The sequence below is a fragment of the Sus scrofa genome, chromosome 3 (assembly GCF_054392235.1).
Source record: "Sus scrofa isolate SSC_HxYL_T2T_F1_AM1 chromosome 3, Sscrofa_HxYL_maternal_Yorkshire_Landrace_v2.0, whole genome shotgun sequence".
In the NCBI taxonomy this organism is placed as follows: domain Eukaryota; kingdom Metazoa; phylum Chordata; class Mammalia; order Artiodactyla; family Suidae; genus Sus; species Sus scrofa.
Window position 1 is genome coordinate 48,152,057 of NC_139385.1, and position 69,269 is coordinate 48,221,325.

The window sequence follows — 69,269 nt, forward strand, 5'->3', positions numbered from 1 at the left end:
CCTTTGTGTGGTGCTGGATGCCGGCTGGCCACCTGGATTTGGCAGGGTTTCTTCAGGCCCCCTCCCCACCTGTGGCCTGGGTGGGTGGGTTTCTGCTGTCGTTCGTGGGTTCCGTGCTGGAGCTGATCGGTGTGGAAGCCCAGCGTGGCCTGGGTTTTGGGATGAGCATCAGGGGGCTGTGAGGGGTGCCCGGGTGGTGCCCAAAGGGAGAGCGAATTGGGAGAGCAGCAGTGCCAGGCGCTGGGCGTTGTCTCTCAAGAGGGCTCAGGCACCTCCCTTATTCTTTCCAAGGGAGGCTCGTCTCTTCTTTCTATGCACCTGGTGAGATGACGGGAGCTCGAGCCAGGCCGGGCATCTGCAGGCCGCTCTCTTGACGGATCCACCAAAGCTGTGCCTGAGCGTCCTTCTGGCCCCCTGGGGAGAAGTGCTGATTGGGTTGGTTTTGTGTGGTTGGGAACCTCTGTGCCTTGGGAAGCACCAGTGGGCATCCAGATCAGGCGCAGTCCAGGTGGGGTCAAGAGAGTTTGAAAACAAAGGGAGAAAGGGAGACCTGGCAAGATGAACCAAGGCAGAAGGAAAGAATCGAGGCAAGACTTAAAGGCAAGGAGTATGGAATCCCAGGGGGATCCTGAAGGGGGAAAACGACTCGTTCCATCCTTCCACACCTCTCTTCCTATCTCCATATGGGCAAGGCTCTATCCACACGGCAGCAGGCTGGCACAGCCTGATGGATTTGGAGCGAAGGCTTTCCACGGCGAGGCACGGCCTAGGTTGGCATCGGCACGAAGAAGGCCTTTGAGAGAGGGAGCGAGAGCCCAGGTGGAAGGGCCCTTCTTGGCGGGGGATGGAGCCCCCACCCTCGTCTGGGCCCCAGCCCCAGCCCCAGCAGCCCCGGGGACTGCTGAGCCCGAGAGAGAAGGAGAGGCTGAGAGGGGCTGTTCGAGCCTATGTCCACACGAGGGCGCCAGAGCCCCTTCCGGTCCCAGGGGCAGCTCAGAGGCTCTAAGTGGTGGGAGGGGCAAGGCTCCAAAGGCGCAGGCTCCACGTCGGGGGCGGATGGAGGCTTGAGCGGGACGCACCCACAGCAGGCCCCCAGAGGACGTGCGGGTGTTTCCTGGGCAGCAGGGACTCTCTCCTGCGAGACACCTCCTGTCAGCTGGAGGGCGGAGGTGTCCCTTCCGGATTTGGAGGTGGGTTCGCCGCCTGGGTGGGTGGCAGTGGGTTTGGAAGGCCTGAAGCAGGTCCTGGGCTTTGGCGTGCTTGGGGTTCCTTGGAGGCAGGCGCCCAGACACACACAGCCTCGGGATTGGACCGCCAGCTGGCCCTGGTCAAGCTTTCCATGTCAGGGCTTCAGGTAGGTGAGAAGGAGTGTGGTGCTGAGGAATCCATGGGGGCCTTCGGGGGCAGGAGTGTTGGCAGCTGGGCTCATCCGCCTGTTTTCTCTCTCTGTCTCTCACGCACCCACGAGCACACACACACACACACACACACACACACACACACACACACACACGCTCAGGAGGCTGAGGGAAATGTCCTTGTGTCCTTCTGAGACGAGCCTCTCTTGGCAGCAGGGCGCCAGGCTATGGAGGCCTGATTGAAACCAGGTCTGATGCGTTCAGGACGCTTGATTGGTCTCGTCAAGCCAGCTCTCCGGGGAGTTGGCACGTGGCTGCCAAGCTTCAGAGGCTCTCCTGGTCCCTGCTGTGGCTGGGGCAAGAGCTGCACTGGGCGATCCCCCTCTGGCTAGACCACATCTCCGTGTGGCACAGGGCACCCAAATCCACGGACAAGGAAGAAGAGGCATTGAAATGAATGAGCTGAATGGATTCAGAAAGGAGGGAAGGTCCATCTCTCTTTCTCTCCCTCGTTCTCTCACTCTTTCTCTCATTCTCCCTCACTCTCTCTCTCTCTCTCTCTCTCTCTCTCTCTCTCTCCACACACACCCACACGCACACGCATGCAGATAGAGTAGGAAACAAGAGCTAGGACCTGGAGAGACAAATCCATCCTAAGTCTCTCCTGAGCCTAAGTCTCTCCTTGGGTGGGAGTGGGTTGGAAGGGCCAGCCTGGGGAGGCCCAGCCTGGGAGTGGATGCTTTGGCCGAGCAGAGTGGATGTGCATGCCACACACGGGTGCAGGAGAATACCTGGGGAAGTCACTCCACTCCAAACGAAGCATGTCTTTATCCTCATCCCTTCCTCCCCGCCAGGGAATTCGGTCGGGTCCGATGGGCTAGGCTAGGCCATCTGGACGGAATCCACGGAATCCTTCGGCCCATCGCTTTTCCCGAGGGGCAGCACTCTCGACCGTGACACCTTCTCTGGGGAGCGCTGTGTCGCTCCTGTGTTGGGGTGGAGTGTTCAGGACTCCTTTTGGCTGGTCGCTGATCGAAGTGGATCCATTGCAGTTTCCCAACCAAGGGATCCCATCGGCCATGTCTATGCATCCTGTTTGGCTCCCCTTCTCCTCCCTTGGGTTCCAAGAAGAGGGACTAGACCTCGTAGCGTCTGCTCCATGGAAGGAGGGCTCTGGCACCCCCCGCAAGGGCAAGGGTTTGGATCTCGGACCTCCCCAATTCCAGGCATGCCCACAGCCTCGCCCTCCCATTTGGCAAGCACCATCTGGAGGGCAGTGCAGGGGTTTCTTTCCTGGACGACAGTTCCTGGGTGTCCCTGGTGAGATGGGCGAGGGAAGGGGTTTCCCATGGGCTGTGTGTCTCCCTCCCAGACCTCTTTCCTTTCGTGTGAGCATTTCTCTTCGCAACGCTGTGGCTGCCCATGGCCCCTTTTGCTGCACAGGTTGATTGCCGAGTCCGCTTCTGTTGGGGAGAAGGACCGCTGCTGGCTCAGCCAAGCCTCTGTCCATGGACATCGAATGGCTTTCCATGTGTTGCTCTTGGGAAGAGGGCTTCCTGAACCGAGTGGGGCGTTTCCGGCTGAGAAGAGACCCTTTGTCTGGGTATATGGCCGTGAGGGGTAGTGCTGGGTCTGGCGGTGGTTGCAGGGTTCTTTTGGGGGTGCCGTGGATCCTGTGGCCCATCGTGGTGGAACAAACGGTCGCACACGCCCACCCGGTGTGAGGGCACCTTCTTTTCCACAGCCTGCCCTGGGGTTGTCATTGAAAGGCGTCCTCAGGATGGCCATGGGGACAGGGCTGAGGAGGGCACTCGACCTGGTTGGGGTGTGGACTTCTCTAGGCATGCGTGATGGTGTTCCTTTGTGTGGTGCTGGATGCCGGCTGGCCACCTGGATTTGGCAGGGTTTCTTCAGGCCCCCTCCCCACCTGTGGCCTGGGTGGGTGGGTTTCTGCTGTCGTTCGTGGGTTCCGTGCTGGAGCTGATCGGTGTGGAAGCCCAGCGTGGCCTGGGTTTTGGGATGAGCATCAGGGGGCTGTGAGGGGTGCCCGGGTGGTGCCCAAAGGGAGAGCGAATTGGGAGAGCAGCAGTGCCAGGCGCTGGGCGTTGTCTCTCAAGAGGGCTCAGGCGCCTCCCTTGTTCTTTCCAAGGGAGGCTCGTCTCTTCTTTCTATGCACCTGGTGAGATGACGGGAGCTCGAGCCAGGCCGGGCATCTGCAGGCCGCTCTCTTGACGGATCCACCAAAGCTGTGCCTGAGCGTCCTTCTGGCCCCCTGGGGAGAAGTGCTGATTGGGTTGGTTTTGTGTGGTTGGGAACCTCTGTGCCTTGGGAAGCACCAGTGGGGATCCCAGATCAGGCGCAGTCCAGGTGGGGTCAAGAGAGTTTGAAAACAAAGGGAGAAAGGGAGACCTGGCAAGATGAACCAAGGCAGAAGGAAAGAATCGAGGCAAGACTTAAAGGCAAGGAGTATGGAATCCCAGGGGGATCCTGAAGGGGGAAAACGACTCATTCCATCCTTCCACACCTCTCTTCCTATCTCCATATGGGCAAGGCTCTATCCACACGGCAGCAAGCTGGCACAGCCTGATGGATTTGGAGCGAAGGCTTTCCACGGCGAGGCACGGCCTAGGTTGGCATCGGCACGAAGAAGGCCTTTGAGAGAGGGAGCGAGAGCCCAGGTGGAAGGGCCCTTCTTGGCGGGGGATGGAGCCCCCACCCTCGTCTGGGCCCCAGCCCCAGCCCCAGCAGCCCCGGGGACTGCTGAGCCCGAGAGAGAAGGAGAGGCTGAGAGGGGCTGTTCGAGCCTATGTCCACACGAGGGCGCCAGAGCCCCTTCCGGTCCCAGGGGCAGCTCAGAGGCTCTAAGTGGTGGGAGGGGCAAGGCTCCAAAGGCGCAGGCTCCACGTCGGGGCGGATAGAGGCTTGAGCGGGACGCACCCACAGCAGGCCCCCAGAGGACGTGCGGGTGTTTCCTGGGCAGCAGGGACTCTCTCCTGCGAGACACCTCCTGTCAGCTGGAGGGCGGAGGTGTCCCTTCCGGATTTGGAGGTGGGTTCGCCGCCTGGGTGGGTGGCAGTGGGTTTGGAAGGCCTGAAGCAGGTCCTGGGCTTTGGCGTGCTTGGGGTTCCTTGGAGGCAGGCGCCCAGACACACACAGCCTCGGGATTGGACCGCCAGCTGGCCCTGGTCAAGCTTTCCATGTCAGGGCTTCAGGTAGGTGAGAAGGAGTGTGGTGCTGAGGAATCCATGGGGGCCTTCGGGGGCAAGAGTGTTGGCAGCTGGGCTCATCCGCCTGTTTTCTCTCTCTGTCTCTCACGCACCCACGAGCACACACACACACACACACACACACACACACGCTCAGGAGGCTGAGGGAAATGTCCTTGTGTCCTTCTGAGACGAGCCTCTCTTGGCAGCAGGGCGCCAGGCTATGGAGGCCTGATTGAAACCAGGTCTGATGCGTTCAGGACGCTTGATTGGTCTCGTCAAGCCAGCTCTCCGGGGAGTTGGCACGTGGCTGCCAAGCTTCAGAGGCTCTCCTGGTCCCTGCTGTGGCTGGGGCAAGAGCTGCACTGGGCGATCCCCCTCTGGCTAGACCACATCTCCGTGTGGCACAGGGCACCCAAATCCACGGACAAGGAAGAAGAGGCATTGAAATGAATGAGCTGAATGGATTCAGAAAGGAGGGAAGGTCCATCTCTCTTTCTCTCCCTCGTTCTCTCTTTCTCTCATTCTCCCTCACTCTCTCTCTCTCTCTCTCTCTCTCTCTCTCTCTCTCTCTCCACACACACCCACACGCACACGCATGCAGATAGAGTAGGAAACAAGAGCTAGGACCTGGAGAGACAAATCCATCCTAAGTCTCTCCTGAGCCTAAGTCTCTCCTTGGGTGGGAGTGGGTTGGAAGGGCCAGCCTGGGGAGGCCCAGCCTGGGAGTGGATGCTTTGGCCGAGCAGAGTGGATGTGCATGCCACACACGGGTGCAGGAGAATACCTGGGGAAGTCACTCCACTCCAAACGAAGCATGTCTTTATCCTCATCCCTTCCTCCCCGCCAGGGAATTCGGTCGGGTCCGATGGGCTAGGCTAGGCCATCTGGACGGAATCCACGGAATCCTTCGGCCCATCGCTTTTCCCGAGGGGCAGCACTCTCGACCGTGACACCTTCTCTGGGGAGCGCTGTGTCGCTCCTGTGTTGGGGTGGAGTGTTCAGGACTCCTTTTGGCTGGTCGCTGATCGAAGTGGATCCATTGCAGTTTCCCAACCAAGGGATCCCATCGGCCATGTCTATGCATCCTGTTTGGCTCCCCTTCTCCTCCCTTGGGTTCCAAGAAGAGGGACTAGACCTCGTAGCGTCTGCTCCATGGAAGGAGGGCTCTGGCACCCCCCGCAAGGGCAAGGGTTTGGATCTCGGACCTCCCCAATTCCAGGCATGCCCACAGCCTCGCCCTCCCATTTGGCAAGCACCATCTGGAGGGCAGTGCAGGGGTTTCTTTCCTGGACGACAGTTCCTGGGTGTCCCTGGTGAGATGGGCGAGGGAAGGGGTTTCCCATGGGCTGTGTGTCTCCCTCCCAGACCTCTTTCCTTTCGTGTGAGCATTTCTCTTCGCAACGCTGTGGCTGCCCATGGCCCCTTTTGCTGCACAGGTTGATTGCCGAGTCCGCTTCTGTTGGGGAGAAGGACCGCTGCTGGCTCAGCCAAGCCTCTGTCCATGGACATCGAATGGCTTTCCATGTGTTGCTCTTGGGAAGAGGGCTTCCTGAACCGAGTGGGGCGTTTCCGGCTGAGAAGAGACCCTTTGTCTGGGTATATGGCCGTGAGGGGTAGTGCTGGGTCTGGCGGTGGTTGCAGGGTTCTTTTGGGGGTGCCGTGGATCCTGTGGCCCATCGTGGTGGAACAAACGGTCGCACACGCCCACCCGGTGTGAGGGCACCTTCTTTTCCACAGCCTGCCCTGGGGTTGTCATTGAAAGGCGTCCTCAGGATGGCCATGGGGACAGGGCTGAGGAGGGCACTCGACCTGGTTGGGGTGTGGACTTCTCTAGGCATGCGTGATGGTGTTCCTTTGTGTGGTGCTGGATGCCGGCTGGCCACCTGGATTTGGCAGGGTTTCTTCAGGCCCCCTCCCCACCTGTGGCCTGGGTGGGTGGGTTTCTGCTGTCGTTCGTGGGTTCCGTGCTGGAGCTGATCGGTGTGGAAGCCCAGCGTGGCCTGGGTTTTGGGATGAGCATCAGGGGGCTGTGAGGGGTGCCCGGGTGGTGCCCAAAGGGAGAGCGAATTGGGAGAGCAGCAGTGCCAGGCGCTGGGCGTTGTCTCTCAAGAGGGCTCAGGCGCCTCCCTTGTTCTTTCCAAGGGAGGCTCGTCTCTTCTTTCTATGCACCTGGTGAGATGACGGGAGCTCGAGCCAGGCCGGGCATCTGCAGGCCGCTCTCTTGACGGATCCACCAAAGCTGTGCCTGAGCGTCCTTCTGGCCCCCTGGGGAGAAGTGCTGATTGGGTTGGTTTTGTGTGGTTGGGAACCTCTGTGCCTTGGGAAGCACCAGTGGGGATCCCAGATCAGGCGCAGTCCAGGTGGGGTCAAGAGAGTTTGAAAACAAAGGGAGAAAGGGAGACCTGGCAAGATGAACCAAGCCAGAAGGAAAGAATCGAGGCAAGACTTAAAGGCAAGGAGTATGGAATCCCAGGGGGATCCTGAAGGGGGAAAACGACTCATTCCATCCTTCCACACCTCTCTTCCTATCTCCATATGGGCAAGGCTCTATCCACACGGCAGCAAGCTGGCACAGCCTGATGGATTTGGAGCGAAGGCTTTCCACGGCGAGGCACGGCCTAGGTTGGCATCGGCACGAAGAAGGCCTTTGAGAGAGGGAGCGAGAGCCCAGGTGGAAGGGCCCTTCTTGGCGGGGGATGGAGCCCCCACCCTCGTCTGGGCCCCAGCCCCAGCCCCAGCAGCCCCGGGGACTGCTGAGCCCGAGAGAGAAGGAGAGGCTGAGAGGGGCTGTTCGAGCCTATGTCCACACGAGGGCGCCAGAGCCCCTTCCGGTCCCAGGGGCAGCTCAGAGGCTCTAAGTGGTGGGAGGGGCAAGGCTCCAAAGGCGCAGGCTCCACGTCGGGGCGGATGGAGGCTTGAGCGGGACGCACCCACAGCAGGCCCCCAGAGGACGTGCGGGTGTTTCCTGGGCAGCAGGGACTCTCTCCTGCGAGACACCTCCTGTCAGCTGGAGGGCGGAGGTGTCCCTTCCGGATTGGGAGGTGGGTTCGCCGCCTGGGTGGGTGGCAGTGGGTTTGGAAGGCCTGAAGCAGGTCCTGGGCTTTGGCGTGCTTGGGGTTCCTTGGAGGCAGGCGCCCAGACACACACAGCCTCGGGATTGGACCGCCAGCTGGCCCTGGTCAAGCTTTCCATGTCAGGGCTTCAGGTAGGTGAGAAGGAGTGTGGTGCTGAGGAATCCATGGGGGCCTTCGGGGGCAAGAGTGTTGGCAGCTGGGCTCATCCGCCTGTTTTCTCTCTCTGTCTCTCACGCACCCACGAGCACACACACACACACACACACACACACACACACACGCTCAGGAGGCTGAGGGAAATGTCCTTGTGTCCTTCTGAGACGAGCCTCTCTTGGCAGCAGGGCGCCAGGCTATGGAGGCCTGATTGAAACCAGGTCTGATGCGTTCAGGACGCTTGATTGGTCTCGTCAAGCCAGCTCTCCGGGGAGTTGGCACGTGGCTGCCAAGCTTCAGAGGCTCTCCTGGTCCCTGCTGTGGCTGGGGCAAGAGCTGCACTGGGCGATCCCCCTCTGGCTAGACCACATCTCCGTGTGGCACAGGGCACCCAAATCCACGGACAAGGAAGAAGAGGCATTGAAATGAATGAGCTGAATGGATTCAGAAAGGAGGGAAGGTCCATCTCTCTTTCTCTCCCTCGTTCTCTCACTCTTTCTCTCATTCTCCCTCACTCTCTCTCTCTCTCTCTCGCTCTCGCTCTCTCTCTCTCTCTCTCTCTCTCTCTCTCTCTCTCTCTCTCTCCACACACACCCACACGCACACGCATGCAGATAGAGTAGGAAACAAGAGCTAGGACCTGGAGAGACAAATCCATCCTAAGTCTCTCCTGAGCCTAAGTCTCTCCTTGGGTGGGAGTGGGTTGGAAGGGCCAGCCTGGGGAGGCCCAGCCTGGGAGTGGATGCTTTGGCCGAGCAGAGTGGATGTGCATGCCACACACGGGTGCAGGAGAATACCTGGGGAAGTCACTCCACTCCAAACGAAGCATGTCTTTATCCTCATCCCTTCCTCCCCGCCAGGGAATTCGGTCGGGTCCGATGGGCTAGGCTAGGCCATCTGGACGGAATCCACGGAATCCTTCGGCCCATCGCTTTTCCCGAGGGGCAGCACTCTCGACCGTGACACCTTCTCTGGGGAGCGCTGTGTCGCTCCTGTGTTGGGGTGGAGTGTTCAGGACTCCTTTTGGCTGGTCGCTGATCGAAGTGGATCCATTGCAGTTTCCCAACCAAGGGATCCCATCGGCCATGTCTATGCATCCTGTTTGGCTCCCCTTCTCCTCCCTTGGGTTCCAAGAAGAGGGACTAGACCTCGTAGCGTCTGCTCCATGGAAGGAGGGCTCTGGCACCCCCCGCAAGGGCAAGGGTTTGGATCTCGGACCTCCCCAATTCCAGGCATGCCCACAGCCTCGCCCTCCCATTTGGCAAGCACCATCTGGAGGGCAGTGCAGGGGTTTCTTTCCTGGACGACAGTTCCTGGGTGTCCCTGGTGAGATGGGCGAGGGAAGGGGTTTCCCATGGGCTGTGTGTCTCCCTCCCAGACCTCTTTCCTTTCGTGTGAGCATTTCTCTTCGCAACGCTGTGGCTGCCCATGGCCCCTTTTGCTGCACAGGTTGATTGCCGAGTCCGCTTCTGTTGGGGAGAAGGACCGCTGCTGGCTCAGCCAAGCCTCTGTCCATGGACATCGAATGGCTTTCCATGTGTTGCTCTTGGGAAGAGGGCTTCCTGAACCGAGTGGGGCGTTTCCGGCTGAGAAGAGACCCTTTGTCTGGGTATATGGCCGTGAGGGGTAGTGCTGGGTCTGGCGGTGGTTGCAGGGTTCTTTTGGGGGTGCCGTGGATCCTGTGGCCCATCGTGGTGGAACAAACGGTCGCACACGCCCACCCGGTGTGAGGGCACCTTCTTTTCCACAGCCTGCCCTGGGGTTGTCATTGAAAGGCGTCCTCAGGATGGCCATGGGGACAGGGCTGAGGAGGGCACTCGACCTGGTTGGGGTGTGGACTTCTCTAGGCATGCGTGATGGTGTTCCTTTGTGTGGTGCTGGATGCCGGCTGGCCACCTGGATTTGGCAGGGTTTCTTCAGGCCCCCTCCCCACCTGTGGCCTGGGTGGGTGGGTTTCTGCTGTCGTTCGTGGGTTCCGTGCTGGAGCTGATCGGTGTGGAAGCCCAGCGTGGCCTGGGTTTTGGGATGAGCATCAGGGGGCTGTGAGGGGTGCCCGGGTGGTGCCCAAAGGGAGAGCGAATTGGGAGAGCAGCAGTGCCAGGCGCTGGGCGTTGTCTCTCAAGAGGGCTCAGGCACCTCCCTTATTCTTTCCAAGGGAGGCTCGTCTCTTCTTTCTATGCACCTGGTGAGATGACGGGAGCTCGAGCCAGGCCGGGCATCTGCAGGCCGCTCTCTTGACGGATCCACCAAAGCTGTGCCTGAGCGTCCTTCTGGCCCCCTGGGGAGAAGTGCTGATTGGGTTGGTTTTGTGTGGTTGGGAACCTCTGTGCCTTGGGAAGCACCAGTGGGCATCCAGATCAGGCGCAGTCCAGGTGGGGTCAAGAGAGTTTGAAAACAAAGGGAGAAAGGGAGACCTGGCAAGATGAACCAAGGCAGAAGGAAAGAATCGAGGCAAGACTTAAAGGCAAGGAGTATGGAATCCCAGGGGGATCCTGAAGGGGGAAAACGACTCGTTCCATCCTTCCACACCTCTCTTCCTATCTCCATATGGGCAAGGCTCTATCCACACGGCAGCAGGCTGGCACAGCCTGATGGATTTGGAGCGAAGGCTTTCCACGGCGAGGCACGGCCTAGGTTGGCATCGGCACGAAGAAGGCCTTTGAGAGAGGGAGCGAGAGCCCAGGTGGAAGGGCCCTTCTTGGCGGGGGATGGAGCCCCCACCCTCGTCTGGGCCCCAGCCCCAGCCCCAGCAGCCCCGGGGACTGCTGAGCCCGAGAGAGAAGGAGAGGCTGAGAGGGGCTGTTCGAGCCTATGTCCACACGAGGGCGCCAGAGCCCCTTCCGGTCCCAGGGGCAGCTCAGAGGCTCTAAGTGGTGGGAGGGGCAAGGCTCCAAAGGCGCAGGCTCCACGTCGGGGGCGGATGGAGGCTTGAGCGGGACGCACCCACAGCAGGCCCCCAGAGGACGTGCGGGTGTTTCCTGGGCAGCAGGGACTCTCTCCTGCGAGACACCTCCTGTCAGCTGGAGGGCGGAGGTGTCCCTTCCGGATTTGGAGGTGGGTTCGCCGCCTGGGTGGGTGGCAGTGGGTTTGGAAGGCCTGAAGCAGGTCCTGGGCTTTGGCGTGCTTGGGGTTCCTTGGAGGCAGGCGCCCAGACACACACAGCCTCGGGATTGGACCGCCAGCTGGCCCTGGTCAAGCTTTCCATGTCAGGGCTTCAGGTAGGTGAGAAGGAGTGTGGTGCTGAGGAATCCATGGGGGCCTTCGGGGGCAGGAGTGTTGGCAGCTGGGCTCATCCGCCTGTTTTCTCTCTCTGTCTCTCACGCACCCACGAGCACACACACACACACACACACACACACACACACACACACACACACACACACACACGCTCAGGAGGCTGAGGGAAATGTCCTTGTGTCCTTCTGAGACGAGCCTCTCTTGGCAGCAGGGCGCCAGGCTATGGAGGCCTGATTGAAACCAGGTCTGATGCGTTCAGGACGCTTGATTGGTCTCGTCAAGCCAGCTCTCCGGGGAGTTGGCACGTGGCTGCCAAGCTTCAGAGGCTCTCCTGGTCCCTGCTGTGGCTGGGGCAAGAGCTGCACTGGGCGATCCCCCTCTGGCTAGACCACATCTCCGTGTGGCACAGGGCACCCAAATCCACGGACAAGGAAGAAGAGGCATTGAAATGAATGAGCTGAATGGATTCAGAAAGGAGGGAAGGTCCATCTCTCTTTCTCTCCCTCGTTCTCTCACTCTTTCTCTCATTCTCCCTCACTCTCTCTCTCTCTCTCTCGCTCTCTCTCTCTCTCTCTCTCTCTCTCTCTCTCCACACACACCCACACGCACACGCATGCAGATAGAGTAGGAAACAAGAGCTAGGACCTGGAGAGACAAATCCATCCTAAGTCTCTCCTGAGCCTAAGTCTCTCCTTGGGTGGGAGTGGGTTGGAAGGGCCAGCCTGGGGAGGCCCAGCCTGGGAGTGGATGCTTTGGCCGAGCAGAGTGGATGTGCATGCCACACACGGGTGCAGGAGAATACCTGGGGAAGTCACTCCACTCCAAACGAAGCATGTCTTTATCCTCATCCCTTCCTCCCCGCCAGGGAATTCGGTCGGGTCCGATGGGCTAGGCTAGGCCATCTGGACGGAATCCACGGAATCCTTCGGCCCATCGCTTTTCCCGAGGGGCAGCACTCTCGACCGTGACACCTTCTCTGGGGAGCGCTGTGTCGCTCCTGTGTTGGGGTGGAGTGTTCAGGACTCCTTTTGGCTGGTCGCTGATCGAAGTGGATCCATTGCAGTTTCCCAACCAAGGGATCCCATCGGCCATGTCTATGCATCCTGTTTGGCTCCCCTTCTCCTCCCTTGGGTTCCAAGAAGAGGGACTAGACCTCGTAGCGTCTGCTCCATGGAAGGAGGGCTCTGGCACCCCCCGCAAGGGCAAGGGTTTGGATCTCGGACCTCCCCAATTCCAGGCATGCCCACAGCCTCGCCCTCCCATTTGGCAAGCACCATCTGGAGGGCAGTGCAGGGGTTTCTTTCCTGGACGACAGTTCCTGGGTGTCCCTGGTGAGATGGGCGAGGGAAGGGGTTTCCCATGGGCTGTGTGTCTCCCTCCCAGACCTCTTTCCTTTCGTGTGAGCATTTCTCTTCGCAACGCTGTGGCTGCCCATGGCCCCTTTTGCTGCACAGGTTGATTGCCGAGTCCGCTTCTGTTGGGGAGAAGGACCGCTGCTGGCTCAGCCAAGCCTCTGTCCATGGACATCGAATGGCTTTCCATGTGTTGCTCTTGGGAAGAGGGCTTCCTGAACCGAGTGGGGCGTTTCCGGCTGAGAAGAGACCCTTTGTCTGGGTATATGGCCGTGAGGGGTAGTGCTGGGTCTGGCGGTGGTTGCAGGGTTCTTTTGGGGGTGCTGTGGATCCTGTGGCCCATCGTGGTGGAACAAACGGTCGCACACGCCCACCCGGTGTGAGGGCACCTTCTTTTCCACAGCCTGCCCTGGGGTTGTCATTGAAAGGCGTCCTCAGGATGGCCATGGGGACAGGGCTGAGGAGGGCACTCGACCTGGTTGGGGTGTGGACTTCTCTAGGCATGCGTGATGGTGTTCCTTTGTGTGGTGCTGGATGCCGGCTGGCCACCTGGATTTGGCAGGGTTTCTTCAGGCCCCCTCCCCACCTGTGGCCTGGGTGGGTGGGTTTCTGCTGTCGTTCGTGGGTTCCGTGCTGGAGCTGATCGGTGTGGAAGCCCAGCGTGGCCTGGGTTTTGGGATGAGCATCAGGGGGCTGTGAGGGGTGCCCGGGTGGTGCCCAAAGGGAGAGCGAATTGGGAGAGCAGCAGTGCCAGGCGCTGGGCGTTGTCTCTCAAGAGGGCTCAGGCGCCTCCCTTGTTCTTTCCAAGGGAGGCTCGTCTCTTCTTTCTATGCACCTGGTGAGATGACGGGAGCTCGAGCCAGGCCGGGCATCTGCAGGCCGCTCTCTTGACGGATCCACCAAAGCTGTGCCTGAGCGTCCTTCTGGCCCCCTGGGGAGAAGTGCTGATTGGGTTGGTTTTGTGTGGTTGGGAACCTCTGTGCCTTGGGAAGCACCAGTGGGGATCCCAGATCAGGCGCAGTCCAGGTGGGGTCAAGAGAGTTTGAAAACAAAGGGAGAAAGGGAGACCTGGCAAGATGAACCAAGGCAGAAGGAAAGAATCGAGGCAAGACTTAAAGGCAAGGAGTATGGAATCCCAGGGGGATCCTGAAGGGGGAAAACGACTCATTCCATCCTTCCACACCTCTCTTCCTATCTCCATATGGGCAAGGCTCTATCCACACGGCAGCAAGCTGGCACAGCCTGATGGATTTGGAGCGAAGGCTTTCCACGGCGAGGCACGGCCTAGGTTGGCATCGGCACGAAGAAGGCCTTTGAGAGAGGGAGCGAGAGCCCAGGTGGAAGGGCCCTTCTTGGCGGGGGATGGAGCCCCCACCCTCGTCTGGGCCCCAGCCCCAGCCCCAGCAGCCCCGGGGACTGCTGAGCCCGAGAGAGAAGGAGAGGCTGAGAGGGGCTGTTCGAGCCTATGTCCACACGAGGGCGCCAGAGCCCCTTCCGGTCCCAGGGGCAGCTCAGAGGCTCTAAGTGGTGGGAGGGGCAAGGCTCCAAAGGCGCAGGCTCCACGTCGGGGCGGATGGAGGCTTGAGCGGGACGCACCCACAGCAGGCCCCCAGAGGACGTGCGGGTGTTTCCTGGGCAGCAGGGACTCTCTCCTGCGAGACACCTCCTGTCAGCTGGAGGGCGGAGGTGTCCCTTCCGGATTTGGAGGTGGGTTCGCCGCCTGGGTGGGTGGCAGTGGGTTTGGAAGGCCTGAAGCAGGTCCTGGGCTTTGGCGTGCTTGGGGTTCCTTGGAGGCAGGCGCCCAGACACACACAGCCTCGGGATTGGACCGCCAGCTGGCCCTGGTCAAGCTTTCCATGTCAGGGCTTCAGGTAGGTGAGAAGGAGTGTGGTGCTGAGGAATCCATGGGGGCCTTCGGGGGCAAGAGTGTTGGCAGCTGGGCTCATCCGCCTGTTTTCTCTCTCTGTCTCTCACGCACCCACGAGCACACACACACACACACACACACACACACACGCTCAGGAGGCTGAGGGAAATGTCCTTGTGTCCTTCTGAGACGAGCCTCTCTTGGCAGCAGGGCGCCAGGCTATGGAGGCCTGATTGAAACCAGGTCTGATGCGTTCAGGACGCTTGATTGGTCTCGTCAAGCCAGCTCTCCGGGGAGTTGGCACGTGGCTGCCAAGCTTCAGAGGCTCTCCTGGTCCCTGCTGTGGCTGGGGCAAGAGCTGCACTGGGCGATCCCCCTCTGGCTAGACCACATCTCCGTGTGGCACAGGGCACCCAAATCCACGGACAAGGAAGAAGAGGCATTGAAATGAATGAGCTGAATGGATTCAGAAAGGAGGGAAGGTCCATCTCTCTTTCTCTCCCTCGTTCTCTCACTCTTTCTCTCATTCTCCCTCTCTCTCTCTCTCTCTCTCTCGCTCTCTCTCTCTCTCTCTCTCTCTCTCTCTCTCTCTCTCTCTCTCCACACACACCCACACGCACACGCATGCAGATAGAGTAGGAAACAAGAGCTAGGACCTGGAGAGACAAATCCATCCTAAGTCTCTCCTGAGCCTAAGTCTCTCCTTGGGTGGGAGTGGGTTGGAAGGGCCAGCCTGGGGAGGCCCAGCCTGGGAGTGGATGCTTTGGCCGAGCAGAGTGGATGTGCATGCCACACACGGGTGCAGGAGAATACCTGGGGAAGTCACTCCACTCCAAACGAAGCATGTCTTTATCCTCATCCCTTCCTCCCCGCCAGGGAATTCGGTCGGGTCCGATGGGCTAGGCTAGGCCATCTGGACGGAATCCACGGAATCCTTCGGCCCATCGCTTTTCCCGAGGGGCAGCACTCTCGACCGTGACACCTTCTCTGGGGAGCGCTGTGTCGCTCCTGTGTTGGGGTGGAGTGTTCAGGACTCCTTTTGGCTGGTCGCTGATCGAAGTGGATCCATTGCAGTTTCCCAACCAAGGGATCCCATCGGCCATGTCTATGCATCCTGTTTGGCTCCCCTTCTCCTCCCTTGGGTTCCAAGAAGAGGGACTAGACCTCGTAGCGTCTGCTCCATGGAAGGAGGGCTCTGGCACCCCCCGCAAGGGCAAGGGTTTGGATCTCGGACCTCCCCAATTCCAGGCATGCCCACAGCCTCGCCCTCCCATTTGGCAAGCACCATCTGGAGGGCAGTGCAGGGGTTTCTTTCCTGGACGACAGTTCCTGGGTGTCCCTGGTGAGATGGGCGAGGGAAGGGGTTTCCCATGGGCTGTGTGTCTCCCTCCCAGACCTCTTTCCTTTCGTGTGAGCATTTCTCTTCGCAACGCTGTGGCTGCCCATGGCCCCTTTTGCTGCACAGGTTGATTGCCGAGTCCGCTTCTGTTGGGGAGAAGGACCGCTGCTGGCTCAGCCAAGCCTCTGTCCATGGACATCGAATGGCTTTCCATGTGTTGCTCTTGGGAAGAGGGCTTCCTGAACCGAGTGGGGCGTTTCCGGCTGAGAAGAGACCCTTTGTCTGGGTATATGGCCGTGAGGGGTAGTGCTGGGTCTGGCGGTGGTTGCAGGGTTCTTTTGGGGGTGCCGTGGATCCTGTGGCCCATCGTGGTGGAACAAACGGTCGCACACGCCCACCCGGTGTGAGGGCACCTTCTTTTCCACAGCCTGCCCTGGGGTTGTCATTGAAAGGCGTCCTCAGGATGGCCATGGGGACAGGGCTGAGGAGGGCACTCGACCTGGTTGGGGTGTGGACTTCTCTAGGCATGCGTGATGGTGTTCCTTTGTGTGGTGCTGGATGCCGGCTGGCCACCTGGATTTGGCAGGGTTTCTTCAGGCCCCCTCCCCACCTGTGGCCTGGGTGGGTGGGTTTCTGCTGTCGTTCGTGGGTTCCGTGCTGGAGCTGATCGGTGTGGAAGCCCAGCGTGGCCTGGGTTTTGGGATGAGCATCAGGGGGCTGTGAGGGGTGCCCGGGTGGTGCCCAAAGGGAGAGCGAATTGGGAGAGCAGCAGTGCCAGGCGCTGGGCGTTGTCTCTCAAGAGGGCTCAGGCACCTCCCTTATTCTTTCCAAGGGAGGCTCGTCTCTTCTTTCTATGCACCTGGTGAGATGACGGGAGCTCGAGCCAGGCCGGGCATCTGCAGGCCGCTCTCTTGACGGATCCACCAAAGCTGTGCCTGAGCGTCCTTCTGGCCCCCTGGGGAGAAGGGCTGATTGGGTTGGTTTTGTGTGGTTGGGAACCTCTGTGCCTTGGGAAGCACCAGTGGGCATCCAGATCAGGCGCAGTCCAGGTGGGGTCAAGAGAGTTTGAAAACAAAGGGAGAAAGGGAGACCTGGCAAGATGAACCAAGCCAGAAGGAAAGAATCGAGGCAAGACTTAAAGGCAAGGAGTATGGAATCCCAGGGGGATCCTGAAGGGGGAAAACGACTCGTTCCATCCTTCCACACCTCTCTTCCTATCTCCATATGGGCAAGGCTCTATCCACACGGCAGCAGGCTGGCACACCCTGATGGATTTGGAGCGAAGGCTTTCCACGGCGAGGCACGGCCTAGGTTGGCATCGGCACGAAGAAGGCCTTTGAGAGAGGGAGCGAGAGCCCAGGTGGAAGGGCCCTTCTTGGCGGGGGATGGAGCCCCCACCCTCGTCTGGGCCCCAGCCCCAGCCCCAGCAGCCCCGGGGACTGCTGAGCCCGAGAGAGAAGGAGAGGCTGAGAGGGGCTGTTCGAGCCTATGTCCACACGAGGGCGCCAGAGCCCCTTCCGGTCCCAGGGGCAGCTCAGAGGCTCTAAGTGGTGGGAGGGGCAAGGCTCCAAAGGCGCAGGCTCCACGTCGGGGGCGGATGGAGGCTTGAGCGGGACGCACCCACAGCAGGCCCCCAGAGGACGTGCGGGTGTTTCCTGGGCAGCAGGGACTCTCTCCTGCGAGACACCTCCTGTCAGCTGGAGGGCGGAGGTGTCCCTTCCGGATTTGGAGGTGGGTTCGCCGCCTGGGTGGGTGGCAGTGGGTTTGGAAGGCCTGAAGCAGGTCCTGGGCTTTGGCGTGCTTGGGGTTCCTTGGAGGCAGGCGCCCAGACACACACAGCCTCAGGATTGGACCGCCAGCTGGCCCTGGTCAAGCTTTCCATGTCAGGGCTTCAGGTAGGTGAGAAGGAGTGTGGTGCTGAGGAATCCATGGGGGCCTTCGGGGGCAGGAGTGTTGGCAGCTGGGCTCATCCGCCTGTTTTCTCTCTCTGTCTCTCACGCACCCACGAGCACACACACACACACACACACACACACACACACGCTCAGGAGGCTGAGGGAAATGTCCTTGTGTCCTTCTGAGACGAGCCTCTCTTGGCAGCAGGGCGCCAGGCTATGGAGGCCTGATTGAAACCAGGTCTGATGCGTTCAGGACGCTTGATTGGTCTCGTCAAGCCAGCTCTCCGGGGAGTTGGCACGTGGCTGCCAAGCTTCAGAGGCTCTCCTGGTCCCTGCTGTGGCTGGGGCAAGAGCTGCACTGGGCGATCCCCCTCTGGCTAGACCACATCTCCGTGTGGCACAGGGCACCCAAATCCACGGACAAGGAAGAAGAGGCATTGAAATGAATGAGCTGAATGGATTCAGAAAGGAGGGAAGGTCCATCTCTCTTTCTCTCCCTCGTTCTCTCACTCTTTCTCTCATTCTCCCTCACTCTCTCTCTCTCTCTCTCGCTCTCTCTCTCTCTCTCTCTCTCTCTCTCTCTCTCTCTCCACACACACCCACACGCACACGCATGCAGATAGAGTAGGAAACAAGAGCTAGGACCTGGAGAGACAAATCCATCCTAAGTCTCTCCTGAGCCTAAGTCTCTCCTTGGGTGGGAGTGGGTTGGAAGGGCCAGCCTGGGGAGGCCCAGCCTGGGAGTGGATGCTTTGGCCGAGCAGAGTGGATGTGCATGCCACACACGGGTGCAGGAGAATACCTGGGGAAGTCACTCCACTCCAAACGAAGCATGTCTTTATCCTCATCCCTTCCTCCCCGCCAGGGAATTCGGTCGGGTCCGATGGGCTAGGCTAGGCCATCTGGACGGAATCCACGGAATCCTTCGGCCCATCGCTTTTCCCGAGGGGCAGCACTCTCGACCGTGACACCTTCTCTGGGGAGCGCTGTGTCGCTCCTGTGTTGGGGTGGAGTGTTCAGGACTCCTTTTGGCTGGTCGCTGATCGAAGTGGATCCATTGCAGTTTCCCAACCAAGGGATCCCATCGGCCATGTCTATGCATCCTGTTTGGCTCCCCTTCTCCTCCCTTGGGTTCCAAGAAGAGGGACTAGACCTCGTAGCGTCTGCTCCATGGAAGGAGGGCTCTGGCACCCCCCGCAAGGGCAAGGGTTTGGATCTCGGACCTCCCCAATTCCAGGCATGCCCACAGCCTCGCCCTCCCATTTGGCAAGCACCATCTGGAGGGCAGTGCAGGGGTTTCTTTCCTGGACGACAGTTCCTGGGTGTCCCTGGTGAGATGGGCGAGGGAAGGGGTTTCCCATGGGCTGTGTGTCTCCCTCCCAGACCTCTTTCCTTTCGTGTGAGCATTTCTCTTCGCAACGCTGTGGCTGCCCATGGCCCCTTTTGCTGCACAGGTTGATTGCCGAGTCCGCTTCTGTTGGGGAGAAGGACCGCTGCTGGCTCAGCCAAGCCTCTGTCCATGGACATCGAATGGCTTTCCATGTGTTGCTCTTGGGAAGAGGGCTTCCTGAACCGAGTGGGGCGTTTCCGGCTGAGAAGAGACACTTTGTCTGGGTATATGGCCGTGAGGGGTAGTGCTGGGTCTGGCGGTGGTTGCAGGGTTCTTTTGGGGGTGCCATGGATCCTGTGGCCCATCGTGGTGGAACAAACGGTCGCACACGCCCACCCGGTGTGAGGGCACCTTCTTTTCCACAGCCTGCCCTGGGGTTGTCATTGAAAGGCGTCCTCAGGATGGCCATGGGGACAGGGCTGAGGAGGGCACTCGACCTGGTTGGGGTGTGGACTTCTCTAGGCATGCGTGATGGTGTTCCTTTGTGTGGTGCTGGATGCCGGCTGGCCACCTGGATTTGGCAGGGTTTCTTCAGGCCCCCTCCCCACCTGTGGCCTGGGTGGGTGGGTTTCTGCTGTCGTTCGTGGGTTCCGTGCTGGAGCTGATCGGTGTGGAAGCCCAGCGTGGCCTGGGTTTTGGGATGAGCATCAGGGGGCTGTGAGGGGTGCCCGGGTGGTGCCCAAAGGGAGAGCGAATTGGGAGAGCAGCAGTGCCAGGCGCTGGGCGTTGTCTCTCAAGAGGGCTCAGGCGCCTCCCTTGTTCTTTCCAAGGGAGGCTCGTCTCTTCTTTCTATGCACCTGGTGAGATGACGGGAGCTCGAGCCAGGCCGGGCATCTGCAGGCCGCTCTCTTGACGGATCCACCAAAGCTGTGCCTGAGCGTCCTTCTGGCCCCCTGGGGAGAAGGGCTGATTGGGTTGGTTTTGTGTGGTTGGGAACCTCTGTGCCTTGGGAAGCACCAGTGGGGATCCCAGATCAGGCGCAGTCCAGGTGGGGTCAAGAGAGTTTGAAAACAAAGGGAGAAAGGGAGACCTGGCAAGATGAACCAAGGCAGAAGGAAAGAATCGAGGCAAGACTTAAAGGCAAGGAGTATGGAATCCCAGGGGGATCCTGAAGGGGGAAAACGACTCGTTCCATCCTTCCACACCTCTCTTCCTATCTCCATATGGGCAAGGCTCTATCCACACGGCAGCAGGCTGGCACAGCCTGATGGATTTGGAGCGAAGGCTTTCCACGGCGAGGCACGGCCTAGGTTGGCATCGGCACGAAGAAGGCCTTTGAGAGAGGGAGCGAGAGCCCAGGTGGAAGGGCCCTTCTTGGCGGGGGATGGAGCCCCCACCCTCGTCTGGGCCCCAGCCCCAGCCCCAGCCCCAGCAGCCCCGGGGACTGCTGAGCCCGAGAGAGAAGGAGAGGCTGAGAGGGGCTGTTCGAGCCTATGTCCACACGAGGGCGCCAGAGCCCCTTCCGGTCCCAGGGGCAGCTCAGAGGCTCTAAGTGGTGGGAGGGGCAAGGCTCCAAAGGCGCAGGCTCCACGTCGGGGGCGGATGGAGGCTTGAGCGGGACGCACCCACAGCAGGCCCCCAGAGGACGTGCGGGTGTTTCCTGGGCAGCAGGGACTCTCTCCTGCGAGACACCTCCTGTCAGCTGGAGGGCGGAGGTGTCCCTTCCGGATTTGGAGGTGGGTTCGCCGCCTGGGTGGGTGGCAGTGGGTTTGGAAGGCCTGAAGCAGGTCCTGGGCTTTGGCGTGCTTGGGGTTCCTTGGAGGCAGGCGCCCAGACACACACAGCCTCGGGATTGGACCGCCAGCTGGCCCTGGTCAAGCTTTCCATGTCAGGGCTTCAGGTAGGTGAGAAGGAGTGTGGTGCTGAGGAATCCATGGGGGCCTTCGGGGGCAAGAGTGTTGGCAGCTGGGCTCATCCGCCTGTTTTCTCTCTCTGTCTCTCACGCACCCACGAGCACACACACACACACACACACACACACACACGCTCAGGAGGCTGAGGGAAATGTCCTTGTGTCCTTCTGAGACGAGCCTCTCTTGGCAGCAGGGCGCCAGGCTATGGAGGCCTGATTGAAACCAGGTCTGATGCGTTCAGGACGCTTGATTGGTCTCGTCAAGCCAGCTCTCCGGGGAGTTGGCACGTGGCTGCCAAGCTTCAGAGGCTCTCCTGGTCCCTGCTGTGGCTGGGGCAAGAGCTGCACTGGGCGATCCCCCTCTGGCTAGACCACATCTCCGTGTGGCACAGGGCACCCAAATCCACGGACAAGGAAGAAGAGGCATTGAAATGAATGAGCTGAATGGATTCAGAAAGGAGGGAAGGTCCATCTCTCTTTCTCTCCCTCGTTCTCTCACTCTTTCTCTCATTCTCCCTCACTCTCTCTCTCTCTCTCTCGCTCTCTCTCGCTCTCTCTCTCTCTCTCTCTCTCTCTCCACACACACCCACACGCACACGCATGCAGATAGAGTAGGAAACAAGAGCTAGGACCTGGAGAGACAAATCCATCCTAAGTCTCTCCTGAGCCTAAGTCTCTCCTTGGGTGGGAGTGGGTTGGAAGGGCCAGCCTGGGGAGGCCCAGCCTGGGAGTGGATGCTTTGGCCGAGCAGAGTGGATGTGCATGCCACACACGGGTGCAGGAGAATACCTGGGGAAGTCACTCCACTCCAAACGAAGCATGTCTTTATCCTCATCCCTTCCTCCCCGCCAGGGAATTCGGTCGGGTCCGATGGGCTAGGCTAGGCCATCTGGACGGAATCCACGGAATCCTTCGGCCCATCGCTTTTCCCGAGGGGCAGCACTCTCGACCGTGACACCTTCTCTGGGGAGCGCTGTGTCGCTCCTGTGTTGGGGTGGAGTGTTCAGGACTCCTTTTGGCTGGTCGCTGATCGAAGTGGATCCATTGCAGTTTCCCAACCAAGGGATCCCATCGGCCATGTCTATGCATCCTGTTTGGCTCCCCTTCTCCTCCCTTGGGTTCCAAGAAGAGGGACTAGACCTCGTAGCGTCTGCTCCATGGAAGGAGGGCTCTGGCACCCCCCGCAAGGGCAAGGGTTTGGATCTCGGACCTCCCCAATTCCAGGCATGCCCACAGCCTCGCCCTCCCATTTGGCAAGCACCATCTGGAGGGCAGTGCAGGGGTTTCTTTCCTGGACGACAGTTCCTGGGTGTCCCTGGTGAGATGGGCGAGGGAAGGGGTTTCCCATGGGCTGTGTGTCTCCCTCCCAGACCTCTTTCCTTTCGTGTGAGCATTTCTCTTCGCAACGCTGTGGCTGCCCATGGCCCCTTTTGCTGCACAGGTTGATTGCCGAGTCCGCTTCTGTTGGGGAGAAGGACCGCTGCTGGCTCAGCCAAGCCTCTGTCCATGGACATCGAATGGCTTTCCATGTGTTGCTCTTGGGAAGAGGGCTTCCTGAACCGAGTGGGGCGTTTCCGGCTGAGAAGAGACCCTTTGTCTGGGTATATGGCCGTGAGGGGTAGTGCTGGGTCTGGCGGTGGTTGCAGGGTTCTTTTGGGGGTGCCGTGGATCCTGTGGCCCATCGTGGTGGAACAAACGGTCGCACACGCCCACCCGGTGTGAGGGCACCTTCTTTTCCACAGCCTGCCCTGGGGTTGTCATTGAAAGGCGTCCTCAGGATGGCCATGGGGACAGGGCTGAGGAGGGCACTCGACCTGGTTGGGGTGTGGACTTCTCTAGGCATGCGTGATGGTGTTCCTTTGTGTGGTGCTGGATGCCGGCTGGCCACCTGGATTTGGCAGGGTTTCTTCAGGCCCCCTCCCCACCTGTGGCCTGGGTGGGTGGGTTTCTGCTGTCGTTCGTGGGTTCCGTGCTGGAGCTGATCGGTGTGGAAGCCCAGCGTGGCCTGGGTTTTGGGATGAGCATCAGGGGGCTGTGAGGGGTGCCCGGGTGGTGCCCAAAGGGAGAGCGAATTGGGAGAGCAGCAGTGCCAGGCGCTGGGCGTTGTCTCTCAAGAGGGCTCAGGCACCTCCCTTGTTCTTTCCAAGGGAGGCTCGTCTCTTCTTTCTATGCACCTGGTGAGATGACGGGAGCTCGAGCCAGGCCGGGCATCTGCAGGCCGCTCTCTTGACGGATCCACCAAAGCTGTGCCTGAGCGTCCTTCTGGCCCCCTGGGGAGAAGGGCTGATTGGGTTGGTTTTGTGTGGTTGGGAACCTCTGTGCCTTGGGAAGCACCAGTGGGGATCCCAGATCAGGCGCAGTCCAGGTGGGGTCAAGAGAGTTTGAAAACAAAGGGAGAAAGGGAGACCTGGCAAGATGAACCAAGGCAGAAGGAAAGAATCGAGGCAAGACTTAAAGGCAAGGAGTATGGAATCCCAGGGGGATCCTGAAGGGGGAAAACGACTCGTTCCATCCTTCCACACCTCTCTTCCTATCTCCATATGGGCAAGGCTCTATCCACACGGCAGCAGGCTGGCACAGCCTGATGGATTTGGAGCGAAGGCTTTCCACGGCGAGGCACGGCCTAGGTTGGCATCGGCACGAAGAAGGCCTTTGAGAGAGGGAGCGAGAGCCCAGGTGGAAGGGCCCTTCTTGGCGGGGGATGGAGCCCCCACCCTCGTCTGGGCCCCAGCCCCAGCCCCAGCAGCCCCGGGGACTGCTGAGCCCGAGAGAGAAGGAGAGGCTGAGAGGAGCTGTTCGAGCCTATGTCCACACGAGGGCGCCAGAGCCCCTTCCGGTCCCAGGGGCAGCTCAGAGGCTCTAAGTGGTGGGAGGGGCAAGGCTCCAAAGGCGCAGGCTCCACGTCGGGGCGGATGGAGGCTTGAGCGGGACGCACCCACAGCAGGCCCCCAGAGGACGTGCGGGTGTTTCCTGGGCAGCAGGGACTCTCTCCTGCGAGACACCTCCTGTCAGCTGGAGGGCGGAGGTGTCCCTTCCGGATTTGGAGGTGGGTTCGCCGCCTGGGTGGGTGGCAGTGGGTTTGGAAGGCCTGAAGCAGGTCCTGGGCTTTGGCGTGCTTGGGGTTCCTTGGAGGCAGGCGCCCAGACACACACAGCCTCGGGATTGGACCGCCAGCTGGCCCTGGTCAAGCTTTCCATGTCAGGGCTTCAGGTAGGTGAGAAGGAGTGTGGTGCTGAGGAATCCATGGGGGCCTTCGGGGGCAAGAGTGTTGGCAGCTGGGCTCATCCGCCTGTTTTCTCTCTCTGTCTCTCACGCACCCACGAGCACACACACACACACACACACGCTCAGGAGGCTGAGGGAAATGTCCTTGTGTCCTTCTGAGACGAGCCTCTCTTGGCAGCAGGGCGCCAGGCTATGGAGGCCTGATTGAAACCAGGTCTGATGCGTTCAGGACGCTTGATTGGTCTCGTCAAGCCAGCTCTCCGGGGAGTTGGCACGTGGCTGCCAAGCTTCAGAGGCTCTCCTGGTCCCTGCTGTGGCTGGGGCAAGAGCTGCACTGGGCGATCCCCCTCTGGCTAGACCACATCTCCGTGTGGCACAGGGCACCCAAATCCACGGACAAGGAAGAAGAGGCATTGAAATGAATGAGCTGAATGGATTCAGAAAGGAGGGAAGGTCCATCTCTCTTTCTCTCCCTCGTTCTCTCACTCTTTCTCTCATTCTCCCTCTCTCTCTCTCTCGCTCTCTCTCTCTCTCTCTCTCTCTCTCTCTCTCTCTCCACACACACCCACACGCACACGCATGCAGATAGAGTAGGAAACAAGAGCTAGGACCTGGAGAGACAAATCCATCCTAAGTCTCTCCTGAGCCTAAGTCTCTCCTTGGGTGGGAGTGGGTTGGAAGGGCCAGCCTGGGGAGGCCCAGCCTGGGAGTGGATGCTTTGGCCGAGCAGAGTGGATGTGCATGCCACACATGGGTGCAGGAGAATACCTGGGGAAGTCACTCCACTCCAAACGAAGCATGTCTTTATCCTCATCCCTTCCTCCCCGCCAGGGAATTCGGTCGGGTCCGATGGGCTAGGCTAGGCCATCTGGACGGAATCCACGGAATCCTTCGGCCCATCGCTTTTCCCGAGGGGCAGCACTCTCGACCGTGACACCTTCTCTGGGGAGCGCTGTGTCGCTCCTGTGTTGGGGTGGAGTGTTCAGGACTCCTTTTGGCTGGTCGCTGATCGAAGTGGATCCATTGCAGTTTCCCAACCAAGGGATCCCATCGGCCATGTCTATGCATCCTGTTTGGCTCCCCTTCTCCTCCCTTGGGTTCCAAGAAGAGGGACTAGACCTCGTAGCGTCTGCTCCATGGAAGGAGGGCTCTGGCACCCCCCGCAAGGGCAAGGGTTTGGATCTCGGACCTCCCCAATTCCAGGCATGCCCACAGCCTCGCCCTCCCATTTGGCAAGCACCATCTGGAGGGCAGTGCAGGGGTTTCTTTCCTGGACGACAGTTCCTGGGTGTCCCTGGTGAGATGGGCGAGGGAAGGGGTTTCCCATGGGCTGTGTGTCTCCCTCCCAGACCTCTTTCCTTTCGTGTGAGCATTTCTCTTCGCAACGCTGTGGCTGCCCATGGCCCCTTTTGCTGCACAGGTTGATTGCCGAGTCCGCTTCTGTTGGGGAGAAGGACCGCTGCTGGCTCAGCCAAGCCTCTGTCCATGGACATCGAATGGCTTTCCATGTGTTGCTCTTGGGAAGAGGGCTTCCTGAACCGAGTGGGGCGTTTCCGGCTGAGAAGAGACCCTTTGTCTGGGTATATGGCCGTGAGGGGTAGTGCTGGGTCTGGCGGTGGTTGCAGGGTTCTTTTGGGGGTGCCGTGGATCCTGTGGCCCATCGTGGTGGAACAAACGGTCGCACACGCCCACCCGGTGTGAGGGCACCTTCTTTTCCACAGCCTGCCCTGGGGTTGTCATTGAAAGGCGTCCTCAGGATGGCCATGGGGACAGGGCTGAGGAGGGCACTCGACCTGGTTGGGGTGTGGACTTCTCTAGGCATGCGTGATGGTGTTCCTTTGTGTGGTGCTGGATGCCGGCTGGCCACCTGGATTTGGCAGGGTTTCTTCAGGCCCCCTCCCCACCTGTGGCCTGGGTGGGTGGGTTTCTGCTGTCGTTCGTGGGTTCCGTGCTGGAGCTGATCGGTGTGGAAGCCCAGCGTGGCCTGGGTTTTGGGATGAGCATCAGGGGGCTGTGAGGGGTGCCCGGGTGGTGCCCAAAGGGAGAGCGAATTGGGAGAGCAGCAGTGCCAGGCGCTGGGCGTTGTCTCTCAAGAGGGCTCAGGCACCTCCCTTATTCTTTCCAAGGGAGGCTCGTCTCTTCTTTCTATGCACCTGGTGAGATGACGGGAGCTCGAGCCAGGCCGGGCATCTGCAGGCCGCTCTCTTGACGGATCCACCAAAGCTGTGCCTGAGCGTCCTTCTGGCCCCCTGGGGAGAAGGGCTGATTGGGTTGGTTTTGTGTGGTTGGGAACCTCTGTGCCTTGGGAAGCACCAGTGGGGATCCCAGATCAGGCGCAGTCCAGGTGGGGTCAAGAGAGTTTGAAAACAAAGGGAGAAAGGGAGACCTGGCAAGATGAACCAAGGCAGAAGGAAAGAATCGAGGCAAGACTTAAAGGCAAGGAGTATGGAATCCCAGGGGGATCCTGAAGGGGGAAAACGACTCGTTCCATCCTTCCACACCTCTCTTCCTATCTCCATATGGGCAAGGCTCTATCCACACGGCAGCAGGCTGGCACAGCCTGATGGATTTGGAGCGAAGGCTTTCCACGGCGAGGCACGGCCTAGGTTGGCATCGGCACGAAGAAGGCCTTTGAGAGAGGGAGCGAGAGCCCAGGTGGAAGGGCCCTTCTTGGCGGGGGATGGAGCCCCCACCCTCGTCTGGGCCCCAGCCCCAGCCCCAGCAGCCCCGGGGACTGCTGAGCCCGAGAGAGAAGGAGAGGCTGAGAGGGGCTGTTCGAGCCTATGTCCACACGAGGGCGCCAGAGCCCCTTCCGGTCCCAGGGGCAGCTCAGAGGCTCTAAGTGGTGGGAGGGGCAAGGCTCCAAAGGCGCAGGCTCCACGTCGGGGGCGGATGGAGGCTTGAGCGGGACGCACCCACAGCAGGCCCCCAGAGGACGTGCGGGTGTTTCCTGGGCAGCAGGGACTCTCTCCTGCGAGACACCTCCTGTCAGCTGGAGGGCGGAGGTGTCCCTTCCGGATTTGGAGGTGGGTTCGCCGCCTGGGTGGGTGGCAGTGGGTTTGGAAGGCCTGAAGCAGGTCCTGGGCTTTGGCGTGCTTGGGGTTCCTTGGAGGCAGGCGCCCAGACACACACAGCCTCGGGATTGGACCGCCAGCTGGCCCTGGTCAAGCTTTCCATGTCAGGGCTTCAGGTAGGTGAGAAGGAGTGTGGTGCTGAGGAATCCATGGGGGCCTTCGGGGGCAAGAGTGTTGGCAGCTGGGCTCATCCGCCTGTTTTCTCTCTCTGTCTCTCACGCACCCACGAGCACACACACACACACACACACACACACACACACACACGCTCAGGAGGCTGAGGGAAATGTCCTTGTGTCCTTCTGAGACGAGCCTCTCTTGGCAGCAGGGCGCCAGGCTATGGAGGCCTGATTGAAACCAGGTCTGATGCGTTCAGGACGCTTGATTGGTCTCGTCAAGCCAGCTCTCCGGGGAGTTGGCACGTGGCTGCCAAGCTTCAGAGGCTCTCCTGGTCCCTGCTGTGGCTGGGGCAAGAGCTGCACTGGGCGATCCCCCTCTGGCTAGACCACATCTCCGTGTGGCACAGGGCACCCAAATCCACGGACAAGGAAGAAGAGGCATTGAAATGAATGAGCTGAATGGATTCAGAAAGGAGGGAAGGTCCATCTCTCTTTCTCTCCCTCGTTCTCTCACTCTTTCTCTCATTCTCCCTCACTCTCTCTCTCTCTCTCTCTCTCTCTCTCTCTCTCTCTCTCTCTCTCTCTCTCCACACACACCCACACGCACACGCATGCAGATAGAGTAGGAAACAAGAGCTAGGACCTGGAGAGACAAATCCATCCTAAGTCTCTCCTGAGCCTAAGTCTCTCCTTGGGTGGGAGTGGGTTGGAAGGGCCAGCCTGGGGAGGCCCAGCCTGGGAGTGGATGCTTTGGCCGAGCAGAGTGGATGTGCATGCCACACACGGGTGCAGGAGAATACCTGGGGAAGTCACTCCACTCCAAACGAAGCATGTCTTTATCCTCATCCCTTCCTCCCCGCCAGGGAATTCGGTCGGGTCCGATGGGCTAGGCTAGGCCATCTGGACGGAATCCACGGAATCCTTCGGCCCATCGCTTTTCCCGAGGGGCAGCACTCTCGACCGTGACACCTTCTCTGGGGAGCGCTGTGTCGCTCCTGTGTTGGGGTGGAGTGTTCAGGACTCCTTTTGGCTGGTCGCTGATCGAAGTGGATCCATTGCAGTTTCCCAACCAAGGGATCCCATCGGCCATGTCTATGCATCCTGTTTGGCTCCCCTTCTCCTCCCTTGGGTTCCAAGAAGAGGGACTAGACCTCGTAGCGTCTGCTCCATGGAAGGAGGGCTCTGGCACCCCCCGCAAGGGCAAGGGTTTGGATCTCGGACCTCCCCAATTCCAGGCATGCCCACAGCCTCGCCCTCCCATTTGGCAAGCACCATCTGGAGGGCAGTGCAGGGGTTTCTTTCCTGGACGACAGTTCCTGGGTGTCCCTGGTGAGATGGGCGAGGGAAGGGGTTTCCCATGGGCTGTGTGTCTCCCTCCCAGACCTCTTTCCTTTCGTGTGAGCATTTCTCTTCGCAACGCTGTGGCTGCCCATGGCCCCTTTTGCTGCACAGGTTGATTGCCGAGTCCGCTTCTGTTGGGGAGAAGGACCGCTGCTGGCTCAGCCAAGCCTCTGTCCATGGACATCGAATGGCTTTCCATGTGTTGCTCTTGGGAAGAGGGCTTCCTGAACCGAGTGGGGCGTTTCCGGCTGAGAAGAGACCCTTTGTCTGGGTATATGGCCGTGAGGGGTAGTGCTGGGTCTGGCGGTGGTTGCAGGGTTCTTTTGGGGGTGCCGTGGATCCTGTGGCCCATCGTGGTGGAACAAACGGTCGCACACGCCCACCCGGTGTGAGGGCACCTTCTTTTCCACAGCCTGCCCTGGGGTTGTCATTGAAAGGCGTCCTCAGGATGGCCATGGGGACAGGGCTGAGGAGGGCACTCGACCTGGTTGGGGTGTGGACTTCTCTAGGCATGCGTGATGGTGTTCCTTTTTGTGGTGCTGGATGCCGGCTGGCCACCTGGATTTGGCAGGGTTTCTTCAGGCCCCCTCCCCACCTGTGGCCTGGGTGGGTGGGTTTCTGCTGTCGTTCGTGGGTTCCGTGCTGGAGCTGATCGGTGTGGAAGCCCAGCGTGGCCTGGGTTTTGGGATGAGCATCAGGGGGCTGTGAGGGGTGCCCGGGTGGTGCCCAAAGGGAGAGCGAATTGGGAGAGCAGCAGTGCCAGGCGCTGGGCGTTGTCTCTCAAGAGGGCTCAGGCACCTCCCTTATTCTTTCCAAGGGAGGCTCGTCTCTTCTTTCTATGCACCTGGTGAGATGACGGGAGCTCGAGCCAGGCCGGGCATCTGCAGGCCGCTCTCTTGACGGATCCACCAAAGCTGTGCCTGAGCGTCCTTCTGGCCCCCTGGGGAGAAGGGCTGATTGGGTTGGTTTTGTGTGGTTGGGAACCTCTGTGCCTTGGGAAGCACCAGTGGGGATCCCAGATCAGGCGCAGTCCAGGTGGGGTCAAGAGAGTTTGAAAACAAAGGGAGAAAGGGAGACCTGGCAAGATGAACCAAGCCAGAAGGAAAGAATCGAGGCAAGACTTAAAGGCAAGGAGTATGGAATCCCAGGGGGATCCTGAAGGGGGAAAACGACTCGTTCCATCCTTCCACACCTCTCTTCCTATCTCCATATGGGCAAGGCTCTATCCACACGGCAGCAGGCTGGCACAGCCTGATGGATTTGGAGCGAAGGCTTTCCACGGCGAGGCACGGCCTAGGTTGGCATCGGCACGAAGAAGGCCTTTGAGAGAGGGAGCGAGAGCCCAGGTGGAAGGGCCCTTCTTGGCGGGGGATGGAGCCCCCACCCTCGTCTGGGCCCCAGCCCCAGCCCCAGCAGCCCCGGGGACTGCTGAGCCCGAGAGAGAAGGAGAGGCTGAGAGGGGCTGTTCGAGCCTATGTCCACACGAGGGCGCCAGAGCCCCTTCCGGTCCCAGGGGCAGCTCAGAGGCTCTAAGTGGTGGGAGGGGCAAGGCTCCAAAGGCGCAGGCTCCACGTCGGGGGCGGATGGAGGCTTGAGCGGGACGCACCCACAGCAGGCCCCCAGAGGACGTGCGGGTGTTTCCTGGGCAGCAGGGACTCTCTCCTGCGAGACACCTCCTGTCAGCTGGAGGGCGGAGGTGTCCCTTCCGGATTTGGAGGTGGGTTCGCCGCCTGGGTGGGTGGCAGTGGGTTTGGAAGGCCTGAAGCAGGTCCTGGGCTTTGGCGTGCTTGGGGTTCCTTGGAGGCAGGCGCCCAGACACACACAGCCTCGGGATTGGACCGCCAGCTGGCCCTGGTCAAGCTTTCCATGTCAGGGCTTCAGGTAGGTGAGAAGGAGTGTGGTGCTGAGGAATCCATGGGGGCCTTCGGGGGCAAGAGTGTTGGCAGCTGGGCTCATCCGCCTGTTTTCTCTCTCTGTCTCTCACGCACCCACGAGCACACACACACACACACACACACACACACACACACACGCTCAGGAGGCTGAGGGAAATGTCCTTGTGTCCTTCTGAGACGAGCCTCTCTTGGCAGCAGGGCGCCAGGCTATGGAGGCCTGATTGAAACCAGGTCTGATGCGTTCAGGACGCTTGATTGGTCTCGTCAAGCCAGCTCTCCGGGGAGTTGGCACGTGGCTGCCAAGCTTCAGAGGCTCTCCTGGTCCCTGCTGTGGCTGGGGCAAGAGCTGCACTGGGCGATCCCCCTCTGGCTAGACCACATCTCCGTGTGGCACAGGGCACCCAAATCCACGGACAAGGAAGAAGAGGCATTGAAATGAATGAGCTGAATGGATTCAGAAAGGAGGGAAGGTCCATCTCTCTTTCTCTCCCTCGTTCTCTCACTCTTTCTCTCATTCTCCCTCACTCTCTCTCTCTCGCTCGCTCTCTCTCTCTCTCTCTCTCTCTCTCTCTCTCTCTCTCTCTCCACACACACCCACACGCACACGCATGCAGATAGAGTAGGAAACAAGAGCCAGGACCTGGAGAGACAAATCCATCCTAAGTCTCTCCTGAGCCTAAGTCTCTCCTTGGGTGGGAGTGGGTTGGAAGGGCCAGCCTGGGGAGGCCCAGCCTGGGAGTGGATGCTTTGGCCGAGCAGAGTGGATGTGCATGCCACACACGGGTGCAGGAGAATACCTGGGGAAGTCACTCCACTCCAAACGAAGCATGTCTTTATCCTCATCCCTTCCTCCCCGCCAGGGAATTCGGTCGGGTCCGATGGGCTAGGCTAGGCCATCTGGACGGAATCCACGGAATCCTTCGGCCCATCGCTTTTCCCGAGGGGCAGCACTCTCGACCGTGACACCTTCTCTGGGGAGCGCTGTGTCGCTCCTGTGTTGGGGTGGAGTGTTCAGGACTCCTTTTGGCTGGTCGCTGATCGAAGTGGATCCATTGCAGTTTCCCAACCAAGGGATCCCATCGGCCATGTCTATGCATCCTGTTTGGCTCCCCTTCTCCTCCCTTGGGTTCCAAGAAGAGGGACTAGACCTCGTAGCGTCTGCTCCATGGAAGGAGGGCTCTGGCACCCCCCGCAAGGGCAAGGGTTTGGATCTCGGACCTCCCCAATTCCAGGCATGCCCACAGCCTCGCCCTCCCATTTGGCAAGCACCATCTGGAGGGCAGTGCAGGGGTTTCTTTCCTGGACGACAGTTCCTGGGTGTCCCTGGTGAGATGGGCGAGGGAAGGGGTTTCCCATGGGCTGTGTGTCTCCCTCCCAGACCTCTTTCCTTTCGTGTGAGCATTTCTCTTCGCAACGCTGTGGCTGCCCATGGCCCCTTTTGCTGCACAGGTTGATTGCCGAGTCCGCTTCTGTTGGGGAGAAGGACCGCTGCTGGCTCAGCCAAGCCTCTGTCCATGGACATCGAATGGCTTTCCATGTGTTGCTCTTGGGAAGAGGGCTTCCTGAACTGAGTGGGGCGTTTCCGGCTGAGAAGAGACCCTTTGTCTGGGTATATGGCCGTGAGGGGTAGTGCTGGGTCTGGCGGTGGTTGCAGGGTTCTTTTGGGGGTGCCGTGGATCCTGTGGCCCATCGTGGTGGAACAAACGGTCGCACACGCCCACCCGGTGTGAGGGCACCTTCTTTTCCACAGCCTGCCCTGGGGTTGTCATTGAAAGGCGTCCTCAGGATGGCCATGGGGACAGGGCTGAGGAGGGCACTCGACCTGGTTGGGGTGTGGACTTCTCTAGGCATGCGTGATGGTGTTCCTTTGTGTGGTGCTGGATGCCGGCTGGCCACCTGGATTTGGCAGGGTTTCTTCAGGCCCCCTCCCCACCTGTGGCCTGGGTGGGTGGGTTTCTGCTGTCGTTCGTGGGTTCCGTGCTGGAGCTGATCGGTGTGGAAGCCCAGCGTGGCCTGGGTTTTGGGATGAGCATCAGGGGGCTGTGAGGGGTGCCCGGGTGGTGCCCAAAGGGAGAGCGAATTGGGAGAGCAGCAGTGCCAGGCGCTGGGCGTTGTCTCTCAAGAGGGCTCAGGCACCTCCCTTATTCTTTCCAAGGGAGGCTCGTCTCTTCTTTCTATGCACCTGGTGAGATGACGGGAGCTCGAGCCAGGCCGGGCATCTGCAGGCCGCTCTCTTGACGGATCCACCAAAGCTGTGCCTGAGCGTCCTTCTGGCCCCCTGGGGAGAAGGGCTGATTGGGTTGGTTTTGTGTGGTTGGGAACCTCTGTGCCTTGGGAAGCACCAGTGGGGATCCCAGATCAGGCGCAGTCCAGGTGGGGTCAAGAGAGTTTGAAAACAAAGGGAGAAAGGGAGACCTGGCAAGATGAACCAAGGCAGAAGGAAAGAATCGAGGCAAGACTTAAAGGCAAGGAGTATGGAATCCCAGGGGGATCCTGAAGGGGGAAAACGACTCGTTCCATCCTTCCACACCTCTCTTCCTATCTCCATATGGGCAAGGCTCTATCCACACGGCAGCAGGCTGGCACAGCCTGATGGATTTGGAGCGAAGGCTTTCCACGGCGAGGCACGGCCTAGGTTGGCATCGGCACGAAGAAGGCCTTTGAGAGAGGGAGCGAGAGCCCAGGTGGAAGGGCCCTTCTTGGCGGGGGATGGAGCCCCCACCCTCGTCTGGGCCCCAGCCCCAGCCCCAGCAGCCCCGGGGACTGCTGAGCCCGAGAGAGAAGGAGAGGCTGAGAGGGGCTGTTCGAGCCTATGTCCACACGAGGGCGCCAGAGCCCCTTCCGGTCCCAGGGGCAGCTCAGAGGCTCTAAGTGGTGGGAGGGGCAAGGCTCCAAAGGCGCAGGCTCCACGTCGGGGGCGGATGGAGGCTTGAGCGGGACGCACCCACAGCAGGCCCCCAGAGGACGTGCGGGTGTTTCCTGGGCAGCAGGGACTCTCTCCTGCGAGACACCTCCTGTCAGCTGGAGGGCGGAGGTGTCCCTTCCGGATTTGGAGGTGGGTTCGCCGCCTGGGTGGGTGGCAGTGGGTTTGGAAGGCCTGAAGCAGGTCCTGGGCTTTGGCGTGCTTGGGGTTCCTTGGAGGCAGGCGCCCAGACACACACAGCCTCGGGATTGGACCGCCAGCTGGCCCTGGTCAAGCTTTCCATGTCAGGGCTTCAGGTAGGTGAGAAGGAGTGTGGTGCTGAGGAATCCATGGGGGCCTTCGGGGGCAAGAGTGTTGGCAGCTGGGCTCATCCGCCTGTTTTCTCTCTCTGTCTCTCACGCACCCACGAGCACACACACACACACACACACACACACACACACACACACACGCTCAGGAGGCTGAGGGAAATGTCCTTGTGTCCTTCTGAGACGAGCCTCTCTTGGCAGCAGGGCGCCAGGCTATGGAGGCCTGATTGAAACCAGGTCTGATGCGTTCAGGACGCTTGATTGGTCTCGTCAAGCCAGCTCTCCGGGGAGTTGGCACGTGGCTGCCAAGCTTCAGAGGCTCTCCTGGTCCCTGCTGTGGCTGGGGCAAGAGCTGCACTGGGCGATCCCCCTCTGGCTAGACCACATCTCCGTGTGGCACAGGGCACCCAAATCCACGGACAAGGAAGAAGAGGCATTGAAATGAATGAGCTGAATGGATTCAGAAAGGAGGGAAGGTCCATCTCTCTTTCTCTCCCTCGTTCTCTCACTCTTTCTCTCATTCTCCCTCACTCTCTCTCTCTCGCTCGCTCTCTCTCTCTCTCTCTCTCTCTCTCTCTCCACACACACCCACACGCACACGCATGCAGATAGAGTAGGAAACAAGAGCCAGGACCTGGAGAGACAAATCCATCCTAAGTCTCTCCTGAGCCTAAGTCTCTCCTTGGGTGGGAGTGGGTTGGAAGGGCCAGCCTGGGGAGGCCCAGCCTGGGAGTGGATGCTTTGGCCGAGCAGAGTGGATGTGCATGCCACACACGGGTGCAGGAGAATACCTGGGGAAGTCACTCCACTCCAAACGAAGCATGTCTTTATCCTCATCCCTTCCTCCCCGCCAGGGAATTCGGTCGGGTCCGATGGGCTAGGCTAGGCCATCTGGACGGAATCCACGGAATCCTTCGGCCCATCGCTTTTCCCGAGGGGCAGCACTCTCGACCGTGACACCTTCTCTGGGGAGCGCTGTGTCGCTCCTGTGTTGGGGTGGAGTGTTCAGGACTCCTTTTGGCTGGTCGCTGATCGAAGTGGATCCATTGCAGTTTCCCAACCAAGGGATCCCATCGGCCATGTCTATGCATCCTGTTTGGCTCCCCTTCTCCTCCCTTGGGTTCCAAGAAGAGGGACTAGACCTCGTAGCGTCTGCTCCATGGAAGGAGGGCTCTGGCACCCCCCGCAAGGGCAAGGGTTTGGATCTCGGACCTCCCCAATTCCAGGCATGCCCACAGCCTCGCCCTCCCATTTGGCAAGCACCATCTGGAGGGCAGTGCAGGGGTTTCTTTCCTGGACGACAGTTCCTGGGTGTCCCTGGTGAGATGGGCGAGGGAAGGGGTTTCCCATGGGCTGTGTGTCTCCCTCCCAGACCTCTTTCCTTTCGTGTGAGCATTTCTCTTCGCAACGCTGTGGCTGCCCATGGCCCCTTTTGCTGCACAGGTTGATTGCCGAGTCCGCTTCTGTTGGGGAGAAGGACCGCTGCTGGCTCAGCCAAGCCTCTGTCCATGGACATCGAATGGCTTTCCATGTGTTGCTCTTGGGAAGAGGGCTTCCTGAACCGAGTGGGGCGTTTCCGGCTGAGAAGAGACCCTTTGTCTGGGTATATGGCCGTGAGGGGTAGTGCTGGGTCTGGCGGTGGTTGCAGGGTTCTTTTGGGGGTGCCGTGGATCCTGTGGCCCATCGTGGTGGAACAAACGGTCGCACACGCCCACCCGGTGTGAGGGCACCTTCTTTTCCACAGCCTGCCCTGGGGTTGTCATTGAAAGGCGTCCTCAGGATGGCCATGGGGACAGGGCTGAGGAGGGCACTCGACCTGGTTGGGGTGTGGACTTCTCTAGGCATGCGTGATGGTGTTCCTTTGTGTGGTGCTGGATGCCGGCTGGCCACCTGGATTTGGCAGGGTTTCTTCAGGCCCCCTCCCCACCTGTGGCCTGGGTGGGTGGGTTTCTGCTGTCGTTCGTGGGTTCCGTGCTGGAGCTGATCGGTGTGGAAGCCCAGCGTGGCCTGGGTTTTGGGATGAGCATCAGGGGGCTGTGAGGGGTGCCCGGGTGGTGCCCAAAGGGAGAGCGAATTGGGAGAGCAGCAGTGCCAGGCGCTGGGCGTTGTCTCTCAAGAGGGCTCAGGCACCTCCCTTATTCTTTCCAAGGGAGGCTCGTCTCTTCTTTCTATGCACCTGGTGAGATGACGGGAGCTCGAGCCAGGCCGGGCATCTGCAGGCCGCTCTCTTGACGGATCCACCAAAGCTGTGCCTGAGCGTCCTTCTGGCCCCCTGGGGAGAAGGGCTGATTGGGTTGGTTTTGTGTGGTTGGGAACCTCTGTGCCTTGGGAAGCACCAGTGGGGATCCCAGATCAGGCGCAGTCCAGGTGGGGTCAAGAGAGTTTGAAAACAAAGGGAGAAAGGGAGACCTGGCAAGATGAACCAAGGCAGAAGGAAAGAATCGAGGCAAGACTTAAAGGCAAGGAGTATGGAATCCCAGGGGGATCCTGAAGGGGGAAAACGACTCGTTCCATCCTTCCACACCTCTCTTCCTATCTCCATATGGGCAAGGCTCTATCCACACGGCAGCAGGCTGGCACAGCCTGATGGATTTGGAGCGAAGGCTTTCCACGGCGAGGCACGGCCTAGGTTGGCATCGGCACGAAGAAGGCCTTTGAGAGAGGGAGCGAGAGCCCAGGTGGAAGGGCCCTTCTTGGCGGGGGATGGAGCCCCCACCCTCGTCTGGGCCCCAGCCCCAGCCCCAGCAGCCCCGGGGACTGCTGAGCCCGAGAGAGAAGGAGAGGCTGAGAGGGGCTGTTCGAGCCTATGTCCACACGAGGGCGCCAGAGCCCCTTCCGGTCCCAGGGGCAGCTCAGAGGCTCTAAGTGGTGGGAGGGGCAAGGCTCCAAAGGCGCAGGCTCCACGTCGGGGGCGGATGGAGGCTTGAGCGGGACGCACCCACAGCAGGCCCCCAGAGGACGTGCGGGTGTTTCCTGGGCAGCAGGGACTCTCTCCTGCGAGACACCTCCTGTCAGCTGGAGGGCGGAGGTGTCCCTTCCGGATTTGGAGGTGGGTTCGCCGCCTGGGTGGGTGGCAGTGGGTTTGGAAGGCCTGAAGCAGGTCCTGGGCTTTGGCGTGCTTGGGGTTCCTTGGAGGCAGGCGCCCAGACACACACAGCCTCGGGATTGGACCGCCAGCTGGCCCTGGTCAAGCTTTCCATGTCAGGGCTTCAGGTAGGTGAGAAGGAGTGTGGTGCTGAGGAATCCATGGGGGCCTTCGGGGGCAAGAGTGTTGGCAGCTGGGCTCATCCGCCTGTTTTCTCTCTCTGTCTCTCACGCACCCACGAGCACACACACACACACACACACACACACACACACACACGCTCAGGAGGCTGAGGGAAATGTCCTTGTGTCCTTCTGAGACGAGCCTCTCTTGGCAGCAGGGCGCCAGGCTATGGAGGCCTGATTGAAACCAGGTCTGATGCGTTCAGGACGCTTGATTGGTCTCGTCAAGCCAGCTCTCCGGGGAGTTGGCACGTGGCTGCCAAGCTTCAGAGGCTCTCCTGGTCCCTGCTGTGGCTGGGGCAAGAGCTGCACTGGGCGATCCCCCTCTGGCTAGACCACATCTCCGTGTGGCACAGGGCACCCAAATCCACGGACAAGGAAGAAGAGGCATTGAAATGAATGAGCTGAATGGATTCAGAAAGGAGGGAAGGTCCATCTCTCTTTCTCTCCCTCGTTCTCTCACTCTTTCTCTCATTCTCCCTCACTCTCTCTCTCTCTCTCTCTCTCTCTCTCTCTCTCTCTCTCTCTCTCTCTCTCCACACACACCCACACGCACACGCATGCAGATAGAGTAGGAAACAAGAGCTAGGACCTGGAGAGACAAATCCATCCTAAGTCTCTCCTGAGCCTAAGTCTCTCCTTGGGTGGGAGTGGGTTGGAAGGGCCAGCCTGGGGAGGCCCAGCCTGGGAGTGGATGCTTTGGCCGAGCAGAGTGGATGTGCATGCCACACACGGGTGCAGGAGAATACCTGGGGAAGTCACTCCACTCCAAACGAAGCATGTCTTTATCCTCATCCCTTCCTCCCCGCCAGGGAATTCGGTCGGGTCCGATGGGCTAGGCTAGGCCATCTGGACGGAATCCACGGAATCCTTCGGCCCATCGCTTTTCCCGAGGGGCAGCACTCTCGACCGTGACACCTTCTCTGGGGAGCGCTGTGTCGCTCCTGTGTTGGGGTGGAGTGTTCAGGACTCCTTTTGGCTGGTCGCTGATCGAAGTGGATCCATTGCAGTTTCCCAACCAAGGGATCCCATCGGCCATGTCTATGCATCCTGTTTGGCTCCCCTTCTCCTCCCTTGGGTTCCAAGAAGAGGGACTAGACCTCGTAGCGTCTGCTCCATGGAAGGAGGGCTCTGGCACCCCCCGCAAGGGCAAGGGTTTGGATCTCGGACCTCCCCAATTCCAGGCATGCCCACAGCCTCGCCCTCCCATTTGGCAAGCACCATCTGGAGGGCAGTGCAGGGGTTTCTTTCCTGGACGACAGTTCCTGGGTGTCCCTGGTGAGATGGGCGAGGGAAGGGGTTTCCCATGGGCTGTGTGTCTCCCTCCCAGACCTCTTTCCTTTCGTGTGAGCATTTCTCTTCGCAACGCTGTGGCTGCCCATGGCCCCTTTTGCTGCACAGGTTGATTGCCGAGTCCGCTTCTGTTGGGGAGAAGGACCGCTGCTGGCTCAGCCAAGCCTCTGTCCATGGACATCGAATGGCTTTCCATGTGTTGCTCTTGGGAAGAGGGCTTCCTGAACCGAGTGGGGCGTTTCCGGCTGAGAAGAGACCCTTTGTCTGGGTATATGGCCGTGAGGGGTAGTGCTGGGTCTGGCGGTGGTTGCAGGGTTCTTTTGGGGGTGCCGTGGATCCTGTGGCCCATCGTGGTGGAACAAACGGTCGCACACGCCCACCCGGTGTGAGGGCACCTTCTTTTCCACAGCCTGCCCTGGGGTTGTCATTGAAAGGCGTCCTCAGGATGGCCATGGGGACAGGGCTGAGGAGGGCACTCGACCTGGTTGGGGTGTGGACTTCTCTAGGCATGCGTGATGGTGTTCCTTTTTGTGGTGCTGGATGCCGGCTGGCCACCTGGATTTGGCAGGGTTTCTTCAGGCCCCCTCCCCACCTGTGGCCTGGGTGGGTGGGTTTCTGCTGTCGTTCGTGGGTTCCGTGCTGGAGCTGATCGGTGTGGAAGCCCAGCGTGGCCTGGGTTTTGGGATGAGCATCAGGGGGCTGTGAGGGGTGCCCGGGTGGTGCCCAAAGGGAGAGCGAATTGGGAGAGCAGCAGTGCCAGGCGCTGGGCGTTGTCTCTCAAGAGGGCTCAGGCACCTCCCTTATTCTTTCCAAGGGAGGCTCGTCTCTTCTTTCTATGCACCTGGTGAGATGACGGGAGCTCGAGCCAGGCCGGGCATCTGCAGGCCGCTCTCTTGACGGATCCACCAAAGCTGTGCCTGAGCGTCCTTCTGGCCCCCTGGGGAGAAGGGCTGATTGGGTTGGTTTTGTGTGGTTGGGAACCTCTGTGCCTTGGGAAGCACCAGTGGGGATCCCAGATCAGGCGCAGTCCAGGTGGGGTCAAGAGAGTTTGAAAACAAAGGGAGAAAGGGAGACCTGGCAAGATGAACCAAGCCAGAAGGAAAGAATCGAGGCAAGACTTAAAGGCAAGGAGTATGGAATCCCAGGGGGATCCTGAAGGGGGAAAACGACTCGTTCCATCCTTCCACACCTCTCTTCCTATCTCCATATGGGCAAGGCTCTATCCACACGGCAGCAGGCTGGCACAGCCTGATGGATTTGGAGCGAAGGCTTTCCACGGCGAGGCACGGCCTAGGTTGGCATCGGCACGAAGAAGGCCTTTGAGAGAGGGAGCGAGAGCCCAGGTGGAAGGGCCCTTCTTGGCGGGGGATGGAGCCCCCACCCTCGTCTGGGCCCCAGCCCCAGCCCCAGCAGCCCCGGGGACTGCTGAGCCCGAGAGAGAAGGAGAGGCTGAGAGGGGCTGTTCGAGCCTATGTCCACACGAGGGCGCCAGAGCCCCTTCCGGTCCCAGGGGCAGCTCAGAGGCTCTAAGTGGTGGGAGGGGCAAGGCTCCAAAGGCGCAGGCTCCACGTCGGGGGCGGATGGAGGCTTGAGCGGGACGCACCCACAGCAGGCCCCCAGAGGACGTGCGGGTGTTTCCTGGGCAGCAGGGACTCTCTCCTGCGAGACACCTCCTGTCAGCTGGAGGGCGGAGGTGTCCCTTCCGGATTTGGAGGTGGGTTCGCCGCCTGGGTGGGTGGCAGTGGGTTTGGAAGGCCTGAAGCAGGTCCTGGGCTTTGGCGTGCTTGGGGTTCCTTGGAGGCAGGCGCCCAGACACACACAGCCTCGGGATTGGACCGCCAGCTGGCCCTGGTCAAGCTTTCCATGTCAGGGCTTCAGGTAGGTGAGAAGGAGTGTGGTGCTGAGGAATCCATGGGGGCCTTCGGGGGCAAGAGTGTTGGCAGCTGGGCTCATCCGCCTGTTTTCTCTCTCTGTCTCTCACGCACCCACGAGCACACACACACACACACACACACACACACACACACACACACGCTCAGGAGGCTGAGGGAAATGTCCTTGTGTCCTTCTGAGACGAGCCTCTCTTGGCAGCAGGGCGCCAGGCTATGGAGGCCTGATTGAAACCAGGTCTGATGCGTTCAGGACGCTTGATTGGTCTCGTCAAGCCAGCTCTCCGGGGAGTTGGCACGTGGCTGCCAAGCTTCAGAGGCTCTCCTGGTCCCTGCTGTGGCTGGGGCAAGAGCTGCACTGGGCGATCCCCCTCTGGCTAGACCACATCTCCGTGTGGCACAGGGCACCCAAATCCACGGACAAGGAAGAAGAGGCATTGAAATGAATGAGCTGAATGGATTCAGAAAGGAGGGAAGGTCCATCTCTCTTTCTCTCCCTCGTTCTCTCACTCTTTCTCTCATTCTCCCTCACTCTCTCTCTCTCGCTCGCTCTCTCTCTCTCTCTCTCTCTCTCTCTCTCTCTCCACACACACCCACACGCACACGCATGCAGATAGAGTAGGAAACAAGAGCCAGGACCTGGAGAGACAAATCCATCCTAAGTCTCTCCTGAGCCTAAGTCTCTCCTTGGGTGGGAGTGGGTTGGAAGGGCCAGCCTGGGGAGGCCCAGCCTGGGAGTGGATGCTTTGGCCGAGCAGAGTGGATGTGCATGCCACACACGGGTGCAGGAGAATACCTGGGGAAGTCACTCCACTCCAAACGAAGCATGTCTTTATCCTCATCCCTTCCTCCCCGCCAGGGAATTCGGTCGGGTCCGATGGGCTAGGCTAGGCCATCTGGACGGAATCCACGGAATCCTTCGGCCCATCGCTTTTCCCGAGGGGCAGCACTCTCGACCGTGACACCTTCTCTGGGGAGCGCTGTGTCGCTCCTGTGTTGGGGTGGAGTGTTCAGGACTCCTTTTGGCTGGTCGCTGATCGAAGTGGATCCATTGCAGTTTCCCAACCAAGGGATCCCATCGGCCATGTCTATGCATCCTGTTTGGCTCCCCTTCTCCTCCCTTGGGTTCCAAGAAGAGGGACTAGACCTCGTAGCGTCTGCTCCATGGAAGGAGGGCTCTGGCACCCCCCGCAAGGGCAAGGGTTTGGATCTCGGACCTCCCCAATTCCAGGCATGCCCACAGCCTCGCCCTCCCATTTGGCAAGCACCATCTGGAGGGCAGTGCAGGGGTTTCTTTCCTGGACGACAGTTCCTGGGTGTCCCTGGTGAGATGGGCGAGGGAAGGGGTTTCCCATGGGCTGTGTGTCTCCCTCCCAGACCTCTTTCCTTTCGTGTGAGCATTTCTCTTCGCAACGCTGTGGCTGCCCATGGCCCCTTTTGCTGCACAGGTTGATTGCCGAGTCCGCTTCTGTTGGGGAGAAGGACCGCTGCTGGCTCAGCCAAGCCTCTGTCCATGGACATCGAATGGCTTTCCATGTGTTGCTCTTGGGAAGAGGGCTTCCTGAACCGAGTGGGGCGTTTCCGGCTGAGAAGAGACCCTTTGTCTGGGTATATGGCCGTGAGGGGTAGTGCTGGGTCTGGCGGTGGTTGCAGGGTTCTTTTGGGGGTGCCGTGGATCCTGTGGCCCATCGTGGTGGAACAAACGGTCGCACACGCCCACCCGGTGTGAGGGCACCTTCTTTTCCACAGCCTGCCCTGGGGTTGTCATTGAAAGGCGTCCTCAGGATGGCCATGGGGACAGGGCTGAGGAGGGCACTCGACCTGGTTGGGGTGTGGACTTCTCTAGGCATGCGTGATGGTGTTCCTTTGTGTGGTGCTGGATGCCGGCTGGCCACCTGGATTTGGCAGGGTTTCTTCAGGCCCCCTCCCCACCTGTGGCCTGGGTGGGTGGGTTTCTGCTGTCGTTCGTGGGTTCCGTGCTGGAGCTGATCGGTGTGGAAGCCCAGCGTGGCCTGGGTTTTGGGATGAGCATCAGGGGGCTGTGAGGGGTGCCCGGGTGGTGCCCAAAGGGAGAGCGAATTGGGAGAGCAGCAGTGCCAGGCGCTGGGCGTTGTCTCTCAAGAGGGCTCAGGCACCTCCCTTATTCTTTCCAAGGGAGGCTCGTCTCTTCTTTCTATGCACCTGGTGAGATGACGGGAGCTCGAGCCAGGCCGGGCATCTGCAGGCCGCTCTCTTGACGGATCCACCAAAGCTGTGCCTGAGCGTCCTTCTGGCCCCCTGGGGAGAAGGGCTGATTGGGTTGGTTTTGTGTGGTTGGGAACCTCTGTGCCTTGGGAAGCACCAGTGGGGATCCCAGATCAGGCGCAGTCCAGGTGGGGTCAAGAGAGTTTGAAAACAAAGGGAGAAAGGGAGACCTGGCAAGATGAACCAAGGCAGAAGGAAAGAATCGAGGCAAGACTTAAAGGCAAGGAGTATGGAATCCCAGGGGGATCCTGAAGGGGGAAAACGACTCGTTCCATCCTTCCACACCTCTCTTCCTATCTCCATATGGGCAAGGCTCTATCCACACGGCAGCAGGCTGGCACAGCCTGATGGATTTGGAGCGAAGGCTTTCCACGGCGAGGCACGGCCTAGGTTGGCATCGGCACGAAGAAGGCCTTTGAGAGAGGGAGCGAGAGCCCAGGTGGAAGGGCCCTTCTTGGCGGGGGATGGAGCCCCCACCCTCGTCTGGGCCCCAGCCCCAGCCCCAGCAGCCCCGGGGACTGCTGAGCCCGAGAGAGAAGGAGAGGCTGAGAGGGGCTGTTCGAGCCTATGTCCACACGAGGGCGCCAGAGCCCCTTCCGGTCCCAGGGGCAGCTCAGAGGCTCTAAGTGGTGGGAGGGGCAAGGCTCCAAAGGCGCAGGCTCCACGTCGGGGGCGGATGGAGGCTTGAGCGGGACGCACCCACAGCAGGCCCCCAGAGGACGTGCGGGTGTTTCCTGGGCAGCAGGGACTCTCTCCTGCGAGACACCTCCTGTCAGCTGGAGGGCGGAGGTGTCCCTTCCGGATTTGGAGGTGGGTTCGCCGCCTGGGTGGGTGGCAGTGGGTTTGGAAGGCCTGAAGCAGGTCCTGGGCTTTGGCGTGCTTGGGGTTCCTTGGAGGCAGGCGCCCAGACACACACAGCCTCGGGATTGGACCGCCAGCTGGCCCTGGTCAAGCTTTCCATGTCAGGGCTTCAGGTAGGTGAGAAGGAGTGTGGTGCTGAGGAATCCATGGGGGCCTTCGGGGGCAAGAGTGTTGGCAGCTGGGCTCATCCGCCTGTTTTCTCTCTCTGTCTCTCACGCACCCACGAGCACACACACACACACACACACACACACACACACACACACGCTCAGGAGGCTGAGGGAAATGTCCTTGTGTCCTTCTGAGACGAGCCTCTCTTGGCAGCAGGGCGCCAGGCTATGGAGGCCTGATTGAAACCAGGTCTGATGCGTTCAGGACGCTTGATTGGTCTCGTCAAGCCAGCTCTCCGGGGAGTTGGCACGTGGCTGCCAAGCTTCAGAGGCTCTCCTGGTCCCTGCTGTGGCTGGGGCAAGAGCTGCACTGGGCGATCCCCCTCTGGCTAGACCACATCTCCGTGTGGCACAGGGCACCCAAATCCACGGACAAGGAAGAAGAGGCATTGAAATGAATGAGCTGAATGGATTCAGAAAGGAGGGAAGGTCCATCTCTCTTTCTCTCCCTCGTTCTCTCACTCTTTCTCTCATTCTCCCTCACTCTCTCTCTCTCTCTCTCTCTCTCTCTCTCTCTCTCTCTCTCTCTCTCCACACACACCCACACGCACACGCATGCAGATAGAGTAGGAAACAAGAGCTAGGACCTGGAGAGACAAATCCATCCTAAGTCTCTCCTGAGCCTAAGTCTCTCCTTGGGTGGGAGTGGGTTGGAAGGGCCAGCCTGGGGAGGCCCAGCCTGGGAGTGGATGCTTTGGCCGAGCAGAGTGGATGTGCATGCCACACACGGGTGCAGGAGAATACCTGGGGAAGTCACTCCACTCCAAACGAAGCATGTCTTTATCCTCATCCCTTCCTCCCCGCCAGGGAATTCGGTCGGGTCCGATGGGCTAGGCTAGGCCATCTGGACGGAATCCACGGAATCCTTCGGCCCATCGCTTTTCCCGAGGGGCAGCACTCTCGACCGTGACACCTTCTCTGGGGAGCGCTGTGTCGCTCCTGTGTTGGGGTGGAGTGTTCAGGACTCCTTTTGGCTGGTCGCTGATCGAAGTGGATCCATTGCAGTTTCCCAACCAAGGGATCCCATCGGCCATGTCTATGCATCCTGTTTGGCTCCCCTTCTCCTCCCTTGGGTTCCAAGAAGAGGGACTAGACCTCGTAGCGTCTGCTCCATGGAAGGAGGGCTCTGGCACCCCCCGCAAGGGCAAGGGTTTGGATCTCGGACCTCCCCAATTCCAGGCATGCCCACAGCCTCGCCCTCCCATTTGGCAAGCACCATCTGGAGGGCAGTGCAGGGGTTTCTTTCCTGGACGACAGTTCCTGGGTGTCCCTGGTGAGATGGGCGAGGGAAGGGGTTTCCCATGGGCTGTGTGTCTCCCTCCCAGACCTCTTTCCTTTCGTGTGAGCATTTCTCTTCGCAACGCTGTGGCTGCCCATGGCCCCTTTTGCTGCACAGGTTGATTGCCGAGTCCGCTTCTGTTGGGGAGAAGGACCGCTGCTGGCTCAGCCAAGCCTCTGTCCATGGACATCGAATGGCTTTCCATGTGTTGCTCTTGGGAAGAGGGCTTCCTGAACCGAGTGGGGCGTTTCCGGCTGAGAAGAGACCCTTTGTCTGGGTATATGGCCGTGAGGGGTAGTGCTGGGTCTGGCGGTGGTTGCAGGGTTCTTTTGGGGGTGCCGTGGATCCTGTGGCCCATCGTGGTGGAACAAACGGTCGCACACGCCCACCCGGTGTGAGGGCACCTTCTTTTCCACAGCCTGCCCTGGGGTTGTCATTGAAAGGCGTCCTCAGGATGGCCATGGGGACAGGGCTGAGGAGGGCACTCGACCTGGTTGGGGTGTGGACTTCTCTAGGCATGCGTGATGGTGTTCCTTTGTGTGGTGCTGGATGCCGGCTGGCCACCTGGATTTGGCAGGGTTTCTTCAGGCCCCCTCCCCACCTGTGGCCTGGGTGGGTGGGTTTCTGCTGTCGTTCGTGGGTTCCGTGCTGGAGCTGATCGGTGTGGAAGCCCAGCGTGGCCTGGGTTTTGGGATGAGCATCAGGGGGCTGTGAGGGGTGCCCGGGTGGTGCCCAAAGGGAGAGCGAATTGGGAGAGCAGCAGTGCCAGGCGCTGGGCGTTGTCTCTCAAGAGGGCTCAGGCACCTCCCTTATTCTTTCCAAGGGAGGCTCGTCTCTTCTTTCTATGCACCTGGTGAGATGACGGGAGCTCGAGCCAGGCCGGGCATCTGCAGGCCGCTCTCTTGACGGATCCACCAAAGCTGTGCCTGAGCGTCCTTCTGGCCCCCTGGGGAGAAGGGCTGATTGGGTTGGTTTTGTGTGGTTGGGAACCTCTGTGCCTTGGGAAGCACCAGTGGGGATCCCAGATCAGGCGCAGTCCAGGTGGGGTCAAGAGAGTTTGAAAACAAAGGGAGAAAGGGAGACCTGGCAAGATGAACCAAGGCAGAAGGAAAGAATCGAGGCAAGACTTAAAGGCAAGGAGTATGGAATCCCAGGGGGATCCTGAAGGGGGAAAACGACTCGTTCCATCCTTCCACACCTCTCTTCCTATCTCCATATGGGCAAGGCTCTATCCACACGGCAGCAGGCTGGCACAGCCTGATGGATTTGGAGCGAAGGCTTTCCATGGCGAGGCACGGCCTAGGTTGGCATCGGCACGAAGAAGGCCTTTGAGAGAGGGAGCGAGAGCCCAGGTGGAAGGGCCCTTCTTGGCGGGGGATGGAGCCCCCACCCTCGTCTGGGCCCCAGCCCCAGCCCCAGCAGCCCCGGGGACTGCTGAGCCCGAGAGAGAAGGAGAGGCTGAGAGGGGCTGTTCGAGCCTATGTCCACACGAGGGCGCCAGAGCCCCTTCCGGTCCCAGGGGCAGCTCAGAGGCTCTAAGTGGTGGGAGGGGCAAGGCTCCAAAGGCGCAGGCTCCACGTCGGGGGCGGATGGAGGCTTGAGCGGGACGCACCCACAGCAGGCCCCCAGAGGACGTGCGGGTGTTTCCTGGGCAGCAGGGACTCTCTCCTGCGAGACACCTCCTGTCAGCTGGAGGGCGGAGGTGTCCCTTCCGGATTTGGAGGTGGGTTCGCCGCCTGGGTGGGTGGCAGTGGGTTTGGAAGGCCTGAAGCAGGTCCTGGGCTTTGGCGTGCTTGGGGTTCCTTGGAGGCAGGCGCCCAGACACACACAGCCTCGGGATTGGACCGCCAGCTGGCCCTGGTCAAGCTTTCCATGTCAGGGCTTCAGGTAGGTGAGAAGGAGTGTGGTGCTGAGGAATCCATGGGGGCCTTCGGGGGCAAGAGTGTTGGCAGCTGGGCTCATCCGCCTGTTTTCTCTCTCTGTCTCTCACGCACCCACGAGCACACACACACACACGCTCAGGAGGCTGAGGGAAATGTCCTTGTGTCCTTCTGAGACGAGCCTCTCTTGGCAGCAGGGCGCCAGGCTATGGAGGCCTGATTGAAACCAGGTCTGATGCGTTCAGGACGCTTGATTGGTCTCGTCAAGCCAGCTCTCCGGGGAGTTGGCACGTGGCTGCCAAGCTTCAGAGGCTCTCCTGGTCCCTGCTGTGGCTGGGGCAAGAGCTGCACTGGGCGATCCCCCTCTGGCTAGACCACATCTCCGTGTGGCACAGGGCACCCAAATCCACGGACAAGGAAGAAGAGGCATTGAAATGAATGAGCTGAATGGATTCAGAAAGGAGGGAAGGTCCATCTCTCTTTCTCTCCCTCGTTCTCTCACTCTTTCTCTCATTCTCCCTCACTCTCTCTCTCTCGCTCGCTCTCTCTCTCTCTCTCTCTCTCTCCACACACACCCACACGCACACGCATGCAGATAGAGTAGGAAACAAGAGCTAGGACCTGGAGAGACAAATCCATCCTAAGTCTCTCCTGAGCCTAAGTCTCTCCTTGGGTGGGAGTGGGTTGGAAGGGCCAGCCTGGGGAGGCCCAGCCTGGGAGTGGATGCTTTGGCCGAGCAGAGTGGATGTGCATGCCACACACGGGTGCAGGAGAATACCTGGGGAAGTCACTCCACTCCAAACGAAGCATGTCTTTATCCTCATCCCTTCCTCCCCGCCAGGGAATTCGGTCGGGTCCGATGGGCTAGGCTAGGCCATCTGGACGGAATCCACGGAATCCTTCGGCCCATCGCTTTTCCCGAGGGGCAGCACTCTCGACCGTGACACCTTCTCTGGGGAGCGCTGTGTCGCTCCTGTGTTGGGGTGGAGTGTTCAGGACTCCTTTTGGCTGGTCGCTGATCGAAGTGGATCCATTGCAGTTTCCCAACCAAGGGATCCCATCGGCCATGTCTATGCATCCTGTTTGGCTCCCCTTCTCCTCCCTTGGGTTCCAAGAAGAGGGACTAGACCTCGTAGCGTCTGCTCCATGGAAGGAGGGCTCTGGCACCCCCCGCAAGGGCAAGGGTTTGGATCTCGGACCTCCCCAATTCCAGGCATGCCCACAGCCTCGCCCTCCCATTTGGCAAGCACCATCTGGAGGGCAGTGCAGGGGTTTCTTTCCTGGACGACAGTTCCTGGGTGTCCCTGGTGAGATGGGCGAGGGAAGGGGTTTCCCATGGGCTGTGTGTCTCCCTCCCAGACCTCTTTCCTTTCGTGTGAGCATTTCTCTTCGCAACGCTGTGGCTGCCCATGGCCCCTTTTGCTGCACAGGTTGATTGCCGAGTCCGCTTCTGTTGGGGAGAAGGACCGCTGCTGGCTCAGCCAAGCCTCTGTCCATGGACATCGAATGGCTTTCCATGTGTTGCTCTTGGGAAGAGGGCTTCCTGAACCGAGTGGGGCGTTTCCGGCTGAGAAGAGACCCTTTGTCTGGGTATATGGCCGTGAGGGGTAGTGCTGGGTCTGGCGGTGGTTGCAGGGTTCTTTTGGGGGTGCCGTGGATCCTGTGGCCCATCGTGGTGGAACAAACGGTCGCACACGCCCACCCGGTGTGAGGGCACCTTCTTTTCCACAGCCTGCCCTGGGGTTGTCATTGAAAGGCGTCCTCAGGATGGCCATGGGGACAGGGCTGAGGAGGGCACTCGACCTGGTTGGGGTGTGGACTTCTCTAGGCATGCGTGATGGTGTTCCTTTTTGTGGTGCTGGATGCCGGCTGGCCACCTGGATTTGGCAGGGTTTCTTCAGGCCCCCTCCCCACCTGTGGCCTGGGTGGGTGGGTTTCTGCTGTCGTTCGTGGGTTCCGTGCTGGAGCTGATCGGTGTGGAAGCCCAGCGTGGCCTGGGTTTTGGGATGAGCATCAGGGGGCTGTGAGGGGTGCCCGGGTGGTGCCCAAAGGGAGAGCGAATTGGGAGAGCAGCAGTGCCAGGCGCTGGGCGTTGTCTCTCAAGAGGGCTCAGGCACCTCCCTTATTCTTTCCAAGGGAGGCTCGTCTCTTCTTTCTATGCACCTGGTGAGATGACGGGAGCTCGAGCCAGGCCGGGCATCTGCAGGCCGCTCTCTTGACGGATCCACCAAAGCTGTGCCTGAGCGTCCTTCTGGCCCCCTGGGGAGAAGGGCTGATTGGGTTGGTTTTGTGTGGTTGGGAACCTCTGTGCCTTGGGAAGCACCAGTGGGGATCCCAGATCAGGCGCAGTCCAGGTGGGGTCAAGAGAGTTTGAAAACAAAGGGAGAAAGGGAGACCTGGCAAGATGAACCAAGCCAGAAGGAAAGAATCGAGGCAAGACTTAAAGGCAAGGAGTATGGAATCCCAGGGGGATCCTGAAGGGGGAAAACGACTCGTTCCATCCTTCCACACCTCTCTTCCTATCTCCATATGGGCAAGGCTCTATCCACACGGCAGCAGGCTGGCACAGCCTGATGGATTTGGAGCGAAGGCTTTCCACGGCGAGGCACGGCCTAGGTTGGCATCGGCACGAAGAAGGCCTTTGAGAGAGGGAGCGAGAGCCCAGGTGGAAGGGCCCTTCTTGGCGGGGGATGGAGCCCCCACCCTCGTCTGGGCCCCAGCCCCAGCCCCAGCAGCCCCGGGGACTGCTGAGCCCGAGAGAGAAGGAGAGGCTGAGAGGGGCTGTTCGAGCCTATGTCCACACGAGGGCGCCAGAGCCCCTTCCGGTCCCAGGGGCAGCTCAGAGGCTCTAAGTGGTGGGAGGGGCAAGGCTCCAAAGGCGCAGGCTCCACGTCGGGGGCGGATGGAGGCTTGAGCGGGACGCACCCACAGCAGGCCCCCAGAGGACGTGCGGGTGTTTCCTGGGCAGCAGGGACTCTCTCCTGCGAGACACCTCCTGTCAGCTGGAGGGCGGAGGTGTCCCTTCCGGATTTGGAGGTGGGTTCGCCGCCTGGGTGGGTGGCAGTGGGTTTGGAAGGCCTGAAGCAGGTCCTGGGCTTTGGCGTGCTTGGGGTTCCTTGGAGGCAGGCGCCCAGACACACACAGCCTCGGGATTGGACCGCCAGCTGGCCCTGGTCAAGCTTTCCATGTCAGGGCTTCAGGTAGGTGAGAAGGAGTGTGGTGCTGAGGAATCCATGGGGGCCTTCGGGGGCAAGAGTGTTGGCAGCTGGGCTCATCCGCCTGTTTTCTCTCTCTGTCTCTCACGCACCCACGAGCACACACACACACACACACACACACACACACACACACACACACACGCTCAGGAGGCTGAGGGAAATGTCCTTGTGTCCTTCTGAGACGAGCCTCTCTTGGCAGCAGGGCGCCAGGCTATGGAGGCCTGATTGAAACCAGGTGTGATGCGTTCAGGACGCTTGATTGGTCTCGTCAAGCCAGCTCTCCGGGGAGTTGGCACGTGGCTGCCAAGCTTCAGAGGCTCTCCTGGTCCCTGCTGTGGCTGGGGCAAGAGCTGCACTGGGCGATCCCCCTCTGGCTAGACCACATCTCCGTGTGGCACAGGGCACCCAAATCCACGGACAAGGAAGAAGAGGCATTGAAATGAATGAGCTGAATGGATTCAGAAAGGAGGGAAGGTCCATCTCTCTTTCTCTCCCTCGTTCTCTCACTCTTTCTCTCATTCTCCCTCACTCTCTCTCTCTCGCTCGCTCTCTCTCTCTCTCTCTCTCTCTCTCTCTCTCTCTCTCCACACACACCCACACGCACACGCATGCAGATAGAGTAGGAAACAAGAGCCAGGACCTGGAGAGACAAATCCATCCTAAGTCTCTCCTGAGCCTAAGTCTCTCCTTGGGTGGGAGTGGGTTGGAAGGGCCAGCCTGGGGAGGCCCAGCCTGGGAGTGGATGCTTTGGCCGAGCAGAGTGGATGTGCATGCCACACACGGGTGCAGGAGAATACCTGGGGAAGTCACTCCACTCCAAACGAAGCATGTCTTTATCCTCATCCCTTCCTCCCCGCCAGGGAATTCGGTCGGGTCCGATGGGCTAGGCTAGGCCATCTGGACGGAATCCACGGAATCCTTCGGCCCATCGCTTTTCCCGAGGGGCAGCACTCTCGACCGTGACACCTTCTCTGGGGAGCGCTGTGTCGCTCCTGTGTTGGGGTGGAGTGTTCAGGACTCCTTTTGGCTGGTCGCTGATCGAAGTGGATCCATTGCAGTTTCCCAACCAAGGGATCCCATCGGCCATGTCTATGCATCCTGTTTGGCTCCCCTTCTCCTCCCTTGGGTTCCAAGAAGAGGGACTAGACCTCGTAGCGTCTGCTCCATGGAAGGAGGGCTCTGGCACCCCCCGCAAGGGCAAGGGTTTGGATCTCGGACCTCCCCAATTCCAGGCATGCCCACAGCCTCGCCCTCCCATTTGGCAAGCACCATCTGGAGGGCAGTGCAGGGGTTTCTTTCCTGGACGACAGTTCCTGGGTGTCCCTGGTGAGATGGGCGAGGGAAGGGGTTTCCCATGGGCTGTGTGTCTCCCTCCCAGACCTCTTTCCTTTCGTGTGAGCATTTCTCTTCGCAACGCTGTGGCTGCCCATGGCCCCTTTTGCTGCACAGGTTGATTGCCGAGTCCGCTTCTGTTGGGGAGAAGGACCGCTGCTGGCTCAGCCAAGCCTCTGTCCATGGACATCGAATGGCTTTCCATGTGTTGCTCTTGGGAAGAGGGCTTCCTGAACCGAGTGGGGCGTTTCCGGCTGAGAAGAGACCCTTTGTCTGGGTATATGGCCGTGAGGGGTAGTGCTGGGTCTGGCGGTGGTTGCAGGGTTCTTTTGGGGGTGCCGTGGATCCTGTGGCCCATCGTGGTGGAACAAACGGTCGCACACGCCCACCCGGTGTGAGGGCACCTTCTTTTCCACAGCCTGCCCTGGGGTTGTCATTGAAAGGCGTCCTCAGGATGGCCATGGGGACAGGGCTGAGGAGGGCACTCGACCTGGTTGGGGTGTGGACTTCTCTAGGCATGCGTGATGGTGTTCCTTTGTGTGGTGCTGGATGCCGGCTGGCCACCTGGATTTGGCAGGGTTTCTTCAGGCCCCCTCCCCACCTGTGGCCTGGGTGGGTGGGTTTCTGCTGTCGTTCGTGGGTTCCGTGCTGGAGCTGATCGGTGTGGAAGCCCAGCGTGGCCTGGGTTTTGGGATGAGCATCAGGGGGCTGTGAGGGGTGCCCGGGTGGTGCCCAAAGGGAGAGCGAATTGGGAGAGCAGCAGTGCCAGGCGCTGGGCGTTGTCTCTCAAGAGGGCTCAGGCACCTCCCTTATTCTTTCCAAGGGAGGCTCGTCTCTTCTTTCTATGCACCTGGTGAGATGACGGGAGCTCGAGCCAGGCCGGGCATCTGCAGGCCGCTCTCTTGACGGATCCACCAAAGCTGTGCCTGAGCGTCCTTCTGGCCCCCTGGGGAGAAGGGCTGATTGGGTTGGTTTTGTGTGGTTGGGAACCTCTGTGCCTTGGGAAGCACCAGTGGGGATCCCAGATCAGGCGCAGTCCAGGTGGGGTCAAGAGAGTTTGAAAACAAAGGGAGAAAGGGAGACCTGGCAAGATGAACCAAGGCAGAAGGAAAGAATCGAGGCAAGACTTAAAGGCAAGGAGTATGGAATCCCAGGGGGATCCTGAAGGGGGAAAAGGACTCGTTCCATCCTTCCACACCTCTCTTCCTATCTCCATATGGGCAAGGCTCTATCCACACGGCAGCAGGCTGGCACAGCCTGATGGATTTGGAGCGAAGGCTTTCCACGGCGAGGCACGGCCTAGGTTGGCATCGGCACGAAGAAGGCCTTTGAGAGAGGGAGCGAGAGCCCAGGTGGAAGGGCCCTTCTTGGCGGGGGATGGAGCCCCCACCCTCGTCTGGGCCCCAGCCCCAGCCCCAGCAGCCCCGGGGACTGCTGAGCCCGAGAGAGAAGGAGAGGCTGAGAGGGGCTGTTCGAGCCTATGTCCACACGAGGGCGCCAGAGCCCCTTCCGGTCCCAGGGGCAGCTCAGAGGCTCTAAGTGGTGGGAGGGGCAAGGCTCCAAAGGCGCAGGCTCCACGTCGGGGGCGGATGGAGGCTTGAGCGGGACGCACCCACAGCAGGCCCCCAGAGGACGTGCGGGTGTTTCCTGGGCAGCAGGGACTCTCTCCTGCGAGACACCTCCTGTCAGCTGGAGGGCGGAGGTGTCCCTTCCGGATTTGGAGGTGGGTTCGCCGCCTGGGTGGGTGGCAGTGGGTTTGGAAGGCCTGAAGCAGGTCCTGGGCTTTGGCGTGCTTGGGGTTCCTTGGAGGCAGGCGCCCAGACACACACAGCCTCGGGATTGGACCGCCAGCTGGCCCTGGTCAAGCTTTCCATGTCAGGGCTTCAGGTAGGTGAGAAGGAGTGTGGTGCTGAGGAATCCATGGGGGCCTTCGGGGGCAAGAGTGTTGGCAGCTGGGCTCATCCGCCTGTTTTCTCTCTCTGTCTCTCACGCACCCACGAGCACACACACACACACACACACACACACACACACACACGCTCAGGAGGCTGAGGGAAATGTCCTTGTGTCCTTCTGAGACGAGCCTCTCTTGGCAGCAGGGCGCCAGGCTATGGAGGCCTGATTGAAACCAGGTCTGATGCGTTCAGGACGCTTGATTGGTCTCGTCAAGCCAGCTCTCCGGGGAGTTGGCACGTGGCTGCCAAGCTTCAGAGGCTCTCCTGGTCCCTGCTGTGGCTGGGGCAAGAGCTGCACTGGGCGATCCCCCTCTGGCTAGACCACATCTCCGTGTGGCACAGGGCACCCAAATCCACGGACAAGGAAGAAGAGGCATTGAAATGAATGAGCTGAATGGATTCAGAAAGGAGGGAAGGTCCATCTCTCTTTCTCTCCCTCGTTCTCTCACTCTTTCTCTCATTCTCCCTCACTCTCTCTCTCTCTCTCTCTCTCTCTCTCTCTCTCTCTCTCTCTCTCCACACACACCCACACGCACACGCATGCAGATAGAGTAGGAAACAAGAGCTAGGACCTGGAGAGACAAATCCATCCTAAGTCTCTCCTGAGCCTAAGTCTCTCCTTGGGTGGGAGTGGGTTGGAAGGGCCAGCCTGGGGAGGCCCAGCCTGGGAGTGGATGCTTTGGCCGAGCAGAGTGGATGTGCATGCCACACACGGGTGCAGGAGAATACCTGGGGAAGTCACTCCACTCCAAACGAAGCATGTCTTTATCCTCATCCCTTCCTCCCCGCCAGGGAATTCGGTCGGGTCCGATGGGCTAGGCTAGGCCATCTGGACGGAATCCACGGAATCCTTCGGCCCATCGCTTTTCCCGAGGGGCAGCACTCTCGACCGTGACACCTTCTCTGGGGAGCGCTGTGTCGCTCCTGTGTTGGGGTGGAGTGTTCAGGACTCCTTTTGGCTGGTCGCTGATCGAAGTGGATCCATTGCAGTTTCCCAACCAAGGGATCCCATCGGCCATGTCTATGCATCCTGTTTGGCTCCCCTTCTCCTCCCTTGGGTTCCAAGAAGAGGGACTAGACCTCGTAGCGTCTGCTCCATGGAAGGAGGGCTCTGGCACCCCCCGCAAGGGCAAGGGTTTGGATCTCGGACCTCCCCAATTCCAGGCATGCCCACAGCCTCGCCCTCCCATTTGGCAAGCACCATCTGGAGGGCAGTGCAGGGGTTTCTTTCCTGGACGACAGTTCCTGGGTGTCCCTGGTGAGATGGGCGAGGGAAGGGGTTTCCCATGGGCTGTGTGTCTCCCTCCCAGACCTCTTTCCTTTCGTGTGAGCATTTCTCTTCGCAACGCTGTGGCTGCCCATGGCCCCTTTTGCTGCACAGGTTGATTGCCGAGTCCGCTTCTGTTGGGGAGAAGGACCGCTGCTGGCTCAGCCAAGCCTCTGTCCATGGACATCGAATGGCTTTCCATGTGTTGCTCTTGGGAAGAGGGCTTCCTGAACCGAGTGGGGCGTTTCCGGCTGAGAAGAGACCCTTTGTCTGGGTATATGGCCGTGAGGGGTAGTGCTGGGTCTGGCGGTGGTTGCAGGGTTCTTTTGGGGGTGCCGTGGATCCTGTGGCCCATCGTGGTGGAACAAACGGTCGCACACGCCCACCCGGTGTGAGGGCACCTTCTTTTCCACAGCCTGCCCTGGGGTTGTCATTGAAAGGCGTCCTCAGGATGGCCATGGGGACAGGGCTGAGGAGGGCACTCGACCTGGTTGGGGTGTGGACTTCTCTAGGCATGCGTGATGGTGTTCCTTTGTGTGGTGCTGGATGCCGGCTGGCCACCTGGATTTGGCAGGGTTTCTTCAGGCCCCCTCCCCACCTGTGGCCTGGGTGGGTGGGTTTCTGCTGTCGTTCGTGGGTTCCGTGCTGGAGCTGATCGGTGTGGAAGCCCAGCGTGGCCTGGGTTTTGGGATGAGCATCAGGGGGCTGTGAGGGGTGCCCGGGTGGTGCCCAAAGGGAGAGCGAATTGGGAGAGCAGCAGTGCCAGGCGCTGGGCGTTGTCTCTCAAGAGGGCTCAGGCACCTCCCTTATTCTTTCCAAGGGAGGCTCGTCTCTTCTTTCTATGCACCTGGTGAGATGACGGGAGCTCGAGCCAGGCCGGGCATCTGCAGGCCGCTCTCTTGACGGATCCACCAAAGCTGTGCCTGAGCGTCCTTCTGGCCCCCTGGGGAGAAGGGCTGATTGGGTTGGTTTTGTGTGGTTGGGAACCTCTGTGCCTTGGGAAGCACCAGTGGGGATCCCAGATCAGGCGCAGTCCAGGTGGGGTCAAGAGAGTTTGAAAACAAAGGGAGAAAGGGAGACCTGGCAAGATGAACCAAGGCAGAAGGAAAGAATCGAGGCAAGACTTAAAGGCAAGGAGTATGGAATCCCAGGGGGATCCTGAAGGGGGAAAACGACTCGTTCCATCCTTCCACACCTCTCTTCCTATCTCCATATGGGCAAGGCTCTATCCACACGGCAGCAGGCTGGCACAGCCTGATGGATTTGGAGCGAAGGCTTTCCATGGCGAGGCACGGCCTAGGTTGGCATCGGCACGAAGAAGGCCTTTGAGAGAGGGAGCGAGAGCCCAGGTGGAAGGGCCCTTCTTGGCGGGGGATGGAGCCCCCACCCTCGTCTGGGCCCCAGCCCCAGCCCCAGCAGCCCCGGGGACTGCTGAGCCCGAGAGAGAAGGAGAGGCTGAGAGGGGCTGTTCGAGCCTATGTCCACACGAGGGCGCCAGAGCCCCTTCCGGTCCCAGGGGCAGCTCAGAGGCTCTAAGTGGTGGGAGGGGCAAGGCTCCAAAGGCGCAGGCTCCACGTCGGGGGCGGATGGAGGCTTGAGCGGGACGCACCCACAGCAGGCCCCCAGAGGACGTGCGGGTGTTTCCTGGGCAGCAGGGACTCTCTCCTGCGAGACACCTCCTGTCAGCTGGAGGGCGGAGGTGTCCCTTCCGGATTTGGAGGTGGGTTCGCCGCCTGGGTGGGTGGCAGTGGGTTTGGAAGGCCTGAAGCAGGTCCTGGGCTTTGGCGTGCTTGGGGTTCCTTGGAGGCAGGCGCCCAGACACACACAGCCTCGGGATTGGACCGCCAGCTGGCCCTGGTCAAGCTTTCCATGTCAGGGCTTCAGGTAGGTGAGAAGGAGTGTGGTGCTGAGGAATCCATGGGGGCCTTCGGGGGCAAGAGTGTTGGCAGCTGGGCTCATCCGCCTGTTTTCTCTCTCTGTCTCTCACGCACCCACGAGCACACACACACACACACACACACACACACACACACACACACGCTCAGGAGGCTGAGGGAAATGTCCTTGTGTCCTTCTGAGACGAGCCTCTCTTGGCAGCAGGGCGCCAGGCTATGGAGGCCTGATTGAAACCAGGTCTGATGCGTTCAGGACGCTTGATTGGTCTCGTCAAGCCAGCTCTCCGGGGAGTTGGCACGTGGCTGCCAAGCTTCAGAGGCTCTCCTGGTCCCTGCTGTGGCTGGGGCAAGAGCTGCACTGGGCCATCCCCCTCTGGCTAGACCACATCTCCGTGTGGCACAGGGCACCCAAATCCACGGACAAGGAAGAAGAGGCATTGAAATGAATGAGCTGAATGGATTCAGAAAGGAGGGAAGGTCCATCTCTCTTTCTCTCCCTCGTTCTCTCACTCTTTCTCTCATTCTCCCTCACTCTCTCTCTCTCTCTCTCTCTCTCTCTCTCTCTCTCTCTCTCTCTCTCTCTCTCTCTCTCTCTCCACACACACCCACACGCACACGCATGCAGATAGAGTAGGAAACAAGAGCTAGGACCTGGAGAGACAAATCCATCCTAAGTCTCTCCTGAGCCTAAGTCTCTCCTTGGGTGGGAGTGGGTTGGAAGGGCCAGCCTGGGGAGGCCCAGCCTGGGAGTGGATGCTTTGGCCGAGCAGAGTGGATGTGCATGCCACACACGGGTGCAGGAGAATACCTGGGGAAGTCACTCCACTCCAAACGAAGCATGTCTTTATCCTCATCCCTTCCTCCCCGCCAGGGAATTCGGTCGGGTCCGATGGGCTAGGCTAGGCCATCTGGACGGAATCCACGGAATCCTTCGGCCCATCGCTTTTCCCGAGGGGCAGCACTCTCGACCGTGACACCTTCTCTGGGGAGCGCTGTGTCGCTCCTGTGTTGGGGTGGAGTGTTCAGGACTCCTTTTGGCTGGTCGCTGATCGAAGTGGATCCATTGCAGTTTCCCAACCAAGGGATCCCATCGGCCATGTCTATGCATCCTGTTTGGCTCCCCTTCTCCTCCCTTGGGTTCCAAGAAGAGGGACTAGACCTCGTAGCGTCTGCTCCATGGAAGGAGGGCTCTGGCACCCCCCGCAAGGGCAAGGGTTTGGATCTCGGACCTCCCCAATTCCAGGCATGCCCACAGCCTCGCCCTCCCATTTGGCAAGCACCATCTGGAGGGCAGTGCAGGGGTTTCTTTCCTGGACGACAGTTCCTGGGTGTCCCTGGTGAGATGGGCGAGGGAAGGGGTTTCCCATGGGCTGTGTGTCTCCCTCCCAGACCTCTTTCCTTTCGTGTGAGCATTTCTCTTCGCAACGCTGTGGCTGCCCATGGCCCCTTTTGCTGCACAGGTTGATTGCCGAGTCCGCTTCTGTTGGGGAGAAGGACCGCTGCTGGCTCAGCCAAGCCTCTGTCCATGGACATCGAATGGCTTTCCATGTGTTGCTCTTGGGAAGAGGGCTTCCTGAACCGAGTGGGGCGTTTCCGGCTGAGAAGAGACCCTTTGTCTGGGTATATGGCCGTGAGGGGTAGTGCTGGGTCTGGCGGTGGTTGCAGGGTTCTTTTGGGGGTGCCGTGGATCCTGTGGCCCATCGTGGTGGAACAAACGGTCGCACACGCCCACCCGGTGTGAGGGCACCTTCTTTTCCACAGCCTGCCCTGGGGTTGTCATTGAAAGGCGTCCTCAGGATGGCCATGGGGACAGGGCTGAGGAGGGCACTCGACCTGGTTGGGGTGTGGACTTCTCTAGGCATGCGTGATGGTGTTCCTTTGTGTGGTGCTGGATGCCGGCTGGCCACCTGGATTTGGCAGGGTTTCTTCAGGCCCCCTCCCCACCTGTGGCCTGGGTGGGTGGGTTTCTGCTGTCGTTCGTGGGTTCCGTGCTGGAGCTGATCGGTGTGGAAGCCCAGCGTGGCCTGGGTTTTGGGATGAGCATCAGGGGGCTGTGAGGGGTGCCCGGGTGGTGCCCAAAGGGAGAGCGAATTGGGAGAGCAGCAGTGCCAGGCGCTGGGCGTTGTCTCTCAAGAGGGCTCAGGCACCTCCCTTATTCTTTCCAAGGGAGGCTCGTCTCTTCTTTCTATGCACCTGGTGAGATGACGGGAGCTCGAGCCAGGCCGGGCATCTGCAGGCCGCTCTCTTGACGGATCCACCAAAGCTGTGCCTGAGCGTCCTTCTGGCCCCCTGGGGAGAAGGGCTGATTGGGTTGGTTTTGTGTGGTTGGGAACCTCTGTGCCTTGGGAAGCACCAGTGGGGATCCCAGATCAGGCGCAGTCCAGGTGGGGTCAAGAGAGTTTGAAAACAAAGGGAGAAAGGGAGACCTGGCAAGATGAACCAAGGCAGAAGGAAAGAATCGAGGCAAGACTTAAAGGCAAGGAGTATGGAATCCCAGGGGGATCCTGAAGGGGGAAAACGACTCGTTCCATCCTTCCACACCTCTCTTCCTATCTCCATATGGGCAAGGCTCTATCCACACGGCAGCAGGCTGGCACAGCCTGATGGATTTGGAGCGAAGGCTTTCCACGGCGAGGCACGGCCTAGGTTGGCATCGGCACGAAGAAGGCCTTTGAGAGAGGGAGCGAGAGCCCAGGTGGAAGGGCCCTTCTTGGCGGGGGATGGAGCCCCCACCCTCGTCTGGGCCCCAGCCCCAGCCCCAGCAGCCCCGGGGACTGCTGAGCCCGAGAGAGAAGGAGAGGCTGAGAGGGGCTGTTCGAGCCTATGTCCACACGAGGGCGCCAGAGCCCCTTCCGGTCCCAGGGGCAGCTCAGAGGCTCTAAGTGGTGGGAGGGGCAAGGCTCCAAAGGCGCAGGCTCCACGTCGGGGGCGGATGGAGGCTTGAGCGGGACGCACCCACAGCAGGCCCCCAGAGGACGTGCGGGTGTTTCCTGGGCAGCAGGGACTCTCTCCTGCGAGACACCTCCTGTCAGCTGGAGGGCGGAGGTGTCCCTTCCGGATTTGGAGGTGGGTTCGCCGCCTGGGTGGGTGGCAGTGGGTTTGGAAGGCCTGAAGCAGGTCCTGGGCTTTGGCGTGCTTGGGGTTCCTTGGAGGCAGGCGCCCAGACACACACAGCCTCGGGATTGGACCGCCAGCTGGCCCTGGTCAAGCTTTCCATGTCAGGGCTTCAGGTAGGTGAGAAGGAGTGTGGTGCTGAGGAATCCATGGGGGCCTTCGGGGGCAAGAGTGTTGGCAGCTGGGCTCATCCGCCTGTTTTCTCTCTCTGTCTCTCACGCACCCACGAGCACACACACACACACACACACACACACACACACACACACGCTCAGGAGGCTGAGGGAAATGTCCTTGTGTCCTTCTGAGACGAGCCTCTCTTGGCAGCAGGGCGCCAGGCTATGGAGGCCTGATTGAAACCAGGTCTGATGCGTTCAGGACGCTTGATTGGTCTCGTCAAGCCAGCTCTCCGGGGAGTTGGCACGTGGCTGCCAAGCTTCAGAGGCTCTCCTGGTCCCTGCTGTGGCTGGGGCAAGAGCTGCACTGGGCCATCCCCCTCTGGCTAGACCACATCTCCGTGTGGCACAGGGCACCCAAATCCACGGACAAGGAAGAAGAGGCATTGAAATGAATGAGCTGAATGGATTCAGAAAGGAGGGAAGGTCCATCTCTCTTTCTCTCCCTCGTTCTCTCACTCTTTCTCTCATTCTCCCTCACTCTCTCTCTCTCTCTCTCTCTCTCTCTCTCTCTCTCTCTCTCTCTCTCTCTCCACACACACCCACACGCACACGCATGCAGATAGAGTAGGAAACAAGAGCTAGGACCTGGAGAGACAAATCCATCCTAAGTCTCTCCTGAGCCTAAGTCTCTCCTTGGGTGGGAGTGGGTTGGAAGGGCCAGCCTGGGGAGGCCCAGCCTGGGAGTGGATGCTTTGGCCGAGCAGAGTGGATGTGCATGCCACACACGGGTGCAGGAGAATACCTGGGGAAGTCACTCCACTCCAAACGAAGCATGTCTTTATCCTCATCCCTTCCTCCCCGCCAGGGAATTCGGTCGGGTCCGATGGGCTAGGCTAGGCCATCTGGACGGAATCCACGGAATCCTTCGGCCCATCGCTTTTCCCGAGGGGCAGCACTCTCGACCGTGACACCTTCTCTGGGGAGCGCTGTGTCGCTCCTGTGTTGGGGTGGAGTGTTCAGGACTCCTTTTGGCTGGTCGCTGATCGAAGTGGATCCATTGCAGTTTCCCAACCAAGGGATCCCATCGGCCATGTCTATGCATCCTGTTTGGCTCCCCTTCTCCTCCCTTGGGTTCCAAGAAGAGGGACTAGACCTCGTAGCGTCTGCTCCATGGAAGGAGGGCTCTGGCACCCCCCGCAAGGGCAAGGGTTTGGATCTCGGACCTCCCCAATTCCAGGCATGCCCACAGCCTCGCCCTCCCATTTGGCAAGCACCATCTGGAGGGCAGTGCAGGGGTTTCTTTCCTGGACGACAGTTCCTGGGTGTCCCTGGTGAGATGGGCGAGGGAAGGGGTTTCCCATGGGCTGTGTGTCTCCCTCCCAGACCTCTTTCCTTTCGTGTGAGCATTTCTCTTCGCAACGCTGTGGCTGCCCATGGCCCCTTTTGCTGCACAGGTTGATTGCCGAGTCCGCTTCTGTTGGGGAGAAGGACCGCTGCTGGCTCAGCCAAGCCTCTGTCCATGGACATCGAATGGCTTTCCATGTGTTGCTCTTGGGAAGAGGGCTTCCTGAACCGAGTGGGGCGTTTCCGGCTGAGAAGAGACCCTTTGTCTGGGTATATGGCCGTGAGGGGTAGTGCTGGGTCTGGCGGTGGTTGCAGGGTTCTTTTGGGGGTGCCGTGGATCCTGTGGCCCATCGTGGTGGAACAAACGGTCGCACACGCCCACCCGGTGTGAGGGCACCTTCTTTTCCACAGCCTGCCCTGGGGTTGTCATTGAAAGGCGTCCTCAGGATGGCCATGGGGACAGGGCTGAGGAGGGCACTCGACCTGGTTGGGGTGTGGACTTCTCTAGGCATGCGTGATGGTGTTCCTTTGTGTGGTGCTGGATGCCGGCTGGCCACCTGGATTTGGCAGGGTTTCTTCAGGCCCCCTCCCCACCTGTGGCCTGGGTGGGTGGGTTTCTGCTGTCGTTCGTGGGTTCCGTGCTGGAGCTGATCGGTGTGGAAGCCCAGCGTGGCCTGGGTTTTGGGATGAGCATCAGGGGGCTGTGAGGGGTGCCCGGGTGGTGCCCAAAGGGAGAGCGAATTGGGAGAGCAGCAGTGCCAGGCGCTGGGCGTTGTCTCTCAAGAGGGCTCAGGCACCTCCCTTATTCTTTCCAAGGGAGGCTCGTCTCTTCTTTCTATGCACCTGGTGAGATGACGGGAGCTCGAGCCAGGCCGGGCATCTGCAGGCCGCTCTCTTGACGGATCCACCAAAGCTGTGCCTGAGCGTCCTTCTGGCCCCCTGGGGAGAAGGGCTGATTGGGTTGGTTTTGTGTGGTTGGGAACCTCTGTGCCTTGGGAAGCACCAGTGGGGATCCCAGATCAGGCGCAGTCCAGGTGGGGTCAAGAGAGTTTGAAAACAAAGGGAGAAAGGGAGACCTGGCAAGATGAACCAAGCCAGAAGGAAAGAATCGAGGCAAGACTTAAAGGCAAGGAGTATGGAATCCCAGGGGGATCCTGAAGGGGGAAAAGGACTCGTTCCATCCTTCCACACCTCTCTTCCTATCTCCATATGGGCAAGGCTCTATCCACACGGCAGCAGGCTGGCACAGCCTGATGGATTTGGAGCGAAGGCTTTCCACGGCGAGGCACGGCCTAGGTTGGCATCGGCACGAAGAAGGCCTTTGAGAGAGGGAGCGAGAGCCCAGGTGGAAGGGCCCTTCTTGGCGGGGGATGGAGCCCCCACCCTCGTCTGGGCCCCAGCCCCAGCCCCAGCAGCCCCGGGGACTGCTGAGCCCGAGAGAGAAGGAGAGGCTGAGAGGGGCTGTTCGAGCCTATGTCCACACGAGGGCGCCAGAGCCCCTTCCGGTCCCAGGGGCAGCTCAGAGGCTCTAAGTGGTGGGAGGGGCAAGGCTCCAAAGGCGCAGGCTCCACGTCGGGGGCGGATGGAGGCTTGAGCGGGACGCACCCACAGCAGGCCCCCAGAGGACGTGCGGGTGTTTCCTGGGCAGCAGGGACTCTCTCCTGCGAGACACCTCCTGTCAGCTGGAGGGCGGAGGTGTCCCTTCCGGATTTGGAGGTGGGTTCGCCGCCTGGGTGGGTGGCAGTGGGTTTGGAAGGCCTGAAGCAGGTCCTGGGCTTTGGCGTGCTTGGGGTTCCTTGGAGGCAGGCGCCCAGACACACACAGCCTCGGGATTGGACCGCCAGCTGGCCCTGGTCAAGCTTTCCATGTCAGGGCTTCAGGTAGGTGAGAAGGAGTGTGGTGCTGAGGAATCCATGGGGGCCTTCGGGGGCAAGAGTGTTGGCAGCTGGGCTCATCCGCCTGTTTTCTCTCTCTGTCTCTCACGCACCCACGAGCACACACACACACACACACACACACACACACACACGCTCAGGAGGCTGAGGGAAATGTCCTTGTGTCCTTCTGAGACGAGCCTCTCTTGGCAGCAGGGCGCCAGGCTATGGAGGCCTGATTGAAACCAGGTCTGATGCGTTCAGGACGCTTGATTGGTCTCGTCAAGCCAGCTCTCCGGGGAGTTGGCACGTGGCTGCCAAGCTTCAGAGGCTCTCCTGGTCCCTGCTGTGGCTGGGGCAAGAGCTGCACTGGGCGATCCCCCTCTGGCTAGACCACATCTCCGTGTGGCACAGGGCACCCAAATCCACGGACAAGGAAGAAGAGGCATTGAAATGAATGAGCTGAATGGATTCAGAAAGGAGGGAAGGTCCATCTCTCTTTCTCTCCCTCGTTCTCTCACTCTTTCTCTCATTCTCCCTCACTCTCTCTCTCTCGCTCTCTCTCTCTCTCTCTCCACACACACCCACACGCACACGCATGCAGATAGAGTAGGAAACAAGAGCTAGGACCTGGAGAGACAAATCCATCCTAAGTCTCTCCTGAGCCTAAGTCTCTCCTTGGGTGGGAGTGGGTTGGAAGGGCCAGCCTGGGGAGGCCCAGCCTGGGAGTGGATGCTTTGGCCGAGCAGAGTGGATGTGCATGCCACACACGGGTGCAGGAGAATACCTGGGGAAGTCACTCCACTCCAAACGAAGCATGTCTTTATCCTCATCCCTTCCTCCCCGCCAGGGAATTCGGTCGGGTCCGATGGGCTAGGCTAGGCCATCTGGACGGAATCCACGGAATCCTTCGGCCCATCGCTTTTCCCGAGGGGCAGCACTCTCGACCGTGACACCTTCTCTGGGGAGCGCTGTGTCGCTCCTGTGTTGGGGTGGAGTGTTCAGGACTCCTTTTGGCTGGTCGCTGATCGAAGTGGATCCATTGCAGTTTCCCAACCAAGGGATCCCATCGGCCATGTCTATGCATCCTGTTTGGCTCCCCTTCTCCTCCCTTGGGTTCCAAGAAGAGGGACTAGACCTCGTAGCGTCTGCTCCATGGAAGGAGGGCTCTGGCACCCCCCGCAAGGGCAAGGGTTTGGATCTCGGACCTCCCCAATTCCAGGCATGCCCACAGCCTCGCCCTCCCATTTGGCAAGCACCATCTGGAGGGCAGTGCAGGGGTTTCTTTCCTGGACGACAGTTCCTGGGTGTCCCTGGTGAGATGGGCGAGGGAAGGGGTTTCCCATGGGCTGTGTGTCTCCCTCCCAGACCTCTTTCCTTTCGTGTGAGCATTTCTCTTCGCAACGCTGTGGCTGCCCATGGCCCCTTTTGCTGCACAGGTTGATTGCCGAGTCCGCTTCTGTTGGGGAGAAGGACCGCTGCTGGCTCAGCCAAGCCTCTGTCCATGGACATCGAATGGCTTTCCATGTGTTGCTCTTGGGAAGAGGGCTTCCTGAACCGAGTGGGGCGTTTCCGGCTGAGAAGAGACCCTTTGTCTGGGTATATGGCCGTGAGGGGTAGTGCTGGGTCTGGCGGTGGTTGCAGGGTTCTTTTGGGGGTGCCGTGGATCCTGTGGCCCATCGTGGTGGAACAAACGGTCGCACACGCCCACCCGGTGTGAGGGCACCTTCTTTTCCACAGCCTGCCCTGGGGTTGTCATTGAAAGGCGTCCTCAGGATGGCCATGGGGACAGGGCTGAGGAGGGCACTCGACCTGGTTGGGGTGTGGACTTCTCTAGGCATGCGTGATGGTGTTCCTTTGTGTGGTGCTGGATGCCGGCTGGCCACCTGGATTTGGCAGGGTTTCTTCAGGCCCCCTCCCCACCTGTGGCCTGGGTGGGTGGGTTTCTGCTGTCGTTCGTGGGTTCCGTGCTGGAGCTGATCGGTGTGGAAGCCCAGCGTGGCCTGGGTTTTGGGATGAGCATCAGGGGGCTGTGAGGGGTGCCCGGGTGGTGCCCAAAGGGAGAGCGAATTGGGAGAGCAGCAGTGCCAGGCGCTGGGCGTTGTCTCTCAAGAGGGCTCAGGCACCTCCCTTATTCTTTCCAAGGGAGGCTCGTCTCTTCTTTCTATGCACCTGGTGAGATGACGGGAGCTCGAGCCAGGCCGGGCATCTGCAGGCCGCTCTCTTGACGGATCCACCAAAGCTGTGCCTGAGCGTCCTTCTGGCCCCCTGGGGAGAAGGGCTGATTGGGTTGGTTTTGTGTGGTTGGGAACCTCTGTGCCTTGGGAAGCACCAGTGGGGATCCCAGATCAGGCGCAGTCCAGGTGGGGTCAAGAGAGTTTGAAAACAAAGGGAGAAAGGGAGACCTGGCAAGATGAACCAAGCCAGAAGGAAAGAATCGAGGCAAGACTTAAAGGCAAGGAGTATGGAATCCCAGGGGGATCCTGAAGGGGGAAAACGACTCGTTCCATCCTTCCACACCTCTCTTCCTATCTCCATATGGGCAAGGCTCTATCCACACGGCAGCAGGCTGGCACAGCCTGATGGATTTGGAGCGAAGGCTTTCCACGGCGAGGCACGGCCTAGGTTGGCATCGGCACGAAGAAGGCCTTTGAGAGAGGGAGCGAGAGCCCAGGTGGAAGGGCCCTTCTTGGCGGGGGATGGAGCCCCCACCCTCGTCTGGGCCCCAGCCCCAGCCCCAGCAGCCCCGGGGACTGCTGAGCCCGAGAGAGAAGGAGAGGCTGAGAGGGGCTGTTCGAGCCTATGTCCACACGAGGGCGCCAGAGCCCCTTCCGGTCCCAGGGGCAGCTCAGAGGCTCTAAGTGGTGGGAGGGGCAAGGCTCCAAAGGCGCAGGCTCCACGTCGGGGGCGGATGGAGGCTTGAGCGGGACGCACCCACAGCAGGCCCCCAGAGGACGTGCGGGTGTTTCCTGGGCAGCAGGGACTCTCTCCTGCGAGACACCTCCTGTCAGCTGGAGGGCGGAGGTGTCCCTTCCGGATTTGGAGGTGGGTTCGCCGCCTGGGTGGGTGGCAGTGGGTTTGGAAGGCCTGAAGCAGGTCCTGGGCTTTGGCGTGCTTGGGGTTCCTTGGAGGCAGGCGCCCAGACACACACAGCCTCGGGATTGGACCGCCAGCTGGCCCTGGTCAAGCTTTCCATGTCAGGGCTTCAGGTAGGTGAGAAGGAGTGTGGTGCTGAGGAATCCATGGGGGCCTTCGGGGGCAAGAGTGTTGGCAGCTGGGCTCATCCGCCTGTTTTCTCTCTCTGTCTCTCACGCACCCACGAGCACACACACACACACACACACACACACACACACACGCTCAGGAGGCTGAGGGAAATGTCCTTGTGTCCTTCTGAGACGAGCCTCTCTTGGCAGCAGGGCGCCAGGCTATGGAGGCCTGATTGAAACCAGGTCTGATGCGTTCAGGACGCTTGATTGGTCTCGTCAAGCCAGCTCTCCGGGGAGTTGGCACGTGGCTGCCAAGCTTCAGAGGCTCTCCTGGTCCCTGCTGTGGCTGGGGCAAGAGCTGCACTGGGCGATCCCCCTCTGGCTAGACCACATCTCCGTGTGGCACAGGGCACCCAAATCCACGGACAAGGAAGAAGAGGCATTGAAATGAATGAGCTGAATGGATTCAGAAAGGAGGGAAGGTCCATCTCTCTTTCTCTCCCTCGTTCTCTCACTCTTTCTCTCATTCTCCCTCACTCTCTCTCTCTCGCTCTCTCTCTCTCTCTCTCCACACACACCCACACGCACACGCATGCAGATAGAGTAGGAAACAAGAGCTAGGACCTGGAGAGACAAATCCATCCTAAGTCTCTCCTGAGCCTAAGTCTCTCCTTGGGTGGGAGTGGGTTGGAAGGGCCAGCCTGGGGAGGCCCAGCCTGGGAGTGGATGCTTTGGCCGAGCAGAGTGGATGTGCATGCCACACACGGGTGCAGGAGAATACCTGGGGAAGTCACTCCACTCCAAACGAAGCATGTCTTTATCCTCATCCCTTCCTCCCCGCCAGGGAATTCGGTCGGGTCCGATGGGCTAGGCTAGGCCATCTGGACGGAATCCACGGAATCCTTCGGCCCATCGCTTTTCCCGAGGGGCAGCACTCTCGACCGTGACACCTTCTCTGGGGAGCGCTGTGTCGCTCCTGTGTTGGGGTGGAGTGTTCAGGACTCCTTTTGGCTGGTCGCTGATCGAAGTGGATCCATTGCAGTTTCCCAACCAAGGGATCCCATCGGCCATGTCTATGCATCCTGTTTGGCTCCCCTTCTCCTCCCTTGGGTTCCAAGAAGAGGGACTAGACCTCGTAGCGTCTGCTCCATGGAAGGAGGGCTCTGGCACCCCCCGCAAGGGCAAGGGTTTGGATCTCGGACCTCCCCAATTCCAGGCATGCCCACAGCCTCGCCCTCCCATTTGGCAAGCACCATCTGGAGGGCAGTGCAGGGGTTTCTTTCCTGGACGACAGTTCCTGGGTGTCCCTGGTGAGATGGGCGAGGGAAGGGGTTTCCCATGGGCTGTGTGTCTCCCTCCCAGACCTCTTTCCTTTCGTGTGAGCATTTCTCTTCGCAACGCTGTGGCTGCCCATGGCCCCTTTTGCTGCACAGGTTGATTGCCGAGTCCGCTTCTGTTGGGGAGAAGGACCGCTGCTGGCTCAGCCAAGCCTCTGTCCATGGACATCGAATGGCTTTCCATGTGTTGCTCTTGGGAAGAGGGCTTCCTGAACCGAGTGGGGCGTTTCCGGCTGAGAAGAGACCCTTTGTCTGGGTATATGGCCGTGAGGGGTAGTGCTGGGTCTGGCGGTGGTTGCAGGGTTCTTTTGGGGGTGCCGTGGATCCTGTGGCCCATCGTGGTGGAACAAACGGTCGCACACGCCCACCCGGTGTGAGGGCACCTTCTTTTCCACAGCCTGCCCTGGGGTTGTCATTGAAAGGCGTCCTCAGGATGGCCATGGGGACAGGGCTGAGGAGGGCACTCGACCTGGTTGGGGTGTGGACTTCTCTAGGCATGCGTGATGGTGTTCCTTTGTGTGGTGCTGGATGCCGGCTGGCCACCTGGATTTGGCAGGGTTTCTTCAGGCCCCCTCCCCACCTGTGGCCTGGGTGGGTGGGTTTCTGCTGTCGTTCGTGGGTTCCGTGCTGGAGCTGATCGGTGTGGAAGCCCAGCGTGGCCTGGGTTTTGGGATGAGCATCAGGGGGCTGTGAGGGGTGCCCGGGTGGTGCCCAAAGGGAGAGCGAATTGGGAGAGCAGCAGTGCCAGGCGCTGGGCGTTGTCTCTCAAGAGGGCTCAGGCACCTCCCTTATTCTTTCCAAGGGAGGCTCGTCTCTTCTTTCTATGCACCTGGTGAGATGACGGGAGCTCGAGCCAGGCCGGGCATCTGCAGGCCGCTCTCTTGACGGATCCACCAAAGCTGTGCCTGAGCGTCCTTCTGGCCCCCTGGGGAGAAGGGCTGATTGGGTTGGTTTTGTGTGGTTGGGAACCTCTGTGCCTTGGGAAGCACCAGTGGGCATCCAGATCAGGCGCAGTCCAGGTGGGGTCAAGAGAGTTTGAAAACAAAGGGAGAAAGGGAGACCTGGCAAGATGAACCAAGCCAGAAGGAAAGAATCGAGGCAAGACTTAAAGGCAAGGAGTATGGAATCCCAGGGGGATCCTGAAGGGGGAAAACGACTCGTTCCATCCTTCCACACCTCTCTTCCTATCTCCATATGGGCAAGGCTCTATCCACACGGCAGCAGGCTGGCACAGCCTGATGGATTTGGAGCGAAGGCTTTCCACGGCGAGGCACGGCCTAGGTTGGCATCGGCACGAAGAAGGCCTTTGAGAGAGGGAGCGAGAGCCCAGGTGGAAGGGCCCTTCTTGGCGGGGGATGGAGCCCCCACCCTCGTCTGGGCCCCAGCCCCAGCCCCAGCAGCCCCGGGGACTGCTGAGCCCGAGAGAGAAGGAGAGGCTGAGAGGGGCTGTTCGAGCCTATGTCCACACGAGGGCGCCAGAGCCCCTTCCGGTCCCAGGGGCAGCTCAGAGGCTCTAAGTGGTGGGAGGGGCAAGGCTCCAAAGGCGCAGGCTCCACGTCGGGGGCGGATGGAGGCTTGAGCGGGACGCACCCACAGCAGGCCCCCAGAGGACGTGCGGGTGTTTCCTGGGCAGCAGGGACTCTCTCCTGCGAGACACCTCCTGTCAGCTGGAGGGCGGAGGTGTCCCTTCCGGATTTGGAGGTGGGTTCGCCGCCTGGGTGGGTGGCAGTGGGTTTGGAAGGCCTGAAGCAGGTCCTGGGCTTTGGCGTGCTTGGGGTTCCTTGGAGGCAGGCGCCCAGACACACACAGCCTCGGGATTGGACCGCCAGCTGGCCCTGGTCAAGCTTTCCATGTCAGGGCTTCAGGTAGGTGAGAAGGAGTGTGGTGCTGAGGAATCCATGGGGGCCTTCGGGGGCAAGAGTGTTGGCAGCTGGGCTCATCCGCCTGTTTTCTCTCTCTGTCTCTCACGCACCCACGAGCACACACACACACACACGCTCAGGAGGCTGAGGGAAATGTCCTTGTGTCCTTCTGAGATGAGCCTCTCTTGGCAGCAGGGCGCCAGGCTATGGAGGCCTGATTGAAACCAGGTCTGATGCGTTCAGGAC